Source organism: Rattus rattus, chromosome 6 (assembly GCF_011064425.1).
Source record: "Rattus rattus isolate New Zealand chromosome 6, Rrattus_CSIRO_v1, whole genome shotgun sequence".
Classification (NCBI taxonomy): domain Eukaryota; kingdom Metazoa; phylum Chordata; class Mammalia; order Rodentia; family Muridae; genus Rattus; species Rattus rattus.
In genome coordinates, this window is record NC_046159.1 from 136,168,659 (window position 1) to 136,227,024 (window position 58,366).

The 58,366-nt window shown below is 41.1% G+C and overlaps 1 protein-coding gene across 2 annotated transcripts; it reads right to left on the reverse strand.

The window, feature by feature from the left end:
* Positions 1-23,801: 23,801 nt before the first annotated feature.
* Mterf1 (mitochondrial transcription termination factor 1) lies at positions 23,802-29,243 on the reverse strand. 2 transcript variants are annotated; one of them, XM_032907007.1, is made up of 2 exons: positions 29,058-29,232; positions 23,802-25,091 (listed from the first exon to the last, which is right to left on the reverse strand). In XM_032907007.1, the coding sequence occupies exon 2, from the start codon at positions 25,058-25,060 to the stop codon at positions 23,936-23,938; it is 1,125 nt and encodes a 374-aa protein (XP_032762898.1). In that variant the 5' UTR covers positions 25,061-25,091; positions 29,058-29,232; the 3' UTR covers positions 23,802-23,935. The 2 variants fall into 2 exon arrangements, 1 of the variants encoding a protein (XP_032762898.1); XR_004388329.1 differs by lacking the exon at positions 23,802-25,091 and adding an exon at positions 28,671-28,831 and having other exon boundaries at positions 29,058-29,243.
* Positions 29,244-58,366: the final 29,123 nt, after the last annotated feature.

Here is a 58,366-nt window from a genome sequence, read left to right on the forward strand (position 1 = left end):
GAGAGTTTCCCCACTTGAATGGCCCTGTAATTGCTCAGGCAGACATGCTGTTGAGATAGCTTCCCTGCCTTTGCAACCTCACAGCAGACTTCCTTTTCCTCTGGCTCTTACGATCTCTCTGCCCCCTCTTCCATAGTGTCCCCTGAGACTTACATGCAGGTGTTCTGTGGTAGATGTATTGATGAGGTCTAGGCACCCCACAATCAGTTGACCTTTGCATTTTGACCGTGATTTTTCTATAATGCTGAAAAGAAAATTTTCTCTGCCAAGGAGTAGGAGCTACACTTATCTGTGGGTATAAGGATAAATTTTGAACACAGTTAGGAACTATGCTAGTCTAGCAAATTGACAGTAGTAGACTCTTCCTAAGGTCCAGGACCTCAGTAGCCCTGAAAAATCTGGCTAGGTTTTCAGAACCAGGCATGATTTCTGTCCTGTAGAGTGGATCTTAAGCCTGGTCAGACAGCTCTTGGTTCCCATCAAAGACAAGAGTTTCATGATTGTACCTTCAGAGGTATCTTATCATGCTCTGTAGAAGGGAGGCCATGATACAGTTCCTGCCCCTAGAGCAGAGCCAGTGGACTTCCACTAGTGTTGACAGTCGCTGTGGAGCTTGTTTTGAAAGACCCCCAGAGTGGGGAGACCCTCACTCAAGTCTCGGGATGACGCAACCCCCCAAGAACTCACACAAGACCGTCCTTGCTGTAATTACATGAGGTTTATCGAGTAATTTAGTGCACTGGGGCTCCAGATGGGGAGATTCCCAGGGTTTGGGGGCAGTGGAGTTTGACCCAGACCTGAATTTTCACAGAGCTTATAAAGGAAAAACCACAAACCAGGGGGAGCAAGAGGGAGGGAGGAGGGAATTCTAAACCATAAACTGCCCATATAGTTAGGTCATATACTAGTCAGGTTGTAACATGGTAAAAAACACACCCAGGGCTGTGGGACATTGTGATTAAGGGCAGTGACATCCCTTTGCCAGGGCCGTTGGAACATTGTGGCGGAGGCTGTTATGGGTTTTTTTTTTTTTCCAGGAAACATTTTTTCATGCAAGAATGTTCAGATACACCAGAAGAGGGGAACCATTGTACACCAATGTGGTTGCTGGGAGGGGAAAAGTTCATGTTCTCTGAGACCCTAGCCCAATGGTCTTTTTTTGGGTACTCGACTAGGCGGCTTATTATTAATTTTAATAGCTCTGATTAAGACCCACTTTTCATTTTTTTATTTTTCTAATCTTAGAGCCATTGTTCATCGAATTCTATTGTAACTCTTTACTGTTGTTACCTCAGGACCAGTACCTGAACAGTCTGAATGACTCAGTCTTTCTTTTTATAAAAGCCACCAGCCTATTTATACATGGCAAAGCCAAGTAGAAGCATGAGAATTATAATGGGTCCCAACTAAAGTAGAGAGGAGAGGGTAGCAAACCATGGGGACTTATTAAACCAACTTTTAAACCATCCCTGATGCGCTTCTCTGTCTGCCTTTTGTCTAACCTTTTTCTAAGTTTATTCATGGAGTCTTTAATTACTCCTGAATGGCAGTTCTGAATTCTCTATAAGCCTTGTATTGCAACAGCAGATGTCCTTGTGCTGCCCTTGCAGCACCTAGATAGCCTTAGCCCTAAGTAATTCTCAACTCCTTTTTTGTGTCTTACTAAGTCTTTAGCATCAGGATTCCAATCTGGACACTATCTAAACCTGCACACCAAGGTCATGACTAGCTTTTAGAACTTCTAAACTTATACAGATTGTGATCCCTGAGGCACAGTCCCAAGAAGTGTTAGGAGTACTAACATATGCAATGTTACATCATTTGTAATGGAAATCAAGCCTATCCCACACCTATCTTGATAGAACCCAGGACAAACATGACTGAATTTCCCTCTAGGTCCCAGCTCTCAGCCCCAACAGCTAGTACACGGCTGGTGAGGGCTGAGAATTGACAGCTGTCAGGGTGGTCAGCAGCACCAGGTACAGTCCTTTCCAGCGAGGCTCGAATGTCTGGGCTCAGTGTAGCTGCAGTCTCCAACCTGGAACTCAGGGTCTCCGGGGCATAGGCTGCTGTCAGCTGTGAGCAGATTTCTTTCTGTATCACCTGTAGGTCTTTTAGCCTGGCACACAAATCCTTATTACTATGGCACTATGACATGTTGGTTCAGTAACATCATCTAATACAGTCAGGGGGGCTGAGGCCCCATTTAAGATCTCAAAGGGGTAAGGCTGAATCTGGAAGGGGTATTTCTTGTTCTGAAGAGAGGAAGAGGGAAGGAGTGCCAGTCTCCATGGTCAATTTTGGTCAGGGTCTCTTTTAGAGTTCTATTTATTTTTTCTACCTGTCTTGAACTTTGAGGTCTGTAGATGTAATGTAATTTCTAATCGACCTCTAAATACTTGACCACACCCTGGTTTACCTTGGCAACGAAAGTAGGGCCATTGTCTGACCAGATTACCTTGGGCATTCCAAATCGGGGGAAGATTTCTTCCAGTATCTTCTTGATGATTGTAGAGGCTGTCTCTCATTTGGTGAGGAGACCTTCTATCTATTCTTGAAAAAGTATCTACAAGCACTAGGAGATACTTGTGATTATATTTTTTTGGTTTTATCTCAGTGAAGTTCACTTCGACTTTTCACTAAACTCTCTAGGTCTCTTTGTCCTGTTTGTTTGCTAAGCATTCACTTATTGACATATCTTATACTTTTTACTGCCTCTCTGGCCAAAATCTTAAAGTCTATTACATACACTTAACTACTTGGACAAACTTTTTATCTCCTAAATGAGTCTATTTCTGTATTTGGCAAAGTGAGTCTTTTCTTTGTTCTCTGGGGAGTATAGCTTTCCCCTCAAGTGTGTCATTGTCTTTTTTTTTTTTTCATTTAAGCAATTTGGGCCTTTTCTTCTGTTTTACATTCTAAGTGAGGCCATCCCTTAGTCCAATCCCAGTTCCCAGTGGCTGTCTCTTGCAGGCCTGTAACCAGGATAGGCTCCTGCATAGCCATTTCCCGAGCCACTTTATCTGCTTTGTTACTGCCCCATGTCACTGAATCTCTTCCTCCTGTTTTCCTGGGCAATGAATAGTACTCACAGTTGTTGGCTTCACCAGGGCATCCAAGAGATGGCAAAGGCATCTGCAGTGCTGATGTGCTGGGGGTGTAGAAGTTCAGCCATCCCAGATGACATCATTTTGTCCACCATGGCAGCACCCACTTATCTCTGACCTTCATTCATGAAGAGAACTGTTTCCGTCTGTGACAAGGTCCTCGGCTTTCAGAAGCGGTCAATCAGCCAGTCGCAGAGGTCTTTCCTCCACCCATGGGCTTCTGCCAGTACTTGACACTCGTGCTGTGGTGGCTCCAGGTCCGGACTGGGCAGCAAGGTGACCAGATTGTCCCCACCCGGTGGAGAATCTAGTCCATGGCAGCTGACCAGTGGTCCCATCTTTTGGGACACTCTATTCAAAGGCAAACATCAGCCACTCTATCACAGTTTAAGTCCTGGATTGGGTGATAATTGTTAGTGCCTGGCTGGCAGGAGTGATATGTTCCAAGCAGAACAGCGCTAAGCCATTCATCTCCCAGCATCAGGTACTGGTGCACTGAGACAGGTCTTAAGCTCCACATACACAGTCTGTAGATATGCATACACATGGCCTCACCCAGCCATTTCAGCCCACGCAAGCCATTTTGGGGAGCAATTTTCTCATGAGCAAGGGATGGGGGCAGTCAGGGATGACTATGAACTAGTGGGTTACCCGGCCCACGCCAAGGTCCACTGTTCTTCGGGCAGTCCATAAGTATTGTTCGTTGCCAGTAGCCCCTTGCACTCAAGGTCTTTGGATATTGGCCCACTGGGGGGCATAGGAGCACAGAGCATTGGGTCCCTGTATCCACACTTCCCTTCTATCTCTGTACATAGCCAGCACTCTAGGACCAAGAAACTCTCCAGTGGCCCCTCTTGTTCTTTCTTGGACAGTCCCTGACCCAGTGTCCTTTTTCTTTGCATTAGGCACACTGATCTTTAGCCAGGAATTCTCTTCTGTTGCCAGGTACTATCTTCCTAGGTTCCCTAACTACTGTGGCCAGTATATGTTCCTTTCTCGTCTTTTATCTCTCTTTAGCTCTCTAACTTCCTCTTCTTTTTGTCTCTTTTCTTCCCCAGCTTTCTGCTCTTTTTACCTTCTTTCTCTTTTAACCTTACTTTCTCTGTAACTTATACTAACTCTCAGCAACTTAACTTAACCCTTCAAGTTTCTGTAACATTTCTCTTCATATCCTTTCCTTATCTTGGCCAGATTGGTGGGGCATTTTCCAACCCCTCAGAGACCCACCCTTGGAGCCTGGGGCAGACCTGGAGCACTCCCCTACCTTCAGGCGTCTGAAGTCAGAGCAGGCAGAAGTGAGGGCCTTCTATCCATGTCTGGAACATTTTTTCTGGCCTCTAGTAGGATTCTGTCTTTCCTCAGTGGTAAAGAAGACCTGTAACAGCTACTAACAAGCATCTCAAATGGGATGGTGAGAAAACAAGAGAATCTTGAGAATAGAGGTCTACTGAAGAGGGCAAACAGCATTCAGTCACACAACTAAACCAGGAGGCTCTCTTGGGACAAAAAGGCCATTGTAAATATAAGCACAACTTTGTCTATGAAACAGAAAGGCGAGCAGAGGGGCAGCCTATCTGTTACCGGCTGTCCCTCTGGACTTAGATTTTCCCTTAAAGAGTACCTCTCTTCAGTGTCAGCTTGGTGGCTTTGCCTCTCAAGAGAACCAGCCTCCAAATGACACTAGGCTCTCAAAAGATTAACAGACAAAAACAGAAGTGCCCAAAAAAACAAAAACAAAAAACAAAAACAAAAACAAACAAACAAACAAACAAAAAAAACCAAGCAGCCACCTCGAGATCACCACAAAACTGAACTGATTTAGATGGGAGCTTCCGTGACCTCACCAAAAACAGATGAAGGGGAGCGGATTCTACATCACTCTTCTTTCTCAACCAGAACACAAAACAAAGACCTAAGACACACAGACAAAAACCACTCTGGAAATACAGATGGCCAGGAGGGCAGGTCTTTTCTCCAACCCAGGAGAATCACTGAATCCTGACAAGCTCCCAGATGGGAATCTCCCAGGCGTCCCTGGGGTCTCTCCTCACCTCCTGGGACGTCTCCCAGGGCAGTGCAATCAGTGAGCCCCAGGCACGTCTACCGCTCACACTCGCTTCTCTCCTGAGAAACGAGCCTCCCTCTCAGCCCGAGATGGGAGTGACTGCGAAACCAGAACTCCAGAACTCGCAAGCAAATACAGACCCAGAGTAGCAAATACAGACCCAGAGTTTAGCCGGCACAAAACACAGACACAGACACAGACACAGATGTTGTCTCACCTCCAAGTGGGTCTTTGGAGACGAGGGTGGTCACCCATCCCGGACGAGCCCCTCACTCAAGTCTCGGGATGACGCAACCCCCCAAGAACTCACACAAGACCGTCCTTGCTGTAATTACATGAGGTTTATCGATAGTAACCAGTGCACTGGGGTCGAGACTCAGATCCACGAGGGGCAGTGGAGTTCGACCCGACCTGAATTTTCACAGAGCTTATAAAGGAAAAAACCACAAACCAGGGGGAGCAAGAGGGAGAGAGGAGGGGAATTCTAAAACCATAAACTTCCCATATAGTTAGGTCATATACTAGTCATGTGTAACACTAGGCAAAAAACCAAGGGCTGTGTGACATTGTGATTAAGGGCACTGACATTATACAGGGCCGTTGGAACATTGTGGCCGGAGGCTATGGGTCATTGTGGCTGTTCCAGGAAACTTTTCATGCAAGAATGTTCCGGGAACCATTGTACAGCAAGGGAGGGGTAAAAAGTTCATGTTCTCGCAGACCCTACTTCTTCTTTTTGGGTAGCTAGGCGGCTTATTATTAATTTTTAATACTTCAGTTTGTATTGTAATGTATATAATTTACTTTATCGTCCTTCTTCTGGAGACATTCTCCCTGCCAAGGTTAATGACTCCATGATAATTAGAAACAGCATGAGTACAGGAGGTGAGGGTTTGTCTGGTGTTCTTCAGCCACAATGGTGAATGCTGTGACCTTCAGGACAGCCCATCCCCTGCACATATACAGTAGACTTGCTGCTCAGTCTTCAGGAGGGTCTTAAACAACTAGAGCAGGGGATGTCCCTGAAGCGGTTGCCTGTCTGTGGAATCCAATCCTCTAACTGGACTGACTTGTCCGGCCTAATCCTTGTAGTGGCCTAATCCTTCAGAGACTTGATGTGCCAGGGTGGGTGGGGTGGAACCCAGGGGGGGAAATCCATCCCCTTAGAGGAAAGGAGAGGAGAGAGGGGAACAAACCAGGAGGGGGTATCAGCAGGGAGGCAGTGATTGGGATGAAAAAATAAATAATGGGAAAAAAGAATACAAGTCTTAAGTAGATGAAGAAAAGAAGATAAGAAAATTAAAAGGAAGTAAATAGAAAGGGAAAATCAAAGTGTATTTGCAGATGATGTGACTCTACATAGAAGAGATAGACCCCAAAGACTCCCAGAAAACACATATGATGGAACAAAGTGGAAGAATACAGAGTTAGCATATAAAAAGTCACTCATTGTTATGTAGCACAAACATGCTAGGAAATAGACAATGAAAGAATCCCATTATCAAGCTTCAGAGAATGCCATGGAGTTAACCTAACCAAGGAAATGAAAGACCAGCACTGTAAAAACTTAAAACACTGAAGAAAGAAACCGAGGACATAAAGACATACACCATGCTCACAGAATAGTAAAATTAATATTGTAAACATGGCCATACTAGTAAAAGCAAACTACAAATTTAATACAATCCCCATCAGAGTTCCCATGCCAGTCTTTAGATAAATAGGACAAAAAGATTCTTAAAATTCATGTGAAAACACAAAACATCCCAGATAGCTATGTGAAACCAGTCCTGAGCAAAACGCGCATGTTGGAAGGACCACCACATCTGAGCTCAAGTTGTACTCACAGGCATAGTAACAAAAGCAACATGACATTGGCATATAAAGTAAACATAATTCGATAGGGTAGGATAGGATAGGATAGAATAGGATAGGGTAGGGTAGGGTAGGGTAGGGCAGGGTAGGGTAGGATAGGACAGGACAGGACAGGGTAGGATAGGATAGGACAGGACAGGACAGGACAGGACAGGACAGGACAGGACAGGATAGGATAGACTGTCTTGCAGCTACAGCCATCTGAGTTTTCTTTTCCTTATTATTATTTTCTGTTGACAGGGTATTGCAATCCTTGCTAACCTGGAACTCATGATTCAAATCAGGCCAGACCTGAACTCACAGAGATCCATCTGCTTCTGCATCCCAAATGCTACAGTTAAAGTTGTGATTCACTCCTGGTCCAGCCATCTGATCTTGACAAAGAACCCAAAATTAGATACTAGAGAAAGACAGCCTCTTCACCAAACAGTACTAAGTACTGGATGTCTACATGCAGAAAAATGAAACAAGAATCCTTTCTCTTACCTTATACAAAGATCAGCTTCTAATGAATGAAAGATCTTAACATAATACATGAACCTGAGTCCATTAGAAGAAAAATTAGGGAAAATACTTTAATGTACAGGTACAGGCGAGACAGGTAGGACTCTGGTTGCTCAGGAAATAACATCAACAACTTGCAAATGGGATCCTAGTTGACCTGGGCCAGAAGGTTGTTCTTTACTCCTAGGGGAGATGACCAGATGAGAGGATAAGGAAGCTAGATTGGGAGGTTTTGCACAAGCTAATGGTTGATGCTGAACAAGAAGTATTAAGAAGTATAGCATCTTTGGCTCTGATGGCCTGAGCCCAGGAAAGCTGGTTCTGCCCCTAGCTGGGCAGGATGGAAGAACTGGCCCCAGTGGGGTAGGTACAGGAGAGCTAGTGGGCTGACCAATTCAGCTATTACCCAGCCCCAGATCTAGGACTTTGGGCTGGCCCAGCCCAATACCTACCCCATTTATGAGCTGCTAGAGCACTTGAAGGGGCCAGTACTGCAAAGCCAAAGCTGCAGGATCTCCATAACATGGGGTAACAGCAGGATATCCACGAGATGTCCTGGTGATGATCCAGTATTGATGGTGCAGCAGAAGCCGGAGGCCTCAAACCAGACAAACAAGTTGTGCAAGTAAAGCTGTTTGAGCAAAAGGGTACACTTTGTGACACTGTGACAAACGACATTGTCCCCAGTGAGACTTTTATTTTCTTTTTGGGGGATATTACAAGGGCAGAGGGCAGATATGAGGTTGGGAAATGAGTGGGGTTAGGGTACATGATGTGAAACTCACAAAAAATAAAAATGTGGGAAAATATATCTTACGCAAAATATTTATTAAAGAAAAAAGATTCATGATTTTTTATATACCATTTGCAGGGAAAATTGGACAGAATCAGCAGAAAATTATCACACAATGAAACAAAGTCAGCAGGAGGCTAATCAAGCAATGTTGCACAGAGCAAACACTGGTCATCTCAAGAACATCATAGACCAAGCACACAGCAGCCTTGGGACTGACAATTCCAGTCTCTTCAGGAGGAAAAGCCAACTTCTTAGGAAGCATAACCATAACTCCTTCAAGATCCTGGCCACCATCCCCAGACTGGCCTTGACAAGTCTGACCCTGGGCAAAGACACAGAACTTTTCCTTTTGTCCTTTCTTCAGCCTCTGAGAAAGCCTGGGATCAGTCAGGCTCTCAAAGAGAAGTGAATAGCTTCTGCACGGCAAAGGAAAGGTCAAGTGAAGACACAGCCTAGGATGAAATAGAATCTGTATCACTAAAGATCTGGCAGGGCAATAATCTAGAATCTATAAGGACTGAAAAATACTAAATAAATTAAGCAACATAATTCATGGGCTAATAAAATATAAGGTCTCCATAAGATAAAATACAAATGACCGATAAACATATGGAAAAAGCATCCAGCCTCACTAACAATCAGAGGAATGGAAATTTAAAACTCCATGCAAGGACAAGAGTTGTATCTCAGTTGGTAGAATTGCCTGGCATTTCCAAAGCACGGAATCCAATCCCCAACACCACACAAATCAAGTGTTGTGGCCCATGCCTATCATCCCAACATTTGGGAGGTTAGAGGCAAGAAGGTAGGAAGTTCAAGGTCACCTGTGGCTACAGAGAATGTTCAAGTCCAGTCCGGGATACACGAGATCGTGTCTCACAAACAAACAACAAACAAATATCCTCGGTTCCATCTCACTCTAGCCAGAGTGTCAATCATTAGCAAAAGTAATAAATGAATTAAAATGACAATGAATGCTGGTGAGGAGATGGATCCAATTCTGTACTGCAGGTGGGAACGTAAACCAGTCTAATCACTATGGGAACTAATATGGAAGTTCCCCAAAACATTAAAAATCTACCACATGACCTAGGTATACCATTCCTAGGTATTTACCTAAAATTCTCCAAACCAATATATTATAGAGATACTTTCACAGTGGTGTTTATTTCAGCAACATTTCCAATACCCACAAATTATGGACCAACTTAAGTGTCCCAATCAAATTTTTTTCAGCCATAAGGAAGAAAAATGTATGTCATTTTCGAGACAACAGACACAGCCAGAGGTAATCTTATTAAGTGCATTGAGCCACTCTCCAATTTGTAGCTCAAAGATTTTATGTAGAAAAATGAAATCGTATATGGATATAGGACATGAAAATAGAGGACTAATGGGAGGGGAGTGGCAAAGAAGGGGAGGGAGGGAAAACCTGCACATATAGTCCATACTGTTAGAGTCCAAGAATCGCTGAAGAACAATGTCCTAGACTCGAATGCATGGACTGAATTCCCGGCCTGCAGGGGTCTCCCAATTTGGGAGAGCTCTGGCAGACTCACAGGCCCAGCTTTTATTGTCAGGGGAGTTCCAGAAAGGTTGCTTACTCATTCTAGCTACCTATCCTTACTTCAGGCCAGATTACAAGGTGTCCTCAGATTGCCTGGCCAAGGCTGTAGTTAGCTCACCACAGGTTTCTGGATCCCAGTTCTCATTTCTGGGAAACAGAAACTTAGGCCTTATCTCCCAAACTGCCAGTTTGCAGCCTGTTATGGAGTCAATCTGGCTGTGGTTCACTCAGCCCTCTTATACTTGGATGAAAATGTCCTCATGTAGCACAGCACCATGAACAATGAACACAAACAATTAAAAATAGGTTAAATAGGAATAAACTGTTAACCTTACTGTGAGTTAATGACTCCTGCTGTGTGATGATGGGAACTTCGATACAGAAATTGAAGAACAAAGCTACTTGGTGTTGAAGGTAGATCGAATAATGGTATACAGGACCTGTCTGGTGAGTTAACGACATGGATGAGACCCAAACTAGACTGCTCCATTGGTTTCTGTTGAGATGTATGAACTTGCATGAGATGGATTGAATGGATTTAAGACCTGTTTGTATTAAAGTCATCACCAGAAGCATGCCAAGTCAGTGTGGAAACACCAATGTCAAAATTATTATATATGGATATCTCAAGTCTGTGCACACCTTACAAGATTAAAAATTATTATCATTTGTTCTTTTATTTTTCCAGGGTTCAGTGAACAGCCTAAGAAGATGTAGGATTTTCCCCCTGGAGTTTCAAAGTAGAAGCAAACTTACTGGCCATTACAAAAGGTTTCCTAAGCTTACGGTTCTCTATGTACTATGTGTGCAATGCTACCTGGCCTCTTCGCATTGCCCTGGAGAACACAGGATTCAGGGAAGTAATACAAATCCTAATTCTCCTATAGTTACCATTGTGTATTCAGATCTCAGTCTCTGACCCAGGGACTTCATATTTCCTGACTATCAGTGGTTATTATCTTGAAAAAATACGATAAAAATCTCAGCCCATTCATTGTTCTTGACAAATACCTAGAAAACACATTTTGAAAATCTTACATACGGACTGGGAAAACGGCTCAGTGGGTACAATGTTAGTTGGATAAGCGTGAGGATTACCGATGTCCAGCACCATTACACTGACAATGTATTGATTTTCTTTCCTTTATGTATTTTCCATGTCCGTCAGCCTTGTGCAGGTATACAATGCATCATGACCATATTCATCACCTCACCCTGTCTCCTTCCCCACTCTCACTGTTCTCATCCTTGCTCCCAGTCTCCCTCCTTCCACCAGGATGAGTAGACACAAGGTAGAGAATTCCCTAGACAAGCCTAGAGAATAATAGAGAATGTGTGGTGACTTCCTGAGCCCAGGCTAGGCCTCCTGGAAGGCCAGGTCTAATCCACAACCACTGTGGGTCAATGTTCTCAGGTTTCAAATTTACCTAAAAACAGCCCATGATAATGTATGGTGGAGATAGACGATCGGCACATGTTTCTGAAACTAAATTTAAAACATTTATTAATTTGGTTCCATTTCCTTGCTGTAATGACTAAAGCAGCAATAGGCATTGGACTGTATGTGTCTCTCTGGTAGGGCATGAAGTCCTCTGGGTGTGCAGGACAGAACTGACTGGAGCCTATTAGTCCCATTTTAACTTCTTGAGGAATCTCCAACCTGATTTCCATAATCGCTTTCTTAGTTTTCATTCCCATCTGTAGTGAGTAAGGGATCCTGTTGCTTTAAAGAGAACGGATACATAATATTCTAGTTGTTCATCAACGGATGAGTGGATAGTGAACATATATAAAGTCAAAATTTCTTCAATGTGGAAGAAAATGAAATCACAAAGATTGTAGGAAAATAGATGTATACAGATCTATGTGTAAATAATTATGTGTACATGTAATTGAAACATTTAGAAAGGAAAACAGGGAAGAGTGACATCAGAGGATGGGGAAGAATGGAAGGCAGATAAATTCATAAAAGAGGATTTAAAGTTAACTGCTTTTCTAGTTTTAAGTATCAGGATTTTTTCTTTTTATGGCAGATAAGCACTAAACATGCACCTGAAAACGAAAGTTAAAGCCCTAAGCGAGGCTGAAGTTCAGAATTTAACACTAGAGAAGGTCACTGAGGTATAGTGTATAAAGCCCTAAGTGAGGCTGCTTTCAGAATTGAACACTAGAGGAGCTCACTGAGATGTGGTGTATCAAGCCCTAAGTGAGGCTGCAGTCTCAGAATTGAACACTAGAGGAGCTCACTGAGATGCAGTGTATAAAGCCCTAAGTGAGGCTGAGGTCTCAGAATTGAACACTAGAGAAGCTCACTGAGGTGCAGGGTATAAAGCCCTAAGTGAGGCTGCAGTCTCAGAATTTAACACTAGAGGAGCTCACTGAGATGCAGGGTTTGGAATGAGCGAGCGTTTGCTTCCAGGGCTTCATTACTTAGCTTCGTGATGTCTTCATTTGTGAGTTCATCACAATTAAACAACTTTTATAATACAATTCCTAAGAACACTGTTAAATACCGTGGTACAGAATTGATACTTAACATACATGTTCAACACATTTTAAATTAAATTTGGCAAGAAAATTGTTTGTATGTATTTTCTCCATGTAACATTATTTCAGGAAAGGACCAGAGAATTATATGCTTCCAGATTAACAAGTGTTTTCTCCAGGACTGAGGTTATGAAGATTTTCATGTGTCTATTTTTCTGTATTTTCCTAATTTCTGTATTTGAAATCAGAAAAAAATTGCTATTTTTACACATAAAAAGCTATCAAAGCTACCTTGAACTCTTGCAGGCTCCTAACGCCCTCAACTACGGTTCTGTGTCAGAGTGTGGTGATCCCCTAAATACAAACGATCTGCAAAGGACAATGCTTTGACTTAAGTTTCCAAGCTTATGATGATACAAAAGTGAGACACATGCAGCAGGAACCAGGTCCCGAAGTCTGAATCGCGATCTTATCCCAGGCTAACAATGTGTGTCATGCAATGCCCAGCAGCAGCAGCAGCAGCCCCAGACCGCAGTCGGCCACGTGATCACTCGGCTTCACATCCGGTGAAGCCATGGGTCCACTAGGATAGGTGAACTATTTGCATTTATAACTTACTATATATCATTTTGGGCAATAACTCAAGTGTAAGTCAGAGGGCATCTGCATCACACTGGGAAAGGAAAGGGGTGTGTGTCAAGGGAGTTTAAATGTCCCAGTTGATGAAGCCATCACTGAGTCATTCCTTGCTGGATGACTCTAGGAAGAAAATAAAGGAGCCGGGGAGCACATGGCACCATTGACCTAAGAAGCTGCTAATTCCAGCTTAAAGAGCACAGGAGTGTGAGCGGATAGAACCTTCTAGGCCGATGACTGTTCTAGTCCAGTCCACTGACAAACCTTCACTTGTGGGGGAGGGTGTAAATCAATGGTCAACCCACTGAGAGTATGCAGCAGGCCCGGAAGACACGGCACAACTCATCACAGCCTCTGGCTCTCTGTAGGCCGTGTGTTGAGCATGGGTGCTTTCTTTGCAAGGCAGATGCTTCACTCTTAGTTTCAACTTGGCCATTTTCTCTCACGTGCCAATCCTCCTGTGGAGGGTTGTTTAGTAACCACCCAGAGTTAAATATGACAGTCGTCAAAGCCACTCTTAGAAATGGCATGGAAAACACAAAACACGGATTGTTACTTTTTTATGTCTTCAGAATAATCCAGATATCAAATTTGTTTTAGAATTGTCCTACTTTATAAATAACATTTATTTTCACAACAAGATTTGATTCCCTCACTTCCTATGTAACAACTGGAATCTTTATTTATTTTTTTAGATAGAACCTCTTCGAGGAGTAAAAGATTAATTAAGGATCAGATTACCTGGGGCTAGAGATGGCTCAGTGGTTAAGAGCACTGGCTGCTCTTCCAGAGGTCCTGAGTTCAATTCCCAGCAAACACATGGTGGCTCACAACCATCTGTAAAGGGATCCAATGTCCTTTTCTGTTGTTTCTTAGGATAGCTACAGTGTTCTTATATACATTAAATAAATAAATCTTAAAAACAAAAAAAAGGATCAGATTACCTGCAATAATTCAAGAAACACATCAGTCCATGTCGAGTTTTGTATATAGGCACACAATAAATGCCATATTCATGTGGCATATTTAGTTTTAAATGTCCAAGTTAAATAAGGATGGACATTGTGGAATTTGTACCTAAATAAGTACAAAGACAGTGCTGTGTATCTTTAAAATTTCTAATTTAATCAAAATATACTGACATTATCTCCTCTCCCAGTCCTCTGCAGCTCCTCCCATGCCCACTCCTCAAATTCATTCCTTTTCTTTAATTATTATTGTTACATATGTATGTAAGTGATCCTTTACTACAGCATACCGAGTCTATTTAGTGTTACTTGCATGTATGTTTTCAGAGCTGACCTCTTGGCATTGAAAAACCATTTAGGGGTTCATCCCTGGGGAAGACTAATTCTCTCTCAGCAGTCAGTGACTACCTGTAGCTCTTGCTCCAGGGGTGGGGCCCCATGAGATTTCCCGGTTAATTTTGGCACATCAGTGAGTTTTGTCTGTGTTTGGGTCTTGTTTAGGGCAGCCATATTATTGCTATTTCATGGCTGCGTATCTTCCTGTCTTATCTGGAAGACAATGGTGTGCATTTTGAAGCCCTAAGATGGCATGACAAACAGGTATTTTAAAGTTGAGGTGAAAAAAATGTAAAAAAAAAAAAAAAAAGCATCATTTCAGAACTGGCCAATGAAGAAACCGTATTTCAGTGTGGGAGAGATGGCTTAGCACTGAGGAGCACTGGCTGCTTTTCCAGAGGTTCAGAGTTTAAACTGAATCACAGTAACCACAAGGTGGGTCAGGACCATCTATGGTGTGATTTGATGCCCTCTACTGGCATGCAAGTATACGTGCAGATAATGTACTTAAAGTAAATAAATTAAAACAAAACAAAACAGTATTTGTTATAAAAAAAAAAAAAAAAGCAACAAGCAGCTATTAAACTAAAGGAAAGAATTAATTTCCTTTCCTCCAGCTTGAGGGTGACAGAACCTATAGGTAAAACAACCCTCTTCATATCTATGGACTATGGAAAGTTCCTTCAGTTTGAATCATCAGCCAGACTTGCAGGTATCTTGCCTTTGGAAAATGTATGGCCAAACTGTTGTCTACAGGTCCCCCTACAGCTCTTCAAGTTCTATACACAAGTAATCGTGGGATGATTAGGGCATAATTTTCATTTTTATCAGTCTATATTTTACCAGTGATCCATAATTTCTATAATTAACTTTGTTACCCGTGGCTCACACACTAAAGCGAACTTCAAATTCAGTGGTGTATCACAGGACACTCAGCTGATAAGCTCAAACCGTGTATGCTGTGTGCATGTGAAGTGTAGGCATTGGGCTTCCATCAAAATAGCAGGCCCTTGGAAGAGGCGAGCTACACACATACAGTTCCAAGTGGGATAAGCTAGCGGACCCCTACATGAATGATTCAGTTGGAGGCACTCAAGTTAATATTCATATGGTAATGTGACACAGCAGGGAAGCAAAGAGGGGAATGTCCCCAACCAGGGGTTCATAGAAAAAGAACCAAGAATGTGGTCTCATTTCATTTACTAACTCAAGAAACACTGGTCCAGCACAAGGTCGAGGTCCTCATGATAGCCCGTGTTTTCTGGGGGCAGAAAGAGCTAAGTCTAACTGTACACCTCCTGGACTAGGGAGGGCAAAGCAGGCCTGCATTGCTCGATTGGTAAATTCCAGCCACTGATCCTAGTGATGTGCTAAAAGCTCCTTGCTATGAAAATGAAGTCATTGTTTTTAATAGCTGAGTAGTAAATGTACCACATTTCTGTATCCATTCCTCTGTTGAGGGACATCTGGGTTGTTTCCAGCTTCTGGCTATTATAAACAAGGCTGTTATGAACATAGTGGAGCATGTGTCCATGTTATATATTGGAGACTCTTTTAGATATATGACCAGGAGTGGTATAGCTGGGTCCCCAGGTAGTACTATGTCCAGTTTTCTGAGTAACCTCCAGACTGATTTCCACACGGTTGTACCAGCTTGCAATCCCACCAACAATGGAGAAGTGTTCCTCTTTCTCCAGATCCTCACAGCATTTGCTGTCCCCTGAGTTTTTGATTTTAGCCATTCTGGTTGGTATTAGATGGAATCTCAGGGTCATTTTGATTTGCATTTCCCTGATGATGGAGGATGTTGAACAACATTTCTGTAAGTGCTTCTCAGCAAATGGAGCTCCCTCTTTTGAGAATTCTGTTTAGCTCTGCATGTCATTTTTTAAAATTGGATCATTTGGTTTGGTGTTTAATTTCTTGAGTTTTTTAAAAATATATTTGGGATATTAAGCCTCTATAGGATGTGGGCTTAGTGAAGATTTTTTTCCAATCTGTTGGTTGCCATTTTGTCATAATGACAGTGTCCTTTGCCTTACAGAACCTTTTCAGTTTCATTATGTCCCATTTGTCAATTGTTGATCTTAGAGCCTGAGTCATTGGTGTTCTTTTCAGGAAAATTTCCCCTGTGCCAATGTGTTCGAAGCTATTTCCCACTTTCTTTTCTATTAGTTTCAGTGTATCTGGTTTTATGTTGGAGGTCCTTGATCCACTTGGACAAGGAGATAAGAATGGGTCAATTTCCATTTCTCTACATGGAGACCACCAGTTAGTCCAGCAATATTTGTTGAAGATGATTATTTTCCCCACTGTATGTTTTTGGCTCCTTTGTCAAAGTTCATTTCTGTGTCTTCAGTTCTATTCCACTGGCCTACCTGCCTGTCTCTGTACCAATACCATGCCCATGCCCATGCCCATGCCTTTTCTTTAAATCACTATTGCTCTGTAATACAGCTTGAGAGGTCAGGGATGGAGATTCCTCTAGAAGTTCTTTTATTGTTGAGAATAGTTTTCCCTGTCCTGGGTGTTTTGTTATTTCAGATGAATTTGACAATTGCTCTTTCTAATTCCATGAAGAACTGAGTTGGAATTTTGATGGAGATCGCATTGAATCTGTAGATCACTTTTGGCAAGATGGCCATTTTTACTATATTAATCCTATAGATCCATGAGCATGGGTCATCTTTCCATTTTCTGAGGTCTTCTTCAATTTCTTTCATCAAGTACTTGAAGTTCTTGTCATATAGATCTTTCACTTGCTTGGTTAGAGTCACATCAAGATATTTTATATTATTTGTGACTATTGTGAAGGGTGGTGTTTCCCTAATTTCTTTCTCAGTTCATTCATACTTTGTATAAAAGAATGCTACTGATTTGTTTGAGTTAATTTTATATCCTGCCACTTTGCTGAAGTTGTTTATCAATGCACTGTCTCAGCTGTAGGAGCTCTCTTGTAGAAATTTTTGAGGTTGTTTATGTACACTATCATATCATTCAAAAGTGATACCTCGATTTCTTCCTTTCCAATTTATATCTCTTTGACCTCCTTTTGTTGTCTAATTGTTCTAACTAGAACTTTGAGTACTATATTGAATAAATAGGGAGAGAATGGGCAGCCTTGTCTTGTCCCTGATTTTAGTGGGAATGTTTCAAGTTTCTCTCCATTTAATTTGGTGTTGGTTGTTGGTTTGCTGTATATTGCTTTTATTACATTTAGGTAATTTTATTACACTTAGGTGCCTTGAATTTCTGATCTCTCCAAGACTTTTAACATGAAGGTGTCTTTGCAGACAAATGGATGGAACTAGAAATTATTCTGAGTGAGGTAACACATATGGTATGTACTCACTGATAAGTGGATATTAGCCCAAAAGCTCAGAGTACCCATGATATAACTCAGAGACCATATGAAGCTTAACAAGAAGGAAGGTCCAAGTGTGAATACTTCAATCCCACTTAGAAGGAGGAACAAAGCAATTACAGGAGGGAGAGGGATGGAGGGACCTGGATGGGAGAGGGAAGGGGGAAGGGGGACCAGAATCGGGTATAGGGGGAGACAGGAGAGAAGCCCAGAGGGCCAGAGAATGAATATAAATATGTAGCAGTGTGGGGTGTCAAATGGGGATGGCGGACCTCTAGAAAGTCCCAGACACCAGGGATGTTAGAAGTTCCTAGGACCTAATGGGGATGACATTAGCCAAAATGCCCAACAGCAGGGAGACAGAACTTGAAGAGACCACATATAGTATATAGACATGGCCCCCTTTGAAGGAGGGAGCCACCCACTCATCTCAAAATATTTAATCCAGAAGTGTTCCTGTCCAAAGAAAATGCAAGGACAAAAAAAGGAGTAGACACCAAACCCTGACACTATTGCTGATGCCAAGATGTGCTTGCAAACAGGAGCCTGGCATGGTTGTCTTCTGAGAGGCTCTGCCAGCACCTGACTAAGACAGATGCAGATATTACTTACACCCAACCATTGCACTGAGCTGGGGAACCCCAGTGGAAGAGATAGGGAAGGACTGAAGGAGCTGAAGGGGATTGTAACTCCATAGAAAGAACAGTATAACTAACCAGATCCCCCAGAGCTCCCAGGGACTCAAGCCACCAACCAAAAAGCATACATCCACCTGTCAGTAGCGTCCCCCCCCCCTGTCCCCCTTTTTACAAATGTAGCAGAGGGCTGCCTTGTCTGGTGTGAGTGGGAGGGGATGCTCTTGGCCTTAGGGGGGCTTGATGCCCCAGAGAACAGGGATGCTAGAGGGGTGAGGTGGGAGTAGGTGGGTGGGTGGGGGAGCACCATCTTAGTGTTGAATGGAAGGGGAATGGAGTGGGGGATTCAGTGAGGGTGAACCTGGAAGAGGGACAACATTTGAAATGTAAATAAATAAAATAATTAATTAAAAAAGAAAAAGAAAATGAAAACCTGAGTGTGCTGTCCCTGCTGTCTGATCCCCAGCTTCTTCCACTGGGCGTTGCAGCCCCACATGGGGACCACACATGGGTGTAGGGTTGCAGGCCTGGTGTCTGCTCTGCCTCAGGTCATGGACACTTGGGGAGACAGGACAAAGGGAGTTTTACTGTGCTTACCCCATGAAGTCGCCCTATCCGGTGCTAGTATAAGGAAGCTCCAAGGCATGGTCCAGGGGTGGGGGTGTGGAAAAGCACAGTCTGAGACATGTGAAACACAGGAGATGGTTCGGGGACCCCAGGCAAGCGATGAGGCCCCATGCGCCGAGGCCCTTGGACACCCAGGTGCTGCTGGCAGTCCAGAGAGGCCTTCTACCGGACATTAGACAGAAGCTCTGTAGGCTAAGGACTTTCCCATGGCTCCCCAGCATCTTGATGAAAAGAGACAGTCCATGGTTCTGAATTGTTTATTGTCCTGGTGGAAAGCGGATGCATAAAACCATACCCCGCTTCTCAGGGTGAGTTGGAGATTAAACACCTTTTGCAGGGAGGAATGCCTGGGAGAGGAATCTTATTGTCAACGACACCACCACCCACCCACCCCCATCCCCCCACCCCCCATCTCTAGGTACCTCATTAGCATGGAGATTGCTGTCTTGAGCCTAGGGTTGTGGTCAAGAGTCTTTTCCTATTGTCTTGGGGTGGGTGTGAGGCTACATGACAGGGGCCTAGTGCCTGGGTGCAAGCAAAGCTCCTACTGTGTCTTCAGGGTCTCTGGGGCTTCCTTTAGTTCAACCAAGGACCAGGCTGTCCCTCATAGTTCACTGCTCCACACATGGGGAATATGTAAAATTCGGAAACAATAAAAAAGTAATTCAAAATCAAATATGCAACTAATTCTGGCGGTGCTCACCTGAAGTTGTCACTTGAAGTGACAACTGCACTTCAAGTACGGTCATCATACAGTGTCAATGGTCGCAGCTGTCTGACAACACCTCAGCAGGACACTACTGTACGTCATGCATTAAGGTGTTTCGCTGTTCATAGGTTTTCTGTTGTTATGAAAATATAGTCTCGGCTTTTAGCATTTTCTGATTGTAATTCTTTGGCAAGCATCAAATTAGTGAGCATTTGGACTCTCTTTTCTTAGAATGTTTGATTTTTAAAAAACACTGAGTTCCTGACTTAAGTTTCAGTTTCTAAAAGTCCTTAAGTAAGTTTTAGCTTAGGAATAGGATAGAATTTCTAACAATATCTGCAATGGCCTTAAAGATACCATATATATACAGTTAGGAGCCAGCCACTGAGCATGGTATACCTACCAGAGATCACATCATAGAAAGAAAAGAAGGATGGAAGGAAGGAAGGAGGGAGGGAGTAAAGGAAGGGAAGAAGGAGGGAAGGAGGGAGGGAGGGAGGGAGGGAACAAGGGAGGGGAAATGAATACCGTTAACTCTCCCTCCATTAGCAGCCATCAACTGTCAATGAGCCCTCAGCTAGGCATGTTGACTGGCTTGTTGTAGTGCAGTCTTGTGCAGACAACCACAGCTGCTGTGGGTTCTTAAGTGCAGTGTTGTTTTCATGTCTTAAATGTACTAATTAGCCCTACTCTGTCCCAATCTCTGACTCCTACAATCTTCTAATTCCATCTTCACAATTGTTGGAGTTCGAGGGAAGGGGAATGATATGGCTGTTCTATCAGTAGCTGATAATGAAAGACCCCAGAGCAGGGAGACAGGATGACACCCCAAGAACTCCCCAAGTCCTTGCTGTAGAGGGGAACCAGTGCACTGGGGTTGAGACTTCATTATCACGCAGGGGCACAGGAGTTCGACCCCCAGTAGCTGGGAGAAGGGGTATTTAAAGGAAGAAGCCACAACCCAAGGGGGCAGGGATGGCGTCATTGGAAAATGTGGAGAATACCAGTGAAAAATCACAAGGAGAAGCTTCCTGTCTCTCGAGATTGCTTTTAAGATTGTAATCTAATTTTATGGTCAGCTAGTTCCTGAGAGAAGCTTCCTCTTATCTTTACTAGGTCCGGATCACTTATCTAAGGGCCTTATCTTTAAGCCCTTTTATCTAGTTTCTGGGAGAGCAGGCTCAAGAAATGTGACCTTTTACCTACTTACAGGTAGAGAGCAGGTCTGGAATTTGAGGTATTTAGGTCTTCTTAGGGGTGAGATAGCATTTCTAAACTTCTGACTTTTTGGCTGTATTTTTTATTCTTTCAATAACTCTGACCAGTCATGGATCTCTGCATTAACCATCATCCTTTGCACAAAGAAGCATCTCTGATGAAGTTGAGATATGTACTAATCTACAGGCATAGTTATATATCCAAAGAGCAGTTTGATATCATCCATTTAGCATAGATATGAGTAGAAGCTTCACCCCTATGGCCTATGTGCGTCTCAACTATTGGTTCTTAGCTAGATCTACAGCACCGGGATCCTAGGTCTGAAGGAGTACCTCAGGGCTTAGAGACAGGTGTTGCAAGGTCATTATGTCCCTTCACTGAGGCTCTCCAGGGTCACTCTTTGGTTTATGTCAAATTGCCTCAAGCCACCTGGTGTAACACTGAGCTGTGACAGGATTTTGATAATGGGAGGGGACTACTGCCACTAGAATATTATAAATAAGCATTTGATCCTTTGATTTATTTAACGTGTGCATTGCGTGACCTGCATACAGGTGTCCAGGAAGGCCAGAAGAGGGTACCAGATCACCTGCAGCTAGACCTACAGGCAGTTGTGAGCCACCTGATATGGGTTTGGGAACCAAACCCAGGTCTCACGGGCAGCAAGTGTTCATAGCCACTGAGCTATCTTGCCTGCGTTCCACTTGTACCTTCTTGCTCATTTTGTTTATTTTGTTACTCCCTTGAATGAATGTTGCTCATGCCCGATTTCTTCTGATCTTTCCAACATGGCTGACAGGACCTTTGTTTTCACATACTTCTAAGTTCACAGAGCTTAGCTAAGGAAGGGCAGGAAACAGGCAAGATGCATGCAAGCTTGAGTGCTCATTTAACCCAGGTGTTTGCCTGCTGATTAATTTCTAAGTGCAATTTGCTACGGAGATAAGAATCATGGACAAAAGCCCATTCTTTCTGTATCATTGTTAGCCAGATTAATATTTGGAACTTTTGTCTTTGTAAAATGTTTTGCAAAGACAAATCAGTTTATGTTCATGAATGCTTAGTCTCACCATAGACTTTTAACATGGTTTTATAATTCCCACCTACATTTGGATATCCAGCGTCACCTTCATCATCTATTCAGGGACTTTCCCGAGGTGCTATGCCCAATTCATATATTTGTGGATGTAGTATAAAAGAAAGACAGGAAGAGTGACCAAAATGTGGCTTATCTCTAGAGGACAATATTTTCAAGTCTTCTCTCTTGTGATTTACTTTCTTACCTACTCACACACACACACTGAAAATATGGTGTTCCTTTCATGTACAACAAAAAATATTGCTTGGAACCTTCTAAGTCTTTTTCACTTCTGTTTCTGTCTGTAGGCCTTTGTGCCTGCCACTGTGTGGCCTGTGTGCCTATAAATGCTGTCTTAACTGACTTAAATATTTGTAAATGGCTCTCATTTGATTGTACTAAAATCCTATTATTTAAACCGTTAATCCTGACAGTCATTATCTGTTCTTCCCCCAACCATGTCTTTAAAACCAAAATGGTTGCATAATATACTCTGTCCATCCTATATAATCTTAGGCCCTTAAAACTACTGTTGCTATACCATCTCTGCTAGGCCAGGCACAATCTCCAGAGAACACGAATGTTTTCTTGTGGTGCTACAGGGCAGAGGTTGGATACTGGTCTCCCAGGGCTAATGGGAGAATGCTGCTGTGTCCTTTCCACTTTGTAGAGGTCACCCACATCCCTTACCTGTGGCTCTTCCTCATAGAAGGCAGAAATAGCAGACAAGTCTCTCTTACACCGCATCCCTCTCACCTCTTATACTTCCTGCTTCCATTTTTAATGACTGCATGATTGTGGGTGGCCCACCCAAATAATTCAGGATAATCTCCCCTTCTTAAGACATTTAAAATAAACATTTTTGAGACAGATTCTCAAGATTGTAAACCAGGCTGCTCTCAAATTCACAATACTCCTGCCTCAGGCTTCCAAGTGCTGAGATGCTTAACCACATATATTTAATACAAATGTGCCAATGTACCAAGTTTTCATGCTTCTTGCAACCAATATACTAACATCTTTGGACAGTCATTATTCTATCTTCTAAGTTACCTCTGTATAAAAGGAATCAGAACAGACCAACCCATAGGTAATTCTGTCAGGGGAAGACACTAACTATTCAAATGTAAAGTGTAAGACAATGGAAATTCACATTTTACTATTTTTACTGCCATTACACTCTGAAATTGAACTATAATTGGCTAGCTCTATTGAAATAAAAAGAAAATCTTGGGACTGAAAACAAGAAGAGACAGAACTAGCACATATGAAACCATCAGTATTCCTGTGCTGGGCATCTGACCCAGGGCCTTCCACATGCTGAGAATGCTGTATCTCCAATCCAAATGTACTGACTGTTAAATATAAACAGAAACTACAAAAGCATATTTTGTAAAATATTTCTATATATTGTTCTGCTGTAGAATTCAGGAACCACCACCACCACCACCACCACCACCACTGAACAGCTAAAGCCTACACCATATAACAGATAATGGACTATTATATTAACTTAAACTAAGAGGGGGTAGATAGAACTATATTAGAGCATACTAACTGTGAGTTCTTCTGACCTATAAAACAAAGTATCCACATAATCATTATACATTTGTCCGTGATGAAACTTCAAAACCCTTGGGCCAGCATGAGGCTCAGTGGATAAAAACACTTTGCTTCCAGGCCTGATGACGAAGTTTGTCCCTGGAACCCAATTAAAATCTCTCCTCAACCTCCACAGGGGCATCTGCACACACACATAAGCACATGCAGAAGCAGACACACACACACATACTCTATATATACACACGCAAAATACATATACAAATAAATGCAATATTAAATATTTTAAAATATTTACTTAAATGATTTAAGTAAAAAAATTATTTAAAAAAATCTCTCCTGTTTGAAAAGTCCAAACTGGAACCAAGCTACACTTGCAAGATTCCTGGTGACTCCACCTGTCCTATCCACTTAACCTCTTCAGTTTAGCTTCATATCGTCTCTGACTCCAGGACAGCAGAGCAATGCTTGAGGTGCTCACGTCATATCCAGCATGTGCCAACTCTCTGATGCGAGTTTTTAAAGTATGTATGCTTGAGTCTAATACCCTTGGATTTTCAAGTATTTGTGAAATACTGATTTTTTCTTCTAGGAGGCAGTCTATTTTATCATTAAACTTTTTCTCTGACAAGAAGATCATATTCAGATAGCTTAGGACAAACTTCTGTACCTCCTCCTCAGTGCATCCGAGAGAGAGCAGCCTCTCTTTGATGTTTGTGTAGTTTCTTTTGGTACAGTCATTGGAAAGGTCTAAGATTCTAGCTCCTGGACCACATATCAGAAGCAGTAGGTCCTCTTTGTCTAAATTGAAAGTTGTCTGTAAAAATTCAATGTTAGTTTTCACACGTTTGGTGCTCTGAATTAAGATGGAAGGATTTTTAGAAATTATGTTCCTGACAAAATCTGTGGGATTATTGTGACCTAAGGATATACCGGTCTCCTGCAAAAATTCAACCATTTGTTTGTTCAAATTCAGACTGTTGGAGAAGGTCCTGGGAGCATTGGTTAACAGTCGGCAGAGGCATTTATGAGTCAACCCAACAGAGCAGAGGAACTTTATGTTATTCTCTAAGTTTAGGTTGTTATTAGACCGAAAGAAGGATTCAGGAGAACGCTCCAAAATATTTACAATTTCAAGGTCTGATGCCATAATCTTTCTCCACAGATCCCACCGTTTTGAAAGACTTTCAGGAGTGCGTGTTATGGCTCGTGGATATCTTGATATGATGCTACCAATCACTTTGTCACTCGCTCCTTTAGACAGAAGGAAAGTCTTCAGCTCCTGCTCATTCGTGACAGCCCTGTTAAAAACTCCAGGCTGTCGCCTTCTTGCCATGTCGACATCAACTCCCATGGTGAGTAAGTTGTTGAGTAGGTCCCCATTCTGCCTGTCTTTACTGTCGCATTCCACACTAAAGGGCCTGAATGAAATCGACTTGAGGAAAACTTCTGCTGAATATTGGAGCACCCAACCTCTTAAGTCAAAGAGGAAGTTCCTTCTCACACGACAGATGTTTCTTGATGCCATTATCACGGGATAGTCCAAAGCTTTTCAAGTCCTGAGTAAGACAAATATAATGTTAACATATATATTATGTGAATGCGTATGTTAAATAACCAGTGACAATACTACGATCCTGGAGAAAGCATCCGCCCCTCCAGCTCTCCTGGTGCTGCAGGTATCCCCGGCCTCACTGTTTCTGTGGATCCCTATGGACTTAAGGCTCCTCCTCTTTCACTACAGAGAAGCAGAACAGCACCATGCTGTCCCTAACTGTACTGCCCCTGTATTCTTCTTTATTTTTTTTTAATTCTTTTTTTCCCTCCATCTTTATTAACTTGAGTATTTCTTATTTACATTTCAACTGTTATTCCCTTTCCCGGTTTCCAGACCAACATCCCCCTAGCCCCTTCCCCTCCCCTTCCTTATGGGTGTTCCCCTCCCCATCCTCCCCCCATTACTGCCCTCTCTCCAACAATCCTGTTCACTGGGGTTCAGTCTTGGCAGGACCAAGGGCTTCCCCTTCCACTGGTGCTCTTACTAGGCTATTCATTTCTACCTATGAGGTTGGAGCCCAGGGTCAGTCCATGTATAGTCTTTACGTAGTGGCTTAATCCCTGGGAGCTGTGGTTGGTTGGCATTGTTGTTCATATGGGGTCTCAAGCCCCTTCAAGCTCTTTCAGTCCTTTCTCTGATTCCTTCAACGGGGGTCCTGTTCTCAGTTCAGTGGTTTGCTGCTGGCATTTGCCTCTGTATTTGCTGTATTCTGGCTGTGTCTCTCAGGAGGAATCTACATCCGGCTCCTGTCAGCCTGCACTTCTTTGCTTCATCCATCTTGGGTGGCTAATTGGGTGGCTGTATATGTATGGGCCACATGTGGGGCAGGCTCTGAATGGGTGTTCCTTCAGGCTCTGTTCTAAACTTTGCCTCCCTATTCCCTCCAAAGGGTATTCTTGTTCCCCTTTTAAAGAAGGAGTGAAGCATTCGAATTTTGGTCATCCTTCTTGAGTTTCATGTGTTCTGTGCATCTAGGGCAATTCAAGCATTTGGGCTAATAGCCACTTATCAACGAGTGCATTCCATGTGTGTTTTTCTGTGATTGGGTTACCTCACTCAGGATGATATTTTCCAGTTTCATCCATTTGCCTATGAATTTCATAAAGTCATTGTTTTTGATAGCTGAGTACTATTCCATTGTATAGATGTACCACATTTTCTGTATCCATTCCTCTGTTGAAGGGCATCTGGGTTCTTTCCAGCTTCTGGCTATTATAAATAAGGCTGCTATGAACATAATGGAGCACGTGTCTTTGTTATATGTTGGGGCATCTTTTGGGTATATGCCCAAAAGAGGTATAGCTGGGTCCTCAGGTAGTTCAATGTCCAATTTTCTGAGGAACCTCCAGACTGATTCCAAAATGGTTGTACCAGTCTGCAATCCCACCAACAATGGAGGAGTGTTCCTCTTTCTCCACATCCTCGCCAGCATCTGCTGTCGCTGGAGTTTTTGATCTTAGCCATTCTCACTGGTGTGAGATGAAATCTCAGGGTTGTTTTGATTTGCATTTCCCTTATGACTAAAGACATTGAACATTTCTTTAGGTGTTTCTCAGCCATTCGGCATTCCTCAGCTATGAGTTTTTTGTTTAGCTCTGAACCCCATTTTTTAATAGGGTTATTTGTCTCCCTGCAGTCTAACTTCATGAGTTCTTTATATATTTTGGATATGAGCCTGCTATCAGTTGTAGGATTGGTAAAGATCTTTTCCCAATGTGTTGGTTGTCATTTTGTCCTAACAACAGTGTCCTTTGCCTTAGAGAAGCTTTGCAGTTTTATGAGATCTGATTTGTCGATTCTTGATCTTAGAGCATAAGCCACTGGTGTTTTGTTCAGGAAATTTTCTCCAGTGCCCATATGTTCGAGATGCTTCCCCACTTTTTCTTCTATTAGTTTGAGTGTATCTGGTTTGATGTGGAGGTCCTTGATCCACTTGGACTTAAGCTTTGTACAGGGTGATAAGCATGGATCCATCTGCATTCTTCTACATGTTGACCTCCAGTTGAACCAGCACCATTTGCTGAAAATGCTATCTTTTTTCCATTGGATGGTTTGGCTCCTTTGTCTAAAATCATGTGACCATAGGTGTATGGGTTCATTTCTGGGTCTTCAATTCTATTCCACTGATCTATCTGCCTGTCTCTATACCATGTATTGTTCTTTTTATTGCACTGTGCCTGCTTTGATTCCCCAGAATCAGTTCTCCCCTCTATCTCTTCTCATTTCTGGTTTCTTTTGTTTCTGACATCTTCTGTTCCTAATAAGTGGCACTTTCATTCCCATTTGTCTTTCAACTTGCCATATGTTTGAACTGACTCTGCCTATAGACACTAGATTTCTTTGCTTCTGTCTACCTTAATCTCAAACTTTAAATGTAGCTCTGAAAAACCACACTTCAGATAGTCTAATTAATATCTTTTTTAGATTTATAACACCCTTTAAATGGGTCATATTGATCATATGTGTATATATATGTCTATTATATGTATATAAAATTGTATGTCATTTATTATATAATATGTAATATTGTGTCATTTATTATATAATATGTAATATTGTATAGCATACAATATACAATAATCTATATAAATAGACATTATATTATATAATATATTATATATAAATATTCTATTTTAAATTATAGATAAGCATATTTATGTATATTCTCACACAAATCTCTGGACAACAGCTAACAACATCAATCTCTACCTCAGTTTACCAAACTGTTTCCTTGGTTGCACTGCAATAATTGTAAACTCATTTCCATCTTCAAAATGATACCGTTGAGGGAATGGAGTGAAATTCAGAGGTAGATCAGTGGTACAGCATATATCCTTAGCATATATATATATCCTTAGGACTTGAATTCAATCCCCCAACACCACAAAGGAGGAGGAGGAGGAGAAGGAGGAGGAGGAGAAGGAGGAGGAGGAGAAGGAGGAGGAGGAGAAGGAGGAGGAGGAGAAGGAGGAGGAGGAGGAGGAGAAGGAGGAACTAGTTTTCTAATTTAAAATTTCTTAGGTCTTAAGCCTGGGACAAGAGTTTGTCAAGAACACTAGCTGAAGTGTTCGTTAAACATATCAAAGCTGACCTGGCTGTCAGGTTCTCCCATCATCCCTCAGTCCCTTACCTGTTACAGGGTACTCCTGGCTAACATATAGCACCCCTACCCTCAACTCTCCAGCCCAGAGGCTGGGCTGCCCTTCCCCCAGTTGTTCTTCCATATATAATCTAGCCATTTTGGCAACATCAGTCCTTTTGGTCCTTTTTGCCCTTTAGCCTCTTGGCTGCTGCGCAAGGGTCTTCTCTCCTCACCTGGCCCAGCTCAGTCTGCCACTCATGTTCACTCTAGATTCTTCTAAAGGCCTTTGGCTGTTCCCTCATGTCTACAATAACCCTTCTCCTCCACCAAACTCAGGAATGGCCATGTCTTCCTTTAATTTATTTTTTCATTCAAGGCTGTGGTTTCCAGTATATCAAACATTCTGATGATAGCTGGATCACTAAAGGAATACAGGCAACACTAACTGAACTCAATGCCTTAAAAGAGAGAGCGAGAACACAAAGTTGACTGGCGATGTGAATCTAAGAGCAGCTGGAGGACTGGGGTGAATTTGATCAAGACACTGTGTATTAAATTCTCAAGTAATTAATAAAAATATACATAATAAGAAAAAGAATGAAGGCCCTACCTTGTACAATTCAACCTTTTTCTTTTCAGACACGCATGGGTGACCTCTGCTGGATAACAGGACAGAACACTATCAGATTACAATCAGACAAGTTTTATAAAGATCTTTATAAATAAGCATGCAAAATGATCCAATAGGGCATAAGGAGAGAACATAGTATAAATTTTTCAATTATACTTGTCTTATCTTGTGAAGATTTCTACCTTTTTATAAGTCTTATAACACATACATCATTAAATGACAGGTAGATTTAAAAAAAAATCAGTCATGCATACCATACATAAAAGCCATACACATACGAAGCCTTTAGGGTTAAAGAGTACTACCCTATACAGTGCGTTCTCTTCAGATGCTTAGCATCATGGTAGACAGATGAACATGCCACAGAATATTCAAGAGAAATCCTAATACCGATGAACAAAAAGGAAACAAAAAGGTTTGCTAAGACTCCTAAAAAATGGATTAAAAAAAATCCATTATGATTTCTGCTAGACCTGTCACAAGTAGATTTTGTTTTTCTTTATATAACGTATCACCAAATAAGCATCTTCTAAATGAATCAGCACATACAAAAGTGAACTGAGCATCTATGCAGCCCCCCAAACAGGCCTCCTCTGATTAATGTCACTTGTGATAAACATCCCCATGAGGGTTTTTAATATATATGTGTGTGTGTGTGTGTGTGTGTGTGTGTGTATATCTCGAAGTCCCTCTTTTGCTTTCATGTCACACGTATGCAAGTACATATATAACTTTTATATAAATCTAAATTCTATATTAGAAACGTCCTATTGTTTTTCCTCGTAATTCTCATATTCCTGTCCCCTTCTTGTTAGACCCTCCCTCCCCTCAGTACTTGCTACTTTTATATCAAATTCACCATCGAGGGAGCAAGCCTGTACACACATACACCTTTTTAGATTCTCACTTATCTTTCAGAAAGGGTCATTTTCTTGAATCCGAGCTGTAGTGCAAAGCCTTGTTTAAACACAATCTTCTTTTTAAAACAGATTGTTCAGCAAGAAAACTATACAACATAATGCAATTTAAAAAATTTTAAAAATTGACTTTAGTCTTCCTCTAAAAATAAAGCAGAAAAGTTCAGAGTAGCGAATATCATAAAAATCTCCGTGATTGTAATGAGTGAGGTCCAAAGAGGAAGGCTTCTGCCCCCCTTCTGTCCCACAGTTGGAAATCTAACAGGCTTTTAAAGAAAACTGTTAATCATTCGCATTGGGGGTACCAAAATCAGCTAATTATTTGACGCAGCATAAAGTGGTGAATGGATTTTGTTTTGTTTTTGTTTGTTTGTTTGTTTTTAGAACCACAGGTTTGTGGTTAAGAGAGACTTTGGATATCTCCAGAAAAGGTAAGGACCAGATATTTCTACCACCACACCTCCAATCTGGAAAAGAAAAAGGCAAAAATATCGCCGGTATAGTAGAGAATAAAGAGATCCAGGCTAGATATCTCCACATCATTTTTGTGAGATGCACAACCTCTCACAAGCTAAACATTTCTCAATCATAATGAAAAGAAAACGGCAAGAGAAGACTTTTCTCCAAGCATGGGTGGGGAAAGGTAGCGGTATCACAAATGTACTTTAACACCAGAACCCAATGTTACACGTACGTTATTTCGTAATGTCCGACATATACAACAACCTAAGGGGTGGGCACTGTCGGTAAAGTTACAAATTCTGACACAATGCCGAGCTCCTTTGCTATATGAAATGAAGAGGAATTGAGTCTAAACTCAAAACCACCGTAATTCCACATCCAGGCCTCCAGGGAAATTCTGCAATGCCCTTTAGCAATTGCACTGTTTGGAAAACACATGCAACCGGCTTACCAATGCTACAGCGGCTCTCCAACCCCAGCCTGAACCCAACTTTGTATTCGCGTCCGGTACCAAAGCTCACGGTAGACGCCTTTTACTTCCGCCCCTAGACGCCAAGGAAGGGATAGGAGGGAGGAAGTAATGACTGACTTCCGGCCCCCGTCCCGGCGCAGAGGTGACGTCATTGACTGCGCGGCGTGCCTAAATCCTCGCTAGTCTGACTGCAGGAGCCCAGCAGGGGGCGGCTAAAGACTGCTATGGACGCGCTAACTCCTCTGTGGGGCTGGTTCAGGACCACTGGGCATAGCCAAGGCTTTCCTCTGATTGGGGCTGATACTCTGCCTGTACCAAAGGAAGAGGTTCGATTTTGGTCTCACTCTTTCTCTTTCTCTTAGTTTGCTTTATAGACCACCACCGCACATTTTTCTGGTTGGTTTAGTGTTTATAAGAATAAAGATTAAAGAATGAAGGATAAATATTTAAATTATTAATAATCTACCCGGGAAGGGAAACTACTGACCATAGTTTCTTCAGCTTTGGGGACAGGGTACGACTTGAAAAATATTCCTTGCCTGTGTTTATTTATTCGTGACTATTTATTGAGCACCCGTGCATTCCAGGCCTGTTTCACATTAAGGAATACAGGGGAAAGCAAGACAACCTCTGCCTTCTGGACTATAACTCCCGTGGTCTCACTTCTGCCTGCATATTCTCGTCTTAGCATGCCCCACGGATTTTCATTTATGAACACCAGGAGATGGCTTAAGTCCCCATGAAACTGATGTCAATGAGATACAGGTGTAGCTGAGCTATTGGAGAATTTGAGGGACAGGAAGACCAAAGGTAGGGAATAAAAGACGAGGAGCAAAGAAGAGGAAAAGAGAACTGGGAGCAGTACGGTAGACATTTCCCAAGATGCTGTTCTGGGTTCTCATCTTCCTTTAGTTTTTTTTTTTTTTTAAATGACTATTAAGCCAACTTTGTATTAAAGTTGTGCTGCTATGCAAGTATTTCTCTTTTACCATTTCTATATTGAAAGGATGGTGATATGTGATGATGCTCGTGGCTTTAAATGACCTTACTTGGAAGGAGGACTCTACATCAAGACAAATCACTTGGGAATTAGCCTAAATGTGTAGTTCAAATTCCACATCTATGCTATCTTCAGAATTGTCCCTGTCATCTTATAGCCAAAGACTAATAATAATGAAATAATTAGTAATACTGACTATTGTGCTATATATGCCTGCCTTACTAGCTTTTCATTGGAAGTTCACAGACTTTGCCACTCAGAGTCTCAACAAACCCAATTAGAGTCAGAAAGGAATTAGCCCTCCATTCCTCTAAGAGAACCCACAGGTAAAATACCACCATCCATAAACCCCAGGAGTCAATAAACAAATGTCCTTTATACTTCCTCCTCAATTACACAAATCTTACATCTTCCCGTAGTTACATCTTTCATCTTTCCTGAGTTACACTCAGGGTCTGTGGAGGGATTTTAATCCAGCAACATGGCTACTCTAGCTAGAATACAGGCATGCCTTTAACACATATCTTAAATTCCTCTGGCTGGAATACAAATATGCCCTTATTGGCACCATTACTCCCAAACAATGAAGGTAAAGTTAGTTCTTAGAAGGAAGCAGCCAGGGGTTGGGGATTTAGTTCAGCAGTAGAGCGCTTGCCTAGCGAGCGCAAGGCCCTGGGTTCGGTCCCCAGCTCCGAAAAAAAGAAAAAAGAAAAAAAAAAAAAAAAAAGAAGGAAGCAGCCATGTTTGAAAGTGGTGTCTAATTAAGTGGCAGACAATGTGAGGAATCAAAGATTTGACAGAATAAGGATATGCCCAACTCTCAGGAGAGCAGAGAGCAGAGTTACTGGTAGAGTTTTATAGAGACAGATCAAAGAGAGAATAAGCTAGACATAGTTAAAGACAAAAATGAGATAGAGAATGAGGAGTCAGAAGATTAGAACCGACTGTTAGAATTAGTACTAGGGCCAAGGAGCGCCATTCAGTCAGAAGTGAGAAAAGCCAGATTACATTGGTCGGCTGGAAGGGGACTTGGAGCCAGAACAGCTGAGTTGAGTCGGCCAGCCAGAATTCAGAAAGAACTAGAGTGAGCTTATTCAGCAATAAGTCTCAGAGGCTGAATGCGTCCTAGGCCTAGATTAGGCTCTTCTGAGGCTTTCCAGGGCAAGGCCTTTAGCAGATGGAGGCCTCCAGAGAACAGTTACATCAGGTGAATAAAGATACTTTCCCAAAGGTCATTGTCTTACTGAGGGTTGCTATTGTGATGAAACACCATGACCAAAGCAACTTGAGGAGGAAAGGGTTTACTCTGCTTATTCTTTCACATCACTGACTGTTCATCACCAAAGGAAGTTCAGACAGGAAGCCAGACAGAACAGGAGCCTGGATCCAGGAGCTGATGCAGAGGTCATGGAGAAGTGCTGCACACTGGCCTGCTCTTCATAGATTGCTTAACCTGCTTTCTTGTAGGAACTAGGAACTCCAGCCCAGGGATGGCACCATCCACAATGGTCTGGGCCCTCCCCACCAATCACTTATTGAAAAAATGCTGGACTTGTCTACAGCCAGATCTTATGGAAGCATTTTCTCAAGTGAGGCTCCCTCCTCTCTCATGATTATCTAGTGTCAAGTAGTCATAGAACTAGCTAGTACACTCACCCAGGGAGCTTATGTCTCTACCAGGAGGACGCTATATTCTTGCATGTGTTGGTTGTTTGCATATGAGAATTCTACATAGAGTTCTGGTTGATTAAAACAGTAAAGTTATCTAGTAGGTTTCAAGTACTTAACATCCCGCAAACTAACAAAAAAAGAGAGCTAAATTTCCTCCCTACTCTTGATGATCTCACAGACCTAAAGATTTTACAACAACTTACTTTCTCTGAAAAGTGCCTAACCAGAATCTAGAGAGACTGACTCCTTGAGTCAGATTCCTTACAACAAAAGCTTGTGGCAAAGAACAGGGGAATGGCTTAGGAAATTTGCTGCCTGCAGACCTGAAGGAATCCTGTATTCCCATGGGAGTTAGGCTGACAACAAAACAGGACAGAAGTGGCCAAGACAAACAGAATAATCCTAGAGATCCTAGACAGCCATATGAGTTTAAATGCCTGTGGGATGTTTTGATCTTACAGAACAACACTTTTAATCAATTACCATGGAGTCATTTCAATCATGACAGAGAATTTATCTCAGCAGAGAGTTGGAAAGCAAATGCTCAGAAGGATGGCATCTTCCTTGTCCAAAACTGTTTATAGTATGTTTTAAAAGTCCATCGGTAAAGATGCATTCCTCATTATTGTAGTGTGGTAGTTACAGGTTGAGATGATTTGAAAGAGGCAACATTACCCTATTAATGGGAAATTTTTCTACAAGGAGCCAGGCAGTTATTATCTAATGATTGCTAGCTCATTTGTATATTATTTTCTCCATTCCTGCTTCATATTTTAACCTCCTTCATGTTTTATTATTGTCTACCTACTTTGTGTGTGTGTGTGTGTGTGTGTGTGTGTGTGTGTGTTTTCATGTACGGTGTGTGCCTCTGCACTTATGTGCACAGACATGCCCTAGGGGGAGCAAAAGAAGGCATCAGATCTCTGAAATCTTTCCAAAGCTACTTGTTTTACATTTCTATATAAATGGAATACATTTCTACATTTTGAGCATTTTGTTCAATTGTTGTGATTCTAAATCCATCCCATCTGTATTTAAATGGCTTTAGTTCACGTACGTCTGTCTCCTTACTGTTCAACAGCAGCTCCTTGTAGACCCGGTAACTTACTCATCCTTGTAGAATCCAATCACCAAGTGTCCTCTCTTCCTCTGCCTCTGCTAACTACACATGCCCCTGGTGCACAGGGACCCAGAGTGGTCGGCCTTCCACTCGAGTAATTTACATCTAAAAGCATCAAAGAAAAATGAAGGCAGTTACAGCCTTTACATATACATATCAGCAAGACCAGGACTCACGCTGTTGAATTGACCGACTCCATTTTCTTTTTTCTGAATGGTCCCCAGAACTTTAGGATCCTCTGTTTTGGTCCCGGTTCAACTATGTTCTGCCCTCTCTCCACACTGTCATCTCTAACACTACCATGACTCTCAATAGAATAACTTTTCATCTCGGCCCCTCCATTGTTGGAATAGTGGGGAATGCTTCACTATGGCAAACCCATTTTCCCAATAAGACACTTTACTATCCTGTTTTTCAGAGAAGGTATACACAAAGAGCTTAAACATTTAGTCGTACATCATGCAGCTAAAGTGTAAGCAGAAACTACACCCATCCTATCTGAAACCAGAGTCTCAGCACAGACCCAAACTCTACTAATCCCTACAGCACTTAATATAGTGCCTTCCCTACTGAGTGCATCAAAACGTTAACTGGAGTAAAATGGAGCCACGTTTTTTTTTTTTTTTTTTTTTGAGAGTTGAGAACTATGTTAAACTTGAGAATTTTGAGGAGAAAAGAACAAATCCATGATTGTCCAATTAAAGCAAGCAGTCAAGGCCCTGGGTTCGATCCTCAGCTCCAAAGAGAAAAAAAAAGAAAAAAAAAAAGCAAGCTATATTTTGGGATGCACAAGGACTGACCAGCTGGCTGTCTCATCCTAAGTAGGGATTAGAGAGAGTAGCCCATCAGCCTCTTGAAGTCTCTTTTATACGGAGATAGGTGTCACATGGGGGAGAGAGCAGGCTGTTATGCATTATTCATTATTCGAAGGACACAATGAAAGGGAAGGAACAGGAGTGAGAATTACATTATGGGAATGGGCTCACAAGTTTAGTGTAGGTTGAAAAACTTCCTTTGCAGTTTACATCAGACCTAAGAAAAAGGAACTTATTCTTAATTACAAATGGCAACTTAAACTTGCAAGGAATTAACACAGGAGAATCAGGAACTTTTTAATTAAAAATAGAAACCTTAACTTGCAAGGGATTAACATAGGCCAGTCAGGTCTTAACTGCAAACAGAACTCTTAACCTGCAAGATGTATTGTTCTAGTTTTGCTCTCCCACTAACTTGCAAGGTGTATTCTTCTCATTTGGGTATTCACAATATTCAAGTCTAATATATCTAATTAACATTTTGATCCTTTTTCATGCATATCTGCAGCTTTCTAGTTTTTTCCTAGTTTTGAGTCAAGCAATGAGGAAGGCTGGAGACAGTAAGCCTTGACTCTGAAACTATGTTTATTTATGTTTTATTGAACCATGAGTTGGCCATTCAATACTTTCGCACCCACTCTGGTCACAAGAGAAGCAATGAAACATGAGAAACAGTCCAGTTTAAGCACGGGGTTATATCAACTCATACCCATGGGCCTATCCACAATTCTGTTCTAAAATTCTCAATTCCTAGCCAATGGGATCTTTTGTCTTTGAGTACCTAAGCAGCGTGGTTATTTATCAAGGAGGTGGCTTAGTTTTTCCCTCTTATCCTATGGGCTCAAATCAATGCAGAAAACAAAACAACAGATTCTGGTATGTTGTAAGTAACTGCTTCCCTGCTGAGTGTTAGAGATGGGGAGTGGGTGTCACTTCTAAGTCACAAACACAAAGATATAGATCCACCCCGAAGAAAACAGCATGGATGTTTGACTTACTGTCTCTCTTCACAGTATCTACCAATAATGAGTGTCTTCCAGATTCCTGCCCCCCATCCTACCCCCACCGCCATACCCAAAGGGACACTAGCAAGCCTTATAGTGTCCTCACCGCAGAACCACCCACAGAGTTTCCTTCACCCTCACTGCGAGGTGGATGCTTGACTTTTTCACCTGTGTACCTCACATCATGCTTATCTCAACCCTCGCTGCATATTAACATCGCCAAGGGAGCTTTTTATAGGTACTGAAGCCCAGCCTCCACCCCACAGAGGTTCACGTCAATTGCTTTGACATAAGGATCAGACCATGATGTGATTGATTTTATCTTCCATTCCTGCAATGGTTCTAATATACTGGCAGGATTTAAAACTACTGCACCTTTGAAACTAACTAGTGTCTTAATTTGTACGCGTTGCCTACGTCTAGGCAGCAGTGTCACAGTTCAACACTCAAGAGTCTAGTCCCACGGAGGCCTTGGGACGCTTGGTCCCAACAATAACGCATCGTTGCTGTTGCCCATTGTGATTAAACTCTTCCCTCAAAGGAACATGAGCAGAAAGGAAACCAGTGTCTAAGGAAGCAAAACAAAAGGTGATTGTTCTGATGTCCTCCTGCTGCCTGTCAGCTCTGCTGGAACCATTTTCACAAAGTTGTCCTGCACGAACTGTCCGTGGCGGGACCCTGTAGGAGGTTACACGACCTAGCCGCTCTTCAGTAACACCTCGAGTCGAGCAGCCAGGCGTTTCTCAGCGTTTCATTCCATCTGCCTGTGGCAGCAATACCTACGACCATTCTCGGAGGCCACACCTCTTGCTCTTTTATTTTCTCCATCTCTGTCTTGTACCTAGTTAGTTCCAGAATCTTTTCTCTTTTTGACGCATCTACAAACTGCTTGGATTCTCTGGTTTAATTATGCGATGTACAGCCTAGTACCAGTGGTATATTTAAAGCAAAGGAAAGGAAGACTGCATGGTTTTGCAAGTGAAATTCTGACATAAAAATTAAAAACAACTCTTAGAGTACATAAAGTATTAATAACTATATTCCTAATGAAACCCTTTGCTCAGAAACCAACATTCCATACTGTTTTGGGAGTATATACCCATATATGTATCAATACTTGGGAGGCTGGGGCAGGAGAGAATGGATTCAAGGTAGCATAGTATAGCATAGGTTCAAAACAAACAAACAAGTAAACAAACAAGCATAAATTAGTAAGGAAAGGAGAGGAGTGAAGGGAGGGAAAGAAGGGGAGGGAGAAGAGAGGCAGAAGCAGATAAACTAGCATTAAAGAACACAGCACAATAACTTACTATTTTAAATCCCTTAACTAAGAAGTCCACCTTTCCAGTATCAATGGAGACAGTCCACAAGCAGAAACAGAAATAAGAGAACTGGTTTCTCTTTTCTTCTTATTAAGGCAAGATTTCATTATGCAGCCCCAACTGGCCTGGAAGTCACTATATAGACAAGACTAGTTTTGAGATCTGGCTGCCTCTGTCTCTTTGAAGAACTGGGGTTAAAACCTGTCTGAAGGCAGACTTTGATGACATTAGATTGGTTACTTAGTTAATTAGATTGGTAACTTTTCTAGCTAATTAGATTGGTAACTTCCCAGTCACAAAGGAGATGGATATTGTTGTTGTCTTGGATGAGCCAGCAGAAACAAAAGTATGTGATCTTTCAGTACAATGTTTTATAAAATAGTATTCCTGTACTCATTTACTATGATAGCTTTAAAGACATTTTCTACTACTATGCTTACAAGAATTGTCAGAAAATTGTTTTTTAAGTTCAAATACTTGTCTAATTAAAAGTAAGTCTCTAAAATATGTTTTATTTCCGTGGCATTAAATATAAACCCATGCTTGATCTTCTCTGTTAGATCTTCTATGAATGCTAACCTCATAAAGACTTTCAGAGGTTTTCAAGTGCATAAAACAATCCAGTATTTCTTTATTACACAAGTGAGAGTGTGCTCTCTATTGCCCATTATTGTCATCAAGATTAGTGATCTCTAAATATCGACATATTTAAATTAGCCATTGTGAGTCAGGTGTCCTAATATATTTAATTAATTGTCTGCATTATCTAAATCCCTTCTTAAATTTCTTCACCAGATATATATTACTCCTACAGTCTAAATTATTCATCTCACTGAGCTTTCTAACCTGACAAAGCCTCTTGCTCTCTAAGCTAGAATGCTATTCTGAAAGCAAGCCTCGGCTCAATAAATCCTTTTCTTTTGTTAAAGAGAAACATAAAGAGCCATCATGTCTAAAAATAGATACTTAGAACTTCAGATCTATCAGACCATTTGTTGTACCAACCCAAGGCTCAGGAAACAAAGGCATGCTTCTTCTGGGGGTATGTATGATGACAGCCCTTCTGGGGGGTTAAGTGCCAGTTCACTTGTAGGATGCCTCAGTTATGTAAACATCTTCGGAGGAGAAACTGGTATGAATTCCCGAGGGAGGGGAGGGCAAAGGGAAATCCTCAGTGAACCGGCACTGACCCAGCCTGTCTGCATGTGCACCTGTGTTGTGAGAAAGCATGTCAGGATTTTAATTTTTTCTAGTGTACTTAAGATTTTTTTAAGGAACTTAATTACTGTGATTTTGATTAAGAATATATAGGATTTGGAAATCTTCACCTAAAAGCAAGATAGCATGTTGGGAAAGTGTTAAGACCATTGTTGTTCTTTTTTCCTGATTAAAGTTTTAACATTCTTAATAGATATGCACTTGCTGGTTTTATAGCTTGAAAATCTTCCAAACGTTGGAATAAGTTTTAAGAAATAGGGTTTTATAATTAATTTAAGTGTTTTGCAAACATCGCTCAAATTTATGATCTATACGGTATCTTCTATCATGAAAATTCTACTGTCTTCAGAAATATATTAGAATATTATGCTAGAAAATTACTGTGTATCTAAAACTGTGTATCTTGTGTACTGAAGTAATTTGACACCAACAACTCCAGGGCCAGAGGGGAGTCACTTCTGCTTTCCAGCCACCAGCTTTCTGCTTCAGGCAGAAAAGCTTTTACATGTTCAAGCTAAGAGAGCCAAGTCTCTAATTACTTGGCATTATTTGCAACTAACAAAAGAACTTAGTCCTTTTCAACTGATGAAGAGGGTTGTAGGATGTAAAAGGTAGTTCTCAGATGGTGTGCTTGTTCTGTTTCACCCTTGGTTTACTTTTACATGCCATATATATATGCATGCCATATATATATATATATATATATACATATATATATACACACACACACAGACACAGATAAGTGTGCATATGTATGTATATATGCATATATGTGTGTTCATGTGTGTGTATTATTTGGTAGAAAGATGAAAAGTCACATAAATGAAATGTAAATCTCTTTACTTTTCCTCAGTCACCCAGTTTCCTTCACTGAAGCACTCTATCCAGTGCCCTGGAGGTTCTTCCAGTGATCACTCATGAACTCAACAACACACACACATGTACTCCCTGTCCATCCATTTTCACTCATATCTCCCCTCCTTTCCTTCCTTCCTTTCTCTACTTTGTATTTGTCTGTCTGTCTGTCTGTCTCCCTCTCCATTTTCATTTTCTCTTCTCATATGAAAGCCACTATGATCATATTCTTTTCTGTTTCTTGATCTTTCATCTTGAAGTTTGCTCTGAGTTGGTGCACATAAAGGTCGTCATTCCAACTCATGGCTCCACTGAGTGAGGTTACCACAATCTCCTAAATATTCTCTCACACTGAACATCCAGAGGCTTCCATCCTCTGCCATCACAAGCAGGCCGCAGCAAATAATCGTGCAGGAGTGTTGAATAATGAATGTTACCTGCAGAACAAACCCCACGCCGTGAAATGTAATCAGAGCAGGTACAGTTTGATTGTAATAAACAGAACCACACTGTACTTCATAGACGCTACTCCCACTTCCACTCCCGACAGTAATGTATGAGAATCAGTATGTGCTTTGCAGCTTCACTTCCTCATCCGAAGGCAGCTGTAGAATGCTGTTGTATAGATCATAAACTATGGGCAGACAGCATTGGGAAGTCAGAGCGAGCTGACAGTGCACAGCATTGGAAGGTCAGAGCGAGCCGACAGTGCACAGCATTGGGAAGTCAGAGCAAGCCGATAGTGCACAGCAACTGTTTCAGTGGTAACAAGCAAGGGCATCTATCACAAGGCGGATTTTACTGTTTCCTTTGTTGTTTGTTTTTTTATTAGTTCTGTGATATTTTTATAAAATGCATTTCAATTGTATTCAACTCCTCCCAGGTCCACCCAACCCTACCCACCCAACTTTATGTCTTTAAAAAAAAACAAAACAAAACAAAACAACAACAACAAAAAAAACAGTTAAGTCCAAAGAGTACTGCCCTTATATTCTTAGATGTGTGGCCTTCTGCTCAGGTACGGTCAGTTTACTAGGGGCAATGCTCTTTAAAAACCACCACTACTACCACCTCCACCTCCACCTCCGTCTCCACCACCTCCACCACCTCCACCTCCACCACCACCTCCTCCACCACCACCAACAACAACAACAAAGCTCTCTCCCACCAGCTGTTAGTTGACAACTCTCAGCAGGGAACAGGACGTCATGCCCAGCATCCGACCTAGGCTGGGGTTGTATCTGGCTTCAGCTTGCACAGGCCGTGCACTGAGAGCTCAGCAGGCACAACTCTGCCTCTGGCTCTTACGTTCATTCACTCCTCTTTCTCTTTTTCTTTTCTTTTTCTTTTTTTACAATGGTTCCTGAGCCAGTGGAGAAGGAAGTATGATGTAGGTGTCCCAGTTAGGCCTGAGCGCCCTGCAATCTCTCTTCTCTCTCCACCCTGACCAGTTGTGGGCTGCTGTGTTAATTACCATCTCCCACAAGAGAAGCTTCTCTGACGAGAGTCGAGAGATGCATGCATCGATCTGTGGGTATAACAGTCAGTCACTAGGCGTCAGTTTAATAACTAAGACCCTTTAGCGGAATAACAGTAAAGCCTTGACTCTTGAGTTATAAAGATGATGGTATATTTTATCCATGCAGTTCTGGAAGAGTGCGTAGCGTGGGAATGGTGTGGAGAAGAACGGCGAGCCCAGACAGATTTGTTTTCTTCAATAGGACCTTAGCACCAAATCCTGGGAAACCAATAGCAAGGGCAGCAGCTTGCAATGCTATTCAAGTAAAATTTTTCTTAATTTACCCAAGTGTTTAGCATGCTGTTATTTAGACCTAATCTCAAATGGCAGAGTCAAATGCGACAAATACACTTTTCCCAGTCCTTACTATGGAACTCTAAGGCGTAGTTCACCACAGTTAGGAGTCACAAAGCAGGGCTGCAATATTGGATGCACATGACATGAAGAAGAGATGATCTCTTCAACAGCAGTCAAGAAATACACTACCATTATTAAACAGATTAGTTGCTGCCACTAGGAATGCCATGATCATCTTCTCTAGTGGCAGAATCATCATTGTATGTGATACCAAAGCAATCGGTCATTTTAAGCTAATGGTCAATTTGTGATCCTAGGTCCCCTTTAAAACCAAGTTCATAGTTACTTAAAGTTGTCTGGAATGTTACAGCTAAATGTCTTCTGTTTCAAGGAGTTGACATTATGAAGGAGTCAAGAGCATAAAGAGAATCCATTTTACATTTCCCTAGTAAACAACTTTCCTTGTGCAAATTGTAGGAGTCAGTCTCTGGATCATCTGAATAATGCATCTCCAGAGGCTGCTACCATGGTGATAGACTAAATGGCAATGTTCCAGACTTCCTTATTGAAATGGCTGGTTTTGTTTTGTTTTGTTAAAGAAAAAAAAGGCTTTCAAAAACTTAAAGGCTGAAGTGAAATGTTTCTCAGGTGGTTATTTCCTATATGCATAGCTATGATGCCATCATCTCTAACAGAACTAGAATAAATTATTATCCCACAGACATTTCTTGTGTGTAATTCCTGTGAATTTCTTCATTTTTGTTTATTTTTTTTTACTTTACATTTCAATTGCAGATCCCCTTCCTACTATCCTCCCAGTATCACTGTCCTACCCACTTCTATTCACTTCAGAGAAGGGACTTCCCCTCACCTACTCCCTACTCCATCCCCCAGCCACCTACCAAAATGCTCTAGCACATGAAATCCAATCAGGACTAAATCAATCCTTTCCCACTGAGGCCAGACAAGACAGTCCAGCTAAAGAAAAGGGATCTAAAGGCAGACAACAGAGTCTGAATCAGAGACCGGCCCCACTCCAGTTGTTTAGGGTCTCACATGAAGAGCAAACTGTACATCTGCTACATATGTGTAGGGGGCATAGGTGCAGTCCATTTATACTCTTTGGTTGGTGGTTCAGAGTCAGTAAGCCCCCATGTTAGTTGGTTTTGTAGGTCTTCTTGTGGTATCCTTAAACCCTGCTACTCTCTCAATCCTTCCCCCACCTCTTCCACAGGACTCCCTGAGTTCTGCCAAATGTTTGGCTGTGGAAAATGTGTTCTGCATATGCTTTCATCAGCTGCTGAATAAAGCCCTTACAGTTACACCAGGCTCCTGTCTGCAAGCATAGCAGAGTATCAGGGGTTGACTCTCTTCCCTGTGGGCGTATCTCAAGTTGGTCTAGTCATTCATTGCCTATTCCCTCAATCTCTGGTCCATCTTTTTTCCTGCATACCTTGTAGGCAGGGCAAATTTTGGGTCAAATGTTTTGTGGGTAAGCTGGTGTTCCCTTCCCACTACGAAGTCCTGCCTGGCTACAGGAGGTGGCTACTTCAGGCTGTATATCCCATCCACCTATGGGCATTTGTTTTTTTTTTACCAAGAAGCCAAAACCATACAATGGAAAAAAGAAAGCATCTTCAACAAATGGTGCTGGTCTAACTGGATGTCTGCATGTAGAAGAAGACAATAGATCCATGTCTATTACCCTGAACAAAACTCAAGTCCAAGTGGATCAAAGACCTCAGCAAAAAACTGGACAGTAAATCTCATAGAAGAGAGAGTGGGGAATAGCCTTGAATGCATTGGCACAGGAGACAGCTTCCTGAACAGAACACCAACAGCACAGGCACTACCATCAACGATCAATAAATGGGACCTCATGAAACTAAAAAGCTTCTGTAAGGCAATGAACTCTGATAAAAGGATGAAACTGCAACCTACAGATTGGGAAAGGATTTTCACCAACCCTACATCTGACAGAGGGCTAATATCCAAAATATATAAAGAACTCAAGAAATCAAACACCAACAAACCAAATAACCTAACTCGAAAAATGAGATACAGAGCTTCTCAACAGAGGGATCTCCATTGGCTGAGAAGCACGTAAAAATGTTCAATGGCCTAGAAATGTCAGAGAAATGCAAGTCAAAATGACTCTGAAGTTTCATCTTAGAGCCATCAGAATGGCTATGATCAAAAACTCAAGTGAGAGCAGAAGCTGGCAGGATGTGCAGCAAGGGGAATAACCCTCCATTGCTGGAGGGAAGGCAAACCTGTGCAACCACTCTGGAAATCAGTCTGGTGGTTTCTCAGAAAAATCGGAAGTAGTTCTACCTGAGGACCCAGCTATACTGCCCCTGGGAATATACCACCAGATGCTCCACCCTTCCACAAGGACACCTGCTCCACTATGTTCAGAGCATCTCTATTTGCAATAGCCAGAAACTGCAAACAACCCAGATGACCCTCAGCTGAGGAATGGATAAAGAAAATATGGCACACCTACACAATGTGATGCTATCCAGCTATTAAAATCAAGGACATCATGAAATCTGCAGGGAAATGGATGGAATTAGAAAAGATCATTCTTCGTGAGGTAACCTGGACCCAGAAAGACATGTATTCATTTATAAGTGGAAACTAGCCATAAAGTACAGGATAACCATGCTACAATCCACAGACCCAAAGAAGCTAAGACACAAGGAAGGTTCAAGGGGGTATTCTTGAGTCTCTCTTAGAAGGGAAAATAAGATCGACATCACACATGGAAGGAGAGAGGGAACTGGGTCGAGGGGGGTGGAAGGGAATCAGATATGGGGAGAGCAGTGGTCGGGGGTGAGAGGGCTGGGAGACAGAAGGGAAATCAGTTAGGGGGGCTTCTCTGGGACAAGCCTGAGACGTGGGACAGGGAAGGCTTCTGGGAAGATATGGGGGTGACCCTACCTGAGACATCAATTAGTCTTTTAAAGATCTTTAAATTCATTAATGGATAGAACATTTAGTTATATTGGCAACCAATATTTGCTTAATAACAAAATCAGTCATGCAAAGGTTAGGGTACAGCTTAAGAGCAAAATACTTGCTTTGAATCTGTGAAGTCTTGAAACTGATGTTCAGACCCACAAAAGCATTCAGATGACTGGGCTGTCATTAAAATGTTCAGAAAAACTAGAAGAATATTTCTTTTCCAGAATATGTATAATTATTTTTGAAGCAAACATTAGCAAAGGAAGAAATTTACAACATCCAGTTGAATTTTCTTCACCTTCTTTGAAATTATATTACAATTAATAATTAGCTATAAAATATAGGTAAGTTGTGTTCTAAATCCATTAGCTCACTTCATTTTTTTTCTCCATCTTTATTAAATTGGGTATTTCTTATTTAAATTTCAATTGTTATTCCCTTTGCCGGTTTCCAGGCCAACATCCCCCTAATCCTTCCCCCTCCCCTTCGTTATGGGTGTTCCCCTCCCCATCTTCCCCCCATTACTGCCCTCCCCCCAACAATCCGGTTCACTGGGGGTTCAGTCTTCGCAGGACCAAGAGCTTCCCCTTCCACTGGTGCTCTTACTAGGATATTCATTGCTACCTATGAGGTCAGAGTCCAGAGTCAGTCCATGTATAGTCTTTGGGTAGTGGCTTAGTCCCTGGAAGCTCTGGTTGGTTGGCATTGTTGTTCATATGGGGTCTCAAGCCCCTTCAAGCTCTTTCAGTCCTTTCTCTGAATCCTTTAATGGGGGTCCTGTTCTCAGTTCAGTGGTTTGCTGCTGGCATTCGCCTATGTACTTGCTGTATTCTGCTTGTGTCTCTCAGGAGAGATCTACATCCAGTTCCTGTTGGCCTGTACTTCTTTGCTTCATCCATCTTATCTAGTTTGGTGGATGTATATGTATGGGCCACATGTGGGGCAGGCTCTGAATAGGTGTTCCTTCAGCCTCTGTTCTAAACTTTGCCTCCCTATTCCTTCCCAAGGGTATTCTTGTTCCCCTTTTAAAGAAGGAGTGAAGCATTCACATTTTGGTCATCCTTCTTGAGTTTCATGTGTTCTGTGCACCTAGGGTAATTCGGGCATTTGGGCTAATATCCACTTATCAATGAGTGCATACCATATGTGTTTTTCTGTGATTGGGTTACCTCACTCAGGATGATATTTTCCAGTTCCAACCATTTGCCTATGAATTTCATTAAGGCATTGTTTTTGATAGCTGAGTAATATTCCATTGTGTAGATGTACCATATTTTCTGTATCCATCCTCTGTTGAAGGGCATCTGGGTTCTTTCCAGCTTCTGGCTATTATAAACAAGGCTGCTATGAACATAGTGGAGCATGTGTCTTTGTTATATGTTGGGGCATCTTTTGGGTATATGCCCAAGAGAGGTATAGCTGGATCCTCAGGTAGTTCAATGTCCAATTTTCTGAGGAACCTCCAGACTGATTTCCAAAATGGTTGTACCAGTCACTCACTTCATTTTTATAAAAACCTTGGATATTAAAGTTAGGAGCCTTTATAAAAATGAGGACATTGCAGGTCATTGAGGAAATTCAGTTAAAACAAGTCTAGCTATAAATTTGCATGATCGAGTTAGAACTGATTTTGAAATGTATCTCTCTAGATGAATCATATTTAAAGTAAAGAATATATATATATATATATATATATATATATATATATATCCAGAGAATAAATCCAAAGACAATTACTTTGAATCTTGACAGAGAAGGCTGAATTTTTCTTTTAGAGTGAATGATATTCTGTTCCCACAGATGGAGTATGTTCGGAAGGAACACCAGGAAAGGTACAAAACCTCTGGAAATGTTCCTCTCTTAAAGTGGACACTGGATGCACAGGTATTCCTTACATTGCCATAGATTAGCCTTTGCATATGTGTGATATATATTGGTAGTATCTTATTATGTATTAAAATATTCAGAGAAACGAATTGCTAGACGAACTTATAATGAAATCTTTGCCTAAAAGTGTTTTTTTTTTTTTTAACAAGGAGTAGTAAGTGTTTGAAATGAGAGTGAGCTAGCTCTAGAATGGCTCATCGTTTTTTTAATTAATTAATTTTTTAATGGAATGTTTTTTATTTATACTTCAAATGTTATTAACTTTCCCGATTTCCTGGACATAAGCCCCCATCCCATCCCCCTCCCAGTCTTCTACATAGGTGTTCCCCTCCCTAACCATTCCCCATTTTCCGCCCCTTCCACATCTCCCTACACTGGGGGGTCCAGCCTTGGCAAGACCAAGGGCTTCTCCTTCCATTGGTGCCCAAGAAGGCCATCCTCTGCTACATGGATGGACCCAGCTGGAGCCATGGGTCTGTCCATGTATAGACTTTGAGTAGTGGTTTAGTCCTGGGAGCTCTGGTTGGTTGGCATTGTTGCTGTTTCAAGCCTTTCTCTAATTTCTCCAATGGGGTCCCATTCTCAGTTCAATGGTTTGCTGCTAGCATTTGCCTCTGTATTTCTCTCCAGAGAATACATTCAAAGAAAATTACTTTGAATTTTGAATTGCTCTGGTTGTGTCCCTCAGGACATAGCTATATCTGGTTCCTGTCAGCATGCACTTCTTAGCCTCATCAGTCTTATCTAGTTTTGATGGCTGTGTATGTATGGGCCACAAGTGGGACAGGCTCTGAATGGCTGTTCCTTTAGTGTCTGCTCCAAACTTTGCCTCCATATCCCCTCCTATGAATTTTTTTTGTTCCCCCTTTTAAGAAGGACCTTGGTTGTCCTACTTCTTCAGCTTCATGTGGTCTGTGGATTGCATCCTAGGTAATTTGAGCTTTTGGCCATATAATGTGCATTTTTCTATGATTGGGTTGCCTCACTCAGGATGATATTTTCTAGTTCAATCCATTTGCCTATGAATTTTTTGATAGCTGTTTAGACGTACCACAATTTCTATATCCATTCCTCTGTTGAAGGACATCTGGGTTCTTTTCAGCTTCTGGCTATTATAAATAAGGCTGCTATGAACATAGTACAGCATGTGTCTTTGTTTGTATGTTGGGGCATCTTTTGGGTATATGCCCAGGAGAGGTATAGCTGGGTCTTCAGATAATGCAATGTCCAATTTTCTGAGGAACCTCCAGACTGATTTCCAGAATGGTTGTACCAGTCTGCAATCCCACCAACAATGGAGGAGTGTTCCTCTTTCTCCATATCCTCCCCAGCATGTTACCACCTGAGTTTTTGATCTAAGCCATTCTAAATAGTGTGAGGTGTAATCTCTGGGTTGTTTTGATTCGCATTTCCCTGATGACTAAGGATGTTGAACATTTCTTTAGGTACTTCTCAGCCATTCGGCATTCCTCAGCTGTGAATTCTTTGTTTAGCTCTGTACCTCATTTTTTAAATAGGTTTATTGGGCTCTCTGGAGTCATACTTCTTGAGTTCTTTGTATATTTTGGATATAAGTCCTCTATCAGTTGTAGGGTTAGTAAAGATCTTTTCCCAATCTGTTGGTTACTGTTTTGTCCTAACCACAGTGTCCTTTGCCTTACAGAAGCTTTGCAGTTTTATGAGATCCCAGTTGTCGATTCTTGATCTTAGAGCATAAGCAATTGGTGTTTTGTTAAGGAAAATTTCCCCAGTGACCATGTGATCGAAATACTTCCCCACTTTTTCTTCTATTAGTTTGAATGTATCTGGTTTGATATGGAGGTCCTTGATCCACTTGGACTTAAGCTTTGTACATGGTGATAAGAATGGATCGATTTGCATTCTTCTACATGCTGACCTCCAGTTGAACCAACACCATTTGCTGAAAATGCTATCTTCCATTGGATGGTTTTAGCTCCTTTGTCAAAGATTAAGTGACCATAGGTGTGTGGGTTCATTTCTGGGTCTTCAATCTATTCCACTGGTCTATCTGCCTGTCTCTGTACCAATACCATGCAGTTTTTATCACGATTGCTCTGTAATACTGCTTGAGTTCAGGGATAGTGAATCCCCCAGAAGTCCTTGTATTGTTGAGGATAGTTTTTCCTATCCTGGGTTTTTTGTTATTCCAAATGAATTTTCAAATTGTCTTTCTAACTCTATGAAGAATTGAGTTAGAATTTTGATGGGGATTGCATTGAATCTGTAGATTGCTTTTGGCAAAATGGCTATTTTTACTATATTAATCCTGCCAATCCATGAGCATGGGAGGTCTTTCCATCTTCTGAGATTGTCAATTTTTTTCTTCAGAGACTTGAAGTTCTTGTCATATAGATCTTTCACTTGCTTGGTTAAAGTCACACCGAGGTATTTTATATTATTTGGGACTATTGTGAATGGTGTCATTTCCCTAATTTCTTTCTCAGCCTCTTTATCCTTTGAGTAGAGGAAGGCTACTGATTTCTTTGAGTTAATTTTATACCCAGACACTTTGCTGAAGTTCTTTATCAGGCTTAACAGTTCTCTGGTGGAACTTTTGGGGTCACTTAACTATACTATCATATCATCTGCAAATAGTGATACTTTGTCTTCTTCCTTTCTAAATTGTATCTCTTTGACCTCCTTTTCTTGTCTGATTGCTCTGGCTAGGACTTTGAGTACTATATTGTGTAAGTAGGGAGAGAGTGGGCAGCCTTGTCTAGTCCCTGATTTTAGTGGGATTGCTTCAACTTTCTCTCCATTTAGTTTAATGTTAGCTACTGCTTTGCTGTATATGGCTTTTACTATGTTTAGGTATGGGCCTTGGATTCCTGATCTTCTAGGACTTTTATCATGAAGGGGTGTTGAATTTTGTCAAATGCTTTCTCAGCATCTAATGAAATGACCATGTGGTTTTTTCTTTGAGTTTGCTTATGTAGTGGATTATGTTGATGGATTTCTGTATATTGAACCATCCCTGCCATACGGGCTGAAGCCTTCTTGATCATGATGGATGATCATTTTGATGTGTTCTTGGATTTGGTTTGTGAGAATTTTTTTGCATATTTTTGCATTGATATTCATAAGGAAAATTGGTCTGAAGTTCTCTTTCTTTGTTGGGTCTTTGTGTAGTTTAGGTATAAGCATAATTGTGACTTCATAGAAGGAATTGGGTAGCGCTCTATCTGTTTCTATTTTGTGGAATAGTTTGTACAATATTGGTATGAGGTCGTCTATGGAGGTCTGATAGAATTCTGCAACAAACACATCTGGTCCTGGGATCTCTTTGGTTGAGAGACTTTTATTAACTTCTTTTATTTCTTTAGGAGTTATGGGATTGTTTAGATGGTTTATCTGATCCTTATTTTAACTTTGGTATCTTGTATTTGTCTAGAATATTGTCTATTTCCTGCAGATTTTCCACTTGTGTTGAATATAGGTTTTTGTACTAGGATTTGATTTTTTTTTAATTTCCTCAGATTCTGTCTGCCTTTTCATTTCTTATTTTGTTGATTTGGATATACTCTCTGTGCCCTCTGGTTAGTCTGGCTAAGGGTTTATCTATCTTGTTGATTTTCTCAAAGAACCAGCTCCTGGTTCTGTTGATTCTTTTTTTTTTTTTTTGGTTTCTTTTTTTTTCGGAGCTGGGGACCGAACCCAGGGCCTTGCGCTTCCTAGGTAAGCGCTCTACCACTGAGCTAAATCCCCAGCCCCGGTTCTGTTGATTCTTTGTATAGTCCTTTTTGTTTCTACTTGGTTGATTTCAGCCTGAGTTTTATTATTTCCTGCTTTCTACTCTTCTTTGGTGTATTTGCTTCTTCTGGTTCTAGAACTTTCAGGTGTGCTGTCAAGGTGCTAATGTATGCTCTTTCCTATTTCTTTTTGGAGGCACTCAGAGCCACGAGTTTTCCTCTTAGCACAGCTTTCATTGTGTCCTATAAGTTTGGGTATGTTGTGCCTTCATTTTCATTAAATTCTAAACAGTCTAATTTCTTTTTTTATTTCTCCTTTGCCCAAGTTGTCATTAAGTAGAGTTTGTTCAACTTCCATATATATGTGAGCTTTCAGTCGTTTTATTGTTATCAAAGACCAGCCTTAATCCATGGTGATATGATAGGATGCATGGGATTATTTCAATCTTCTTGTATCTGTCCAGGCCTGTTTTGTGATGGATTATATGGTCAATTTTGGAGAAGGTACCATGAGGTGCTGAGAAGACGTTATATTCTTTTGTTTTTTAGGATAAAATGTTCTATAAATATCTGTTAAATCCACTTGGTTCATAACTTGTTAGTTTCTCTATGTGTCTGCTTAATTTCTATTTCCATGATCTGTCCATTGATGAGAGTGGGGTGTTGAAATCACCCACTATTATTGTGTGAGGTGCAATGTGTGCTTTGACCTTTACTAAGGTTTCTTTTATGAATGTAGGTGCCCTTGTATTTGGAGCATAGTTATTTAGGATTGAGAATTCATCTTGGTGGATTTTTCCTTTGATGAATATGAAGTGTCCTTCCTTATCTTTTTTGATATCTTTTGGTTGACAGTCAGTTTTATTTGATATTAGAATGACTACTCCAGCTTGTTTCTTCGGACCATCTGATTAGAAAGTTGTTTTCCAGTCTTTTACTCTGAGGAAGTGTCTGTTTTTGTCTCTGGGGGTGTGTTTCCTCTATGCAGCAAAATGCTGGGTCCTCTGTATGTATCCAATCTGTTAGTCTATGTCTTTTTATTGGTGAATTCAATCCACTGATGTTAAGTGACATTAAGGAATAGTGATTGTTGTTTCCTGTTATTTTTGTTGTTAGAGGTTGAATTATATTTGTGTGTCTCTCTTCTTTTGGTTTCATTGCAAGGAGATTATTGTCTTGCTTTTTCTAGGGTGTAGTTTCTCTCCTTATGTTGGAGTTTTCCGTCTATTTTCCTTTGTAGGGCTGGATTTGTGGGAAGATATTGTGTAAATTTGGTTTTGTCATAGAATATCTTGGTTTCTCCATCTATGGTAATTGAGAGTTTTCTTGGCATTTGTGTTCTGTTAGGGTCTGTATGACATCTGCCCAGGATCTTCTGGCTTCCATAGTCTCTGGTGAAAAGTCTGATGTAATTCTGATAGGTCTGCTTTTATATGTTACTTGACCTTTTTTCCTTACTGCGTTTAATATTCTTTCTTTCTTTTGTGCATTTGATGTTTTGACTATCAGGAGGAATTTCTTTTCTGGTCCAATCTATTTGGAGTTCTGTAGACTTTTTGTATGTTTATGGGCATCTCTTTCTTTAGGTTAGGGAAGTTTTCTTCTATAATTTTGTTGAATATATTTACTGGCCCTCTAAGTTGGGAGTCTTCTCTCTCTCATATACCTACTATCCTTGGTATTCTTATATACCTATTATTGTCCTTTGATCTTCTCATTGTGTCCTGGATTTCCTGGAGAGTTGGGCTAGGAGCTTTTTGGGTTTTACATTATCTTTGATGGTTGTGTCAATGTTTTCTATAGTATCTTTTGCCCCTGAGATTCTCTCTTCTATTTCTTGTATTCTGTTGGTGATGCTTGCATCTAGGACTCCTATTCTCTTCCCTAGGTTTTCTATCTCTAGTGTTGTCTCCCTTTGTGCTTTCTTTATTGTTTCTATTTCCATTTTTAAATCCTGAATGGTTTTGTTCAATTTCTTTCCCTGTTTGATTTTGTTTTCCTGTAATTCTTTAAGGGATTTTAGTGTTTCCTCTTTAAGGGCTTCTATTTGTTTACTTGTGTTGTCCTGTATTTCTTTAAGGGAGTTATTTATGTCCTTCTTAAAGCCCTCCATCATCATCATAAAATGCTATTTTAAATCCATATCTTGCTTTTCTGGTGTGTTTGGATATCCAGGATTTGCTTTGGTGGGAGAACTGGGCTCTGATGATGTCAAGTAGTCTTGGTTTGTGTTGCTTAGGTTTGCACTTGCCTCTCCCCATCAGGTTGTTTCAGGTGTTAGCTTGTCCTACTTGACTCTCCTGTAGGCTTGTGTGTCAGCACTCCTCTAGACCTTCTGTTTTCAGAGGCATCTGGGAACAGAGAGGTGTTCCTGGGCTTGTGTTACCTGAAGCCGCCAGGCAGGTTGCTTGGTGCAGAAGAGTTGGTCTTACCTTTGCTCTCAGGTGTGTAGGCAATCCTCATGACTGGCTTTCAGCTTTCAGCACAGGCAAAAACCCAAAGGTTCCTGCCCCTGACTGCTGCTAGGTTCCTTTGCCCAGAGGACACAGTTGATACTAGGCAGTTTCCTCTTGGCTCAGGAATGCAGAAAGTAGTTGTCTCCTCTGAGTTCTCAGGATTGTCCACAATTCTGAGGGTCCAGCTCTCTCCCCCATGGGATATGGCTGCAGGCAAGTTGTGGGTCTGGTTCAGTTCAGTTCTGGGCTAAAAGTGTTTATTCTTAAAGATTCTTTCCCCGTGACCAACTTCATGGTAATTTGCACATGGGTTGGAAGTTGCCATATCAACACTGGGCCTCGGACCATCCACCTCTCTGTCACTGCTACTGCTTTGCTATTTCTATATCAGGACTCAAATGCCCCACTGTGTATTAGAGAAAAACCTATCCTTGCAAAAAGATTAGGACATAAGCCTAAAGGGATTAATTCTTTTAGGACAACTATTTCTGTTCAAGTAGAGAACTGTCAGTTTGGATGTAAGCATGACCCTTACTCAGCCAGCAGGCATCTTTCTTTGGATTAAGAGATTGGACTGAGTTTTTGGAATGGACATCATGATGTTGAAGTGTAAACATGTTCTCTTTCTCAAAATAGGGGTGTCTGCTTGTTAACACACTTATTCTGTGAAAATGGCCCCCGTAAGAGCCATGCGACTCACAAGTACTTCTTAGTGCCATATAATTTTCATTGAAATTTGATGGACCAATATTTTCTGTGATTTAGTATTGGTCACTTATTTTTATTATTTCTGTGGTAACCAATCTTTTACCACCCTCATTCAGTTCCTCTTTTGTCTCTATCACTCTGCATGGCATTTATTTAATTCTATTTCTTGATTTTTGTTAAATATTTATATTTAAATATTTTTACCAACATTGCACTTGTATAATAAAAAAATCAAATAGTGTCATGAAGTTTCAAATAAAGCAGAGAAAGAGCCTCCACTGGAAATCTGTTTTAATTTCTCAAGAACACTGTGTATTATAGCTATAGTCAATCTCCCATACCCTTCTTTTCCCGCCCCATGTTTTCCTTCTGTGCTAGTCTCCTTCTTTCCCCCATAAAATGTCTGTGATATCTCTTGCTTGCTATCCTCCCCTTCAGTGTTTTTTTAAATCTTCTTTTGGTCTAACTGATTATTTAATAAAAGATAATGTGAGCTAATGTAAATAGTAAGTCCCCCTTGTTAAATAGTGTCTTCCTGAGAACTATTCAACTGAAAGAAACACAAGCATATATAATAGTATATTAACCCTGCTATTGTAGTTAAGAAATAAAGGGACTTTTGGATAAATGAATACTTTAATGACTAAAATTTCATTTACCCCTTTTTAGAGAAACATTTTTATGCTGTTTCTGATTCTATTCTATTGTTAGGATAAAATACTCTTAATATTTGAGACAGTAATAGAAATTACAGGAAATGTACCTACATTATTCATAGGCTGATACCACAGAGTATATTATGTCTCCCCTAAAAGATTTTAAATTCCCAACATCAAGAATTTGTGAATGTGGCTTTACTGGGAAATGGGATTTGCAGATGATCAAGATAATATAAATCATTATTAGTGAAAGACTGGTCAGTGGGTACTAAGTTATAGTCGGTAGAAGAAATAAGTTGTGGTAATTCATTCCATGGTGAGTTAGCTATAGATAATAATGTGATATATTTAAAAACTCTAGAAGAAATAATTTTGACTAAGGATCATTTTTCACTGATTTTAGCATTTCATGATGTACTGAAATATCACATGGAAGTTCACAGATATTCACATTTTTAGTTCAATTAAAAGACATGTTTTAAAAACATAAGACCATTTTAGTCAGCCCTAGCCTAATATAACTTTATAAAATATGTCCTCATAGATAAAGGGAAATGTGGACATAGAGATTGGTTGAGTGGAGGGCCATCTATGTGAAGAGAGACAAGGAAAAGAACTAAGATTAGAGTTATCCATCCCTAAACTAAAGCCAACCAGACTGCCAGCCAGCCAGTCAATGGCAAACACAGACCATGTTCTCTCTCCTAGTCTCAGCTGGGACCAGTCTGCTGCCCCTGGTCTGAGGCCTAATCCCCTTCCTGCTAGTTCTTCAGTATTTCTTCAGTAAACGCACACCCTGGGTTCTGTATGAGCTTAAGTTTTCTCTCCTTCACCTTCTTTTCTCAGCAGAGGGGGTTGTGATCTGATAGCAAAGTATTCTGGAAAACTAACAAGGCAAGAGGGAACTAGCTACCTTAAAAGAACTCTGTTGCCTGCAGGATTCATCCCTTTACAGAAATTAGGTTTTAGATTTTCTTAATGCGCTAAATTTATTCTCATTCATAATCTAGAACAGAAAAGACTGATAATCGTAAAGTTCCAGATTTTCAACCTTTAAAACTCAGACTGATATATCAAGTACCAGTTTTCCCATCCTCCTAGGATGTTCTCCTACTTACTAATCTTTAATCCCAGACTCTCACCCAGTGGATGTATGAAATGTTTCCTTTTGGGGTCATTTTCTTCCATCAGAAAACATACCTTCTGCTTCATGATAGAATTTGAAGGAGAGATATTTTGAATTTCAGAATCTTGGTATTTTTCACCTATTATTATTTTCCCCAAGAAATCAGTTATTAATTATAGTAATAATTTAGAGTTTGTTTGAACTCTAACTCTGCCATTTACTGTGTGACAATGGGAAATATGTCAACCCTCAGTCTCCATTTATTCATTTGTAAGTTTAATTGTAAATGATATATGACTTTCACAAGACTTGTGCGGATTAAACAAAATAAGAGAATTAAAACTCGCAGACAATGCTTGCGCTCTGCAGGCAGAAGATGAACTCTATCACCCATTCCATTCTTCACTCCTCTTACCGAGTTGGATCAGAGAAAAGAGTGTTAAGTTATTCCTTCCATAAAGATCCCCACCCCCAACATTCGTCACAGCTCTGCATGTCTCAGCAGGAAACTGTAGAAGTCACAGCTTAGGGAATGATCACTAGCTGATCGATGGAGGACCTGGGAGTTATCCCTAAACTGCAGCAGAATCTTGGTGATTAGGAAGCCTGCTGTTCTAGTAAGATCACCAGTGGAAGGGGAAGCCCTTGGTCCTGCTAAGACTGAACCCCCAGTGAACGTGATTGTTGTGGGGAGGGCGGTAATGGGGGGAGGATGGGGAGGGGAACACCCATAAAGAAGGGGAGGGGGAGGGGTTAGGGGATGTTGGCCCAGAAACCAGGAAAGGGAATAACATTCGAAATGTAAATAAGAAATACTCAAGTTAATAATAATAATAATAAAAAAGGAAGCCTGCTGTTTGAATAATACTCATCCTCAGCAAGGTCGAGCATTATCACAACCAGTGTCCTGTGCCAGGAACAGGATTTGAGTCCCCTAGGCTATTTCCCCATGACATACCTTGCTAAGCATCTAATTTCCTGAATAAATGTTGTTTCTCAGCTTGGCTTTTTATAACCTAACATCTTCCTCACAAAGGCATATTTATCTATATGACTTGCTGAGCAAGAAGGACTATTGGTGGAAAAAGCTGTTCTGTTCCTTCTAATAAATCTTCAATATATTTAATCTCCATATGTTTTAACTCGTTAGACTCACTCAGTTCTTATTCAAATGTTTGGATATTTATAGTTACAATTTCCTTGTTACTTTAACCCATTCTCCTCCTTATTTGTCTCATGAGTGATTGTAAGTACATTCTCCTTTATTACTAATATTTAATCCACGATAAGGAAAATGTCCAGTATGTGTTGTATCAAGGTCTTCATGAAATTAAACCACTTTGAGATATTGTAGAAACTTTGTACAGTATGGAATATAAACAAATCAGATAATATGAAATTATTATATTACTAATTTTTAAAAATTCCAAATAGAATATGTCTTCCATTGAAAGATTGTAACAGTTGAAACAAATAGTTTATTATTCTAACATCATAGTACAATGGATATAACCACTACTACTGCAGGCTCAGTGATTCAGTGTTACAACTGCCTCTCATTGTCCTTCTGCCTAGACTGATACAACTGTAGCAATCATGTCCCAGAAAAATATATTGTTGAAAGCATTCAAGCTATGTCTGTTTCCTTTTCCTTTTTTAAAAAATGGAATGATTCACATTCAGCAAATAAACATCTCATTTTTCCTTTTACTGAAAATATATTTTCTCACATAACACATCCTGATTATGGTTTCCCCTCCGTCTATTCCTCCAAGTTCCTCTCCACCATCCCTTCCTCCCATCCAGATCCACTCCCTTTCTGTCTCTCATTAGAAAACAAGCAGGCTTCAAAGGGGTTATTACATAAAATCATGATAAGACAAAAGTTATCACATCAAAGTTTGACGAAACAAACAATAAAAAGAGAAGGCACAAGAAGCAGAGACCCACTCTTTTGCACTCTCAGGAATCTCATAAAAGCACTAAACCGGAAGCCATAATATTTTCACAAAGGACCTGTTGCAGATAGGACCTCGGCCTCTGAGTTCATATGTGCTTAGTCATGTTGATGTAGAGGGCTTTGTCCTCCTGAGGTCCTCCATCCTCTCCGGCTCTTACTCTCTTTCTGCCTTCTCTTGTGCAGCATTCCCTGAGCCCTGGGTAGGTGGATTTGATGGAGACATCCTGTTTAGGTCTCAGTGTTCTAAAGTTTCTTACCCCTTGCGCACGGTCTGACTAGGGGTCTCTGTATTTGTTCCCATCTGTTCCAGGAGGAAGCTTCTCTGATGATGGCTGAGCAAGGTGCTGATCTAGGAGTATAGAAGAATGTCATTAGGAGTCATTTAATTACTACACTTTCTTTGTTTTAGAACAATGGTATTTTGTTTTACCCAGGGTTCCTGATCTATCTATTCTCAGGTTCTTGATTATCCAGGCAGTGTTGGGCATGGGTTCCATCTCACAGAGGGGCCTGATAGCAAACCAGATGTTGCTCCCACAAGGTTTGTGCCCCCGTTGCACTAGTGTATAGGGTAGGAAGGACACCACTGTTGATCCGAGAGTTTGTGGCTGGCTTGGGATTTACTGTTTTCTTTTGATAGCATTCAAAGTGACTTCCTTCACAAAAACGCTCGAATATAGGGGTGAAGGCTCTATGTAGGCACCAGCCCGACTTTGCCATGTTCAATGAGTCGTAGGTGTTGTCACCAACGGGCCTTGCTGTCAGTTTGTGGAGAGCAACCTACAGCCTTGTCAACAGCCGAGGTTTTTGGGGATGTTCATGGGATCCCTTTGGCCAGCACCAATTACAACTACAATTACAGCCCTGGTTGTTTTATTTGATGACCAGAGATGCCTGCCAGCTGGGATTCTGTCACCTCTATTACTTGGTGATTTCAGTCATATCTCCTTCACATATGCATATTCTTTTAAAAGCTTCTATTTTATTAGGTTTCCATACTAGTCCTCAAATATTCCTTAATTTTAGCTGTCTCTCCTCAAAATGAATGTATCGTAACTGTACCCATCAGTGAATATTAATAGAATGTAAATATTACTGTAATTATCATACAAACAACAAGAAACATGTCTTCTTTGAAACAGATAGGACATCATGGAACAGGACAGGTCATTGCCCCTGAAAGTTCACTCCTGGTCCTTTATACTCAGTCCCTTCGCTCACCCAGTGGGCTTATCCTCAGTTTTTTATAAAAGCTAAATCATACAGTATTCTCACTTGCCTGAATTATTTCCTCCACATAGTATTTCTGAGATTTTCCCAGGCCATGTGTATCAGTTGTGTATCTTTTAATTGCTGAGTTGTGTTGAATTACCTAATGAGGGCACTAAAGTTTGTCCCAGACATCCCTAAACATGTAG

Bases quoted from the DNA above. Each gene is read 5' to 3' on its own strand.
- Mterf1 (XM_032907007.1), bottom strand. From the start codon at position 25,060: ATGGCATCAAGAAACATCTGTCGTGTGAGAAGGAACTTCCTCTTTGAC.